At 46.8% G+C, this 72,089-nt stretch overlaps 1 protein-coding gene and 1 pseudogene across 3 annotated transcripts; one reads left to right on the top strand and one right to left on the bottom strand.

The window, feature by feature from the left end:
- Nucleotides 1-4,210: 4,210 nt before the first annotated feature.
- On the top strand, nt 4,211-26,119 carry LOC146035302 (ficolin-1-B-like; annotated as a pseudogene). The gene is made up of 7 exons (XR_014460616.1): nt 4,211-4,234; nt 6,170-6,283; nt 6,400-6,462; nt 20,213-20,340; nt 21,183-21,312; nt 25,178-25,304; nt 25,743-26,119. The product of XR_014460616.1 is annotated as a ficolin-1-B-like (transcript).
- A 2,161-nt stretch (nt 26,120-28,280) lies between these two features.
- On the bottom strand, nt 28,281-65,418 carry LOC146035299 (dual specificity testis-specific protein kinase 1-like). Of its 2 annotated transcripts, none has more exons than XM_083158658.1 (9): nt 65,267-65,418; nt 49,639-49,838; nt 44,150-44,271; nt 34,955-35,003; nt 34,151-34,300; nt 32,371-32,541; nt 31,107-31,190; nt 30,615-30,701; nt 28,281-30,107 (listed from the first exon to the last, which is right to left on the bottom strand). In XM_083158658.1, coding segments are annotated over exons 1-9 (966 nt in total). In that variant the 5' UTR covers nt 65,268-65,418; the 3' UTR covers nt 28,281-30,005. The 2 variants fall into 2 exon arrangements, with proteins under 2 accessions (XP_083014784.1, XP_083014785.1); XM_083158659.1 differs by lacking the exon at nt 65,267-65,418 and adding an exon at nt 50,597-50,615.
- Nucleotides 65,419-72,089: the final 6,671 nt, after the last annotated feature.

Here is a 72,089-nt window from a genome sequence, read left to right as displayed (position 1 = left end):
TTCAGACTTCAGGGGGACTATTAGGGCTCTGTGGCCCATTTAACATTGTTTCCTATGGACAAATCGCGGGCATTGAGGCATTGAACACAAAAATCGCGTCCATTGACACTTTTAACATTGATCCCTATGGGAAATCGCGGGCATCGCGTCGCACCCGTTTTTTTTGTGCATGCGATGGCCGCGATGCCCGCGATTTTTTACCCCCGATGACCGCGATGCCAATCGCGGGCGCTGTGCTAGGTAAAGAGTACCGAATTCTGTGTATATATGGTACTACTGGGGTAATTCTCTGTGTAAATGGCACTACTGGGGGCATTCTGTGGGGTATTATGCATGGAATCAGCACTGCTACTGCAGGCATTATGCGTGGAAGCACGGTGCTGCTACTGGGGGCATTATACCAGGGCCGGCGCTACCCACTCAGCGGCTCCTGCGGTGCAGGGAGGCGCCGGACTGAAGAGGCGCTCAAGCCTCTCCTTGCACTACCACTCTGCTTCTGCCGGGACACGGTGCCTCCTGTACTGCGCCTGTCATACAGACAGCGGTGCCGGAAGCACAGCAACAACGCAGAGCTGACTACCGCATCGGCTATCGCTTAGTTGGGTCTTCCCCACCGCGAGTGTCCCAGTTACCAGTATTTTCAGCAATAGCCTGGACACCACTGGGGCAGCTGCAATGTTGCTGTGCTTTGCGCTGCCTGTGTGACATGTGCGGGACAAACCTGGAGCTGCAGCTACAGCATGGACCAGCCCTGCTTTCTCTTCACTGCCTGGGGTAGGTGTACTGGTTTGGCTGCCACTAACCCCAAAACTGCTGGGAAAGGGGGGAGGGGTAGGTTGTCTGGTAATAAACACTTGTTGAGTGCTTTCAGGTTAGACCACCAGGGAAAGCAGTGTTATAATAGATAAACTGCTTATTTTAAAAGCAATTAAATATGCTTATCTAAAACCACACAAATAAAATGTAAGGCATTACGGTGTGTGGTATAATATGTATCAGCCATTATGGCGTGTGTTATAATATGTAAGAGGCATTACGGTTGTGGCATAATGTGTAATAGGCATTACAGTGGGTTATAACATGTAATAGGAATTATGGTGTGTGACAATGTATTATGGGCACTACGGTGTGTGGCAATCATGTGTAATAGGATTTATGGTGTAAATTTTGCCTATCACTGGTGTGTGTGTGTGTGTGTGTGTGTGTTACCACAATACATTTCTACATATGGTATTGCTGCTACTAAGCCCATTATGTGTTTTTTCATCGTGTGCCTTCAGCAGGCATTGAGGGCGCACATTTTATGTTTGCAGGAGGGCGCCGAACACCCTAGCACCGGCCCTGCATTATACATGTACAGAGCCAGTGGAACCCAGAAGCACGGTGGGGTGTCGCCATCTCAGAAAGGCGGTCTCCTCTGCCGGATATCCCCCGCTGGATCCCTGGCTATCTGGCACCTGCTGTTTAAATTAAATAAACCAGGAGCCAGGATAATCAGGCAAGCAGGAGTAGCACCTCAGGGGCTCAGAGTATCTGTTCACGTACAGACAGAGACCCTGCGCTCCTCCAAATTTTTCTGCTACCATAGAGGAAACAGACACATCCCTACACCAATAGCATCTCTCTGGTCACCCAGCTCTAGCTGGAAGTGCAGATTCCGGAAGTGCTGGCACGATGTGTTTCTGCATCCGAACAACGAGCATGTTATCCCACTTGGGCAACAAGCATGTAATCCCCCAGGCAAGGAGCATGTAATATCTCTGGCAAGGAGCATGTCACCCCCTATGGCAAGGAGCGTGTAAACCCTGGGTAAGTGCACTTATGTGGCATAAAAAGTAATGGGCATTGTGGTGTGTGACATCATGTGTAATGAACATTAAGGTGTGTAGTATAATATGTAATGGGCATTACAGTGTGTGGTATAATGTGTACTAGGCAATCAGTGTGTGGTATAATGTGTAATGGTCATTATGGTGTGGGCTATAATATAAAATGGGCATTACGGGGTGTGGCATAATATTTAAAAGGCATTACAGTGTGTGTCATAATGTGTAATGGGCTTTACATTTGCGGGGGGGGGGGGGGTGTGAACCATATTTTTGCACCTGGGCCCACAACTTGCTTGTTCCGCCTCTGATGTTGAGCGACGTGCTTGAGCAGTACGGATGGTGTAATAGTTAGCATTACTGCCTGAAGTCATGGGTTCGATCCCACCATGGCCCTAACTGCGCGGAGTTTGTATATTCTCCCCGTGCTTGCGTGGGTTTCCTCCGGGTACTCCGGTTTCCTCCCACGATCCAAAAATATACTGGTAGGTTAATTGGCTCCCAAAAATTTAACCCTAGAATGTCTGTGTGCGCGTGTACATGTGGTAGGGAATATAGATTATAAGCTCCACTGGGGGCATGGACTGATGTGAATGGTCAAATATATCTGTAAAGCGCTGCGGAATATGTGTGCGCTATATAAGAAACTGTTAATAAATAATAAATTAAGCACAGCTTAGAAATAGCCCTCAACTTCAAATGGCTATGGCAAGTACTGTAGTTTTTAGTGCTGACAGTGCACCCCAAGGTGATGTCACAACATCATGGGTTTGGAAATGGGGCTCAGCATACGGCAGCATAAATCCATACTACTTTTGAAAACTAGTTTCAGGGAGATTATAGTTGGTAGTAGAATTTTGCAAAGCGCCCCCATTGAGGGGGGTGGCGTGTCTAGTTCCATATATGGAGAGATTGTGAAAACAGATTGTGAACGCGGCACCTAGCAGCGTGGGTGTGTACTGCTACATCTGAGAGGAATCTTTTAAAATGACTTATATCCAAATGTAGATGAGCCCCAAAGCAGTCAGTAAGAGCTACTACACTTGGTAAAGGGCTGGGAAATGGTGCTGATGATTCAATGTAAATGTGTCTATCTCTCATTCCTTTCTTCACCAAAAAAATGTAACAGTGTAATGTGGTCTAGGTGAAATGAGGGAGATTGCTAGACTAATGAGGGAGAGAGGGAGATTGCTGCTATTTCAGGGAGTCTCCTGCAGAATGCAGGAGGGGAGGTAACTATGATGTAACAGTGTAATGTGGGCTAGGTGACTTGAGGGAGATTGCTAGACTAATGAGAGAGAGAGGGAGATTGCTGCTATTTCAGGGAGTCTCCTGCAGAATGCAGGAGGGTAGGCAACTTGCATAAATCCCTGCTTGCTACACAGAGCAGCGCATTGCCCCACATGGGCCCACCGCAGCCGTTAATACTAACCACTGTGCAACCCTATGATCTGAGATGCCTCAGATGGCATGAGAATGTGATGATAGATGCACAACCCTGGCTCTTCCCACATAGATTCACCTCACCCATTATACCGCCCACCTGTATGTTCCCTCCCCTAGGTGACAGCTGGCAAGTCAGAAACTATGGATGGTGATTATATGATGTCCCTTAATAGAAAATAGTGGGAGTGGATAGAGAGAGTTGACAGTGACTTCGTTGAGAGTCAATAGGTCGACTCTAAAATGTCAGCATTAAAAAAACGCTGACATTCAAAAGGTCGATGTTAACAAAAGGTCGACAATGACAAAATGTCAACACAAGGCAATGAGATCGAAATGAAAATAGTCAACACGTAAAATTTTGACATGAGTTTTTACGGGTACACCTATCGAAAAGGACCCCCCAATTAGTGTAGCAGGGGCATGGTGCCTTGCTCCACCAGCGCTGCGCTCGGAACACTTTACCATTGCCAATCGGAATCCACGTGGATAATAAGGTATGGAAAAAGTCCACAAAATAGGAAAAAAGGCTAACAACACATGTCGACCTTTCCAAATGTGTCAACCTTTTTCATGTAGACCACTTGTGTTGACTTTTGCTCGTGTCGACATTTTGCATATCGACCTTTTATGTGTCTATTGACTGCAGTCCTTTCAACCGGATACCAAAATAGGAGGCGGGTTCCTACAAACCCCTCAGCTAATTAAAAAAAAAACAATACTACTGTACTGTATGTTGAAAGACATCTTGCCCAGGTCAGTGCGGTTGGGAAAGAGACGAATGTGATGTCTTCTATGCTGAAATACTGATTGCTACACATCAGGAAGTTCGTTAGGACAGATGTTTCGTGCTGTAAATATAAATCTTTGAATGTGCTGCAGGGTAATAGCAGTCCGCAGGTATCAGCCATGAGGGGAGGTACAAGCAGCTGCATCCATTTGCACGGCGGAGGACACATGCCCAGGTAGGGAAACCATCTTTGATTTATCTTATGACTGGCTTTCTAGGTATAATAACAGATCATACTGTTCTTCCATAAAATTATATTGTATAACATACAATTAGGGATGCCAATCCCGGGGCATTTTTTAAATCCTGGGATCCGGGATTGAAAAATGCTCAATCCCGGGATTCCCGGGATCCCGGGATTGGCATCCTTAGTTTGCTGGCATGTGCCCGATACCCACCCCCACACCGGCCGACCCGCAGATTTACTTACATTGGCAGGCGGGCGGCCGGGAGTGGTGTGGGATTGAGGTGCACGGTGCCGTCGGGCTCGTGCACCTCCTCATATCAGCACTGCAGCCGGGAGGAAGGCGCGGGCGGGCCGGCGTTGGTGAAGGGGCGGGCTGGCCGGCGCAGGAGAAGAGGTGGGGGCGGGCGGCCAGGAGGAGTGACACTGACAGCAGTGTGGGGCTGTGGGCGGTGTGCGTGGCCTGCACAGCGTGACCGTCACGCTGCGCAGGCCGCACACAGGGGTCTGGAACAGTCGGGCAGCGTCTGAGCGAGTGTTCAGATGCTGCCCGGTATTAGACTGTGCATGCGCAGTCTAATACCGAAATCCCGGGATTGGATACTCCAATCCCGGGATTGAAATCCCGGACTTTTTAGGGCCAAATCCCGGGATCCCGCCGATCCCGATCCCGGGATTGGCCACCCTACATACAATGGTGCTGTGAAATAATTGTGGGACAGCTGGTATATTATTCAGCCTGACCCATTGCTTACAGTAGATTTTATGCCAACAGGGCAGCTGTAAATGTGCACAGAAATGTAGTAATGGGCGACGGGTGCGTTCTGCCATCCCCTGCCCTGTGCCACCCTCTGACTTGTTTTCTTCTTTATGTCGTGAAGCAGAGAATAAGGGGCCTAGGTGCTAAGGCTTGGAGAGAGCTAAAGGGTCTGATTCAGTCCTGACTGCTGGGGTGTGACTCTTCAGAGCCCAGCGATCAGGTAAACCCCGCCCGCCAGAGAGTCTCCCCACCCCTGTGCACGGCTGCGAAAGCGTTAGCCATGCACACAAGGAGAAATCCATTCCCAATCACTCACCATTGCATGGTTTCCCCCCTGTTTGCAGCCGTCGAGTAAGTCTACGCTTATTCGGCTTTACAATGACGTCAGCGTCCCTCCCTCCCCGCGGCCGGGTCCATCTACGTTTTCTGGGGCACTCCCCGAAAACGATGGGGTGCTGCCATCTGTCAATCACCTTGCGAATGGCCAGCAATGGCAGGGGGACTCGTCGCTTGTGCACTCCGTACCATGCACGATCATTTGAATTCACAGCCCAGCAATCAAGTCTGAATCAGGCCGAAAGTACCAACCTATCAGCTTCTAACGGCTGTGTTGTTGTGTTTGAAAAATGACAGAAGATGATGATCTCCCTCCACTTTATCCAAGTCTTAGTACAAAAATCCATAATATTAAATAGGAGCAGCTTATATTGGGGTCACATGACTTTCTCTGCAGAGCGAGTAGTCACGCAGCTTGCCCAATCAGAGGAGGGGGCCGTGTATTCCGCCCCAGGTGGATCCGCCTCCTTCCTCTACTAAAGGCTAGAAATTCCTAAGCTGTGTTTCTAGACTTACTTTTAAGTGCAGAATTTAATACTGTAGGTGACTAATTAGTTGACTTCCTGAATTTGTAGTGGGCTGTGACTGATACACCCAGTGAGTGGGGTCATGTGGGGAGGACTGAGGTGGAAATTTACTAAGATGGAAGCTACTTTTTATTTATTTTGCACCTTCTAGACGTTAATAGATCAAATCTGATTGGTTGCCCATAGCAACATACAATCTAAAATAGAACTCCAATCATAGAAAATTTACCCCTGAGAGTGTCTGAAGCTTACGGGTAACAGATTGCAACCTATGATTGTAAACGTCTTCTTTTCTCACCACAGATGTGAAGCTCATTGGGGTCGGAGGATCAGAAAAGATGGCTATATTAAGGGGGTGTCCTGGCACCCCAGGTGCACCAGGATTTCCTGGGATGGCAGGACCCACGGGACCAAAAGGTAATCATTTTACCCGCACAATGCCATGCCAAATAAACTGATCCTGGGCCACAGCAAACACAAAGGAATAGGCCCGCATCCTTCTTAATGCTTATAGTACATCTTCATGTTTCCAGGAGACCGAGGAGATAAGGGCTCACCGGGACCTCCTGGGAAGGCCGGGCCTACAGGAGAGAAAGGTAAGTAGGTTGCAGTAATCACAAAATGTGTAAAATATTGTATTACGTCAGTGGTTCTCAAACTTTTTTGGATCACGTTTCCCTAGAGAATCATAATTATTTTATTGGAAAATATTACATTAAGTAAATTAGGCTTATAAATCATCCTTAGGCTATGTCAGGGGTGGCCAACCGGTCAGAGGTAAAGAGCCGAAAAATATCAGTCGTCAAGCCAAAGAGCCAACATCATGCGCGTGCCGAAGGCGCGCGCGCCGAAAAGGGGCGTGATCGGGGAGTGGTCAGGGGCGTGGTCATATGACACAAGGAGAGTGGCCACATGACAAATCTTTATGCCCCCAGTGCCAGATATGCCCACCACAGTGCCAAACATCACATGCCCCCCACAGTGCCAAACATCACATGCCCCCCACAGTGCCAAACATCACATGCCCCCCACAGTGCCAAACATCATATGCCCCCCACAGTGCCAAACATCACATGCCCCTCAAAGTGCCAATCATCATATGCCCCCCACAGTGCCAAACATCACATGCCCCTCAAAGTGCCAAACATATGCCCCCCACAGTGCCAAACGTCATATGACCCCACAGTTAGGAAGCTGGGCCCTCCAGCACAGGTGTTGCCCACAGTGCAACACCTATGCTGGAGGGCCCAGCTTCATAACTAAAGGGCCAGGAGGGCCCAACAAACAAATGAGCCACAGGCCAAGAGGGCCCGACTAATGCGCACACAGGCCAGAAGGGCCTGAATTTGCCCATGGGCCTAGTGCCCGACACCCGGTGGTCTAGGGTGGATGGAGGGTAGGAGGCCAAAGGCCCCTACCTGGTGTTGGGAGAGGCCGCTGGGGGGAGCTTCGTCAGCTCTTTTGCTTCCCACCCCCGCTGGCCTCTCCGGGAGCCATCTTCTTTTTTCTTGCAGAAGGCGCCGGAGATCTTCTGTCTTGATCCCGGCGTCTTCTGCGGCGCCGGAACTCTTCTCCCCGCCGCCGTCTTCTGCGCCATCCTCCGGCGGCTTCTCGCGTCTTCAGGAGCGCTCCTGCGCTCCGCCGGCGTGTAGAAGACTTTTCGCCCTCCCGCTGGCGTCTGATGGCGGGTTATGTGGTGAGGGGCAGGATTTGGTTTTGGTTGTCCACATACTTTAGGGCAAGCTCTGGTTTTGCCTATTACGTTGACCATAAATAATTTGAGTTGGTCTTGGACCTCCAACCTGAGGGCACTATTATAAAATAAATTAATTCAGAAGTTACCGTAACTAACCATTAGTGCCCTAATGGCAATAGTGGTTCTGGAAAAGCAAATTCTATTTTGTAAGATTTGTCTGCTTATAATGTTGTTGTATGGTATTAGCCGTCTTAATGTGTGCTAATGTGTAAAGACCATTATAGTGCTCTTCCACCAAAAGTAAATCATAAAATACAGCACAAAAAATGTCCACACTCACGTGGGTTATAAGCATTAAGGCCCCCACACACTAGAACGATTTTTTGGCCGATTGTCCGATTTCCGACCGATCGTCCGATATATCGGCTGATTTTTAGCAATAATCGGCAGGTTATTGTCGATTATCGGTAAAAAAAATCGGCCGATATATATCGGACGATCGGTCGGAAATCGGACAATCGCACAATAAATCGTTCTAGTGTATGGGGGCCTTTAGTATCTAGTTTATTCAAGTGAGTGAATTTTAAATGGGGTGCTTATTCATACTGTAGGTGGATGCAGGTCACACAGCATCTGCGTCTTTGGATGTGGATTTTTGTAACATTCCGTTGCGCTTTACAATTGTAAACAGAGATAAAACAAACTGGGTAACAACAGACAGACTTGGAGGTAGGAGGGCCCTGCTGCAAGCTTACAATCTATAAATACTGGACAGAAAACATCGGTACCAACATTTTTAAACAATTCCATTTATTGGACAGGCAATATTATATTAAGATTTTTTTTTTAAATGATTGAACAGACAACATTAGTACAGGTTTATTTTTATATTTTCAATTATCATGCAGGAAACATCGAATCCAGTGTTTTTTTATAATGAAAAATATTGGACAGACAACTCAACGGATTTGTGGGTTACAAAAAAACTGTTACTGTGTATATATATATATATATATATATATATATATATATGTATATATGTATAGTATATAAATCCGTCCAATGGACCGGCACTCCGTAAACAAGTAATGATATGACCTGGTTGCCCTCCTCCAGTTCTGAGTAGAGCTGAAATAACACGGGGATGGTGAGGCGGCACTCCAAGGATTTAAAAAGAGTCTGACACAGCCGTGAAACGTCAACTTAACCATTGTCTGGCTATGAGTTGTTTGTTATTGAACCAGTCCCGAGTGACGCAGTCTTCTCCTATTATCTACATGGGACAGCATTGCCTGTACTTATATATATATATATATCTCTTATATATTTAGCCAGATCTGTCACTCAACCCCTGTGGAGAACGTTCCTGTGTAGAACAGTTTCACTTTCATGTGTCTGACGTTCCACCCCCTTGACATCACCTCCCCCGCCCAGCCAGGGCTACAGTACACGCCCACCATCCACCATTACTCCACAGCCACCATCCACCATTACTCCTGCACATCCCTACCCTCTGCCAGGACCCCCGCGTCCCCCCTCCCGCGATTCGCTGGACCCCCCGCGACCCCCCCTCCCGCAATTTGCGGGACCCCCCCGCGACTCCCCCTCCCGCGATTCGCGGGACCCCCCCTGACCCCCCTCCTGCGAATCGCGGGACCCCCGCGACCCTCCCGCGAATCGCGGGACCCTCCTCCCGCGATTCACGGGACCCCCGCGACCCCCACCTCCCGCGATTTGCGGAACCCCCGTGACCCCCCCTCCCGCCATTCGCAGGACCCCGCACCCCCCCTCCCGCGATTCACGGGACCCCCCGCTTTCCACCCTCCCGCAAGTCGCGGGACCCCCGCGACCCCCCCTCCCGTGATTCGCGGGACCCCCGCGAACCCCCCTCCCGTGATTCTCGGGACCCCCGCGACCCCCCTCCCGCGATTCGCGGGACCCCCGCGACCACCCCGGTATCCGGACTATTGTTAGACAGCACTTACATCGACAGCCATTACATCGACACCATTAGTTCGACACCTCAATAGGTCGACATGGTTTTAGGTCGACATACCATTAGGTCGACATGTCATTATGTCGACAGCTCATTAGGTCGACAGCTCATTAGGTCGACATGTTTTTAGGTCGACACTGCCATTAGGTCGACAGTGTCTATGTCGACAGTCAAAAGGTCGACATGGGGTTTTTCACTGTTTATTGAGCCGACATGTGCCGACAGGCGGTATTTCATGCCCTACTATCCACTAGGGCGTGGTGGGAGAATAAAATAGTGTGCCGAGCGCAGCGAGGCACCGTGCCCGAAGCATAGCGAGCGGGCTGCGGTACACTTCAAACTGTGTCCATGTCGACTGTGTCGACATTTCGGCCAAAAAACAGTGGAAAAACCCATGTTGACCTTTTGACTGTCGACATAGACTCTGTCGACCTAATGGCAGTGTCGACCTAAAAACATGTCGACCTAATGAGCTGTCGACCTAATGAGCTGTCGACCTAATGGTATGTCGACCTATTGAGCTGTCGAACTAATGGTGTCGATGTAATGGCTGTCGATGTAAGTGCTGTCTAATATCCGTCCCAGACCCGACCACCCCCTCCCGCGAATCGCTGGACCTCCGCGACCACCCCCTCCGGCGAAACGCGGGACCCCCGCGACCCCTCCCGCAAATCGCGGGACCCCAGCGACCCCTCCCTCCCGCGAGCCCCCTCCCGCGATTCGCAGGACCCCAGCATCCTCCCCTCCCGCGATTCGCGGGACCCCTGCGACCCCCCCCTCCCGGCATTAAAAGGGCCCCCCGCGACCCCCCCCTCACGCGATTCACGGCACCCCCCCCCTACTGTGATTTGCGACCCCCCTCCCGCAATTCGCGCCGCCCCCTCCCGCGATTCACGGAACCCCCCGTAGCGCCCCCCTCCCGCTATTTGCGGGCCCCCCTCGGCAATTCTCGCGATTTGCGACCGCCCCCTAATTCACACATTCGGGGACCCCACCTCCCGCGATTCATGCCCCCCTCACGCAATTCATGGCACCCCCCACACCCCCCTTCCTGCGATTCGCAACCCCTCACGACCCCCCCTCCCGCGATTCACAAAACCCCCCGTAGCGCCCCCCTCCCGCGATTTGCGGGCCCCCTCGGCACCTCTCGCGATTTGCGACCGCCCCGTAATTCACACATTCGGGGACCCCCCCTCTCGCGATTCATGCCCCCCTCACGCAATTCACGGCACCCCCCATACCCCCCTTCCTGCGATTCGGAACCCCCCACGACCCCCCCTCCCGCGATTCATGCCCCCCTCATGCAATTCACGGCAACCCCCCACACCCCCCCTCCTGCGATTCGCAGCCCCCCCACGACCCCCGCCTCCTGCGATTCATGACCCCTCCCGTGATTCACGGACCCCCGCACCACCCCCCCTTGACTCACGGCACCCCACGCGCCCCTCCCGCAATTCACGGACCTCCGCAACCCCCCCTCCCGCAATTCACTAACCCCGACAACCCCCCTCCCGCAATTTGCGGACCCCCCTTCCCACGATTCAAGCCCCCCCGTGCCCCCGCCCACGATTTGCGGACCCCCGCCCCCTCCCGCTAACCGCGGATCCCCACACACCACCCCCCTCCCGCAATTTGCAGACCCCCCAGACCCCCTTCCGGCAATTCCACCCCCCAGCGGACCACCGCGGCCCCCGCTCCCGCATTTCACGTACCCCCGTGACAATGGGGGATCCTGTACCACCACAAGCAGGTACCGCCCCTAGGTGGGAAATCCGGCCCTGGCTGCCGCACTGCAGGTTTCCCCACTGCCCTCTGCACCAGCGCCACAACTTTTATCAATGTCTTGCCCACATACCACTATTATACAGCCTCCTGCTCTCATGCACGCTCACTCCCTCCCAGTGGGAGGAGACGCTCACCCACTGCCGGGAGCTGCATACTGTCCCCCACCCTCCTCCAGTTCTAGGGATGCCCATCGACCATCAATGATTTTCAAATAATCGATGGTTTATGGCCGATGTTGAATACTTTTGCCATCAATGTGGGAGGACACTGCCCTGCCTCCTGTTCTCCTGCCCCGTAACTTCCGCCAGTGGAGACCCGCTCACCCTGTGTTGCCCACATTCCCCTATCATGCTTTACCGCCCAGCCTCCTGCTCTCATGCACCCTAACTCCCACCCAGTCGGAGGAGACACTGACTCCTGTATTTCTGTGCTGCCACGCTGGACCCTCACCCACTGGCAGAAGCTACACAGTGTCCACCACCCTCTTTAGTCCCCCATATGCATACACACCCCTATCACTACCCAGCTTCCTGCTCTCCTGAACCGTAACTTCCACCACTGGGTAATCGCTGACGCTGTGTTGCCCACATACCCCTATCATGCCTCATATCCCAGCCTCCTGCTCTCATGCACCCTAACTCCCACCCAGTAGGAGGAGACACTGACTCAGGGCCACCGTCCGGTACTCCTGTGCTGCCACGCTGGACCCTCACCCACTGCCAGAAGCTGCAATACAGGGCATCTTTCATACAATTCTAACCATATTTCTCACAATACAAATGTTCACAAATTAAGGGGCGTAGCCCCTTACGCCGGTGTGAAGAGCGCCCGTAGGGGGCGATGAATCACCTAGTCTCTTATATATTTAGCCAGATCTGTCACTCAACCCCTGTGGAGAACGTTCCTGTGTAGAACAGTTTCACTTTCATGTGTCTAACGTTCCACCCCCTTGACATCACCTCCCCCCGCCCAGCCAGGGCTACAGTACACGCCCACCATCCACCATTACTCCACAGCCACCATCCACCATTACTCCTGCACATCCCTGCCCTCTGCCAGGACCCCCGCGACCCCCCTCCCGCGATTTGCGGGACCCCCCCGCGACCCCCCCTCCCGCGAATCACGGGACCCCCGTGCCCCCCCCGCCCCCCCCCCCTCCCGCGAATCGCGTGACCCCCGCGACCCCCCCTCCCGCGATTCGCGGGACCCCCGCGACCCCCCCTCCCGCGATTTGCGGGACCCCCGTGACCCCCCCTCCCGCCATTCGTGGGACCCCGCACCCCCCCTCCCGCGATTCACGGGACCCCCGCGACCCCCCTCCCGCGATTCGCGGGACCCCCGCGACCACCCCGGTATCCGGACTATTGTTAGACAGCACTTACATCGACAGCCATTACATCGACACCATTAGTTCGACAGCTCAATAGGTCAACATGGTTTTAGGTCGACATACCATTAGGTCGACATGTCATTATGTCGACATCTCATTAGGTCGACAGGTCATTAGGTCGACATGTTTTTAGGTCGACACTGCCATTAGGTCGACAGTGTCTATGTCGACAGTCAAAAGGTCGACATGGTTTTTTCACTGTTTATTGAGCCGACATGTGCCGACAGGCGGTATTTCATGCCCTACTATCCACTAGGGCGTGGTGGGAGAATAAAATAGTGTGCCGAGCGCAGCGAGGCACCGTGCCCGAAGCATAGCGAGCGGCTGCGGTACACTTCAAACTGTGTCCATGTCGACTGTGTCGACATTTCGGCCAAAAAACAGTGAAAAAACCCATGTCGACCTTTTGACTGTCGACATAGACTCTGTCGACCTAATGGCAGTGTCGACCTAAAAACATGTCGACCTAATGAGCTGTCGACCTAATGAGCTGTCGACATAATGACATGTCGACCTAATGGTATGTCGACCTAAAACCATGTCGACCTATTGAGCTGTCGAACTAATGGTGTCGATGTAATGGCTGTCGATGTAAGTGCTGTCTAATATCCGTCCCAGACCCGACCACCCCCTCCCGCAAATCGCGGGACCCCAGCGCCCCCTCCCTCCCGCGAGCCCCCTCCCGCGATTCGCAGGACCCCTGCATCCTCCCCTCCCGCGATTCGCCGGACCCCTGCGACCCCCCCTCCCGGCATTAAAAGGGCCCCCCGCGACCCCCCCTCCCGCGATTCACGGCACCCCCCCCCTACTGTGATTTGCGACCCCCCTCCCGCAATTCGCGCCGCCCCCTCCCGCGATTCACGGAACCCCCGTAGCGCCCCCCTCCCGCGATTTGCGGGCCCCCTCGGCACTTCTCGCGATTTGCGACCGCCCCCTAATTCACACATTCGGGGACCCCACCTCCCGCGATTCATGCCCCCCTCACGCAATTCACGGCACCCCCCACACCCCCCTTCCTGCGATTCGCAACCCCCCACGACCCCCCCTCCCGCGATTCACGAAACCCCCCGTAGCGCCCCCCTCCCGCGATTTGCGGGCCCCCTCGGCACCTCTCGCGATTTGCGACCGCCCCGTAATTCACACATTCGGGGACCCCCCCTCCCGCGATTCATGCCCCCCTCACGCAATTCACGGCACACCCCATACCCCCCTTCCTGCGATTCGGAACCCCCCACGACCCCCCCTCCCGCGATTCATGCCCCCTCCCGCGATTCACGGACCCCCGCACCACCCCCCTGCGCCCACCCTCCCTTGATTCACGCCCCAAAGCAGCGGATCTCCGGGGTGGGGATGGGGTGCCGAATAGCAGATGCCAGTACAGAACGGACCACACTCGGCAATACATACTGCAAGGAGGGTAAGCAGCAGCTAGCGCGACGCCGCTCTCTGCTTACCACTAATGATGTTTGGATGTTTTTTGTGGCTTATTCCCTCTTCGGGACTTTCCTTTTTTCCCCCTACATACTCAATTCCATACACCGCCCATCCTAAAAACACCCCGCATGTTGACCTCCAACACCCACAGTATCCTCCAGCACCCGCAGTACACCAACACCCGCCCCCATCCACAACACACTCACACCCGATCCCTCACCCCGCACCTCCAACCCAACTACAGCACCCCCACTTCCCTCACAAGCGTCACGGCACCAAACCAAACAACACGGGCCAACCCTGCAACTCCACCACACACAGTATCCCCACCCACACCACCCAACCCTCACAATAACTGCGTACACAGGTTAAGGGGGCACAGCCCCTTACGACGGTGTGAAGAGCGCCCGTAGGGCGCGATGAATCACCTAGTATATATATATATATATAGAAACAAGAAAAACAATAGGAGTGCACCCAATATAATTTTTCACCACAGAGATTACACACTGTTAAAAATCTGTATTTATTACAGTCATTAATACATAAAATTTCAATTCAATGATAAGACGTTACATAAAAATTTAACAGTAGATCCAACAAGATGATCCAACACCGGAATAAAGTTGTACAGATACGACCCTACGCGTTTCGTCCGTTAGGACTTCCTCAGGGGTGATCTGGATCCAATTAGGTCTATAAATCATAAGCCGAGGTTCTCAGCGCAAAATCACTTGGGAATACCGTTGTAAACGGGCTGATAATATTGAATACTCTGTCTGAATTTATGGTGTGTACCCACGTTAGATGTGCCTTAAGATCCTATCCACGATCTGATCAGATAGGATCGTGGATAGGATCTTAAGGCACATCCGATTTGCATCCTATCTTGACTATATAGTACAGATCTGCACTATATAGACAAGGCAGCCAAGACTTTCTGGCTTCCAATACGTGAATGCGCATCGGGATCGGATCGGCATTGCAAGGATTAAAACCCTCGCGATCTGCATCGGCATCCGATGCCGATCCGATGCCAATCCGATGTTGACTATATCATCAACATCGGAAAGGAAATAGGACCGTGTGTACACATCATTAGGCCGATGTAACAAATAGGCTCCGTAACAACCCGGAATCAAATCAATGTTGGGCGGAGAAGTAGACACTCATTCGGGAATGTTAATTATTCGTACAACCGGTATAAGGTAGACAACTTCCAGACCCACTTTCAATAATATAATTCAGTGAGCCAGGAGCTAAGTGTATCCTCAGTCAGACTACAGCATATATATAGGTTCAGGGTTCTAAAAAATATCAGAAATTGGCTCAAGGTTTTTCATAAAAAAATTCTAGAAATATTGCCCAAAAATCAGAATTGTTTTTTATAGTTATGGGGGGGGGGGGGGGTTTAAATTATCAGGCAGACATAAAAAAAAAAACTAATTTTTCTCTTTGTATTTTTTATGTCATATAGAAAATACTGGATATGTGAGTTTTTAAAAGTTTTTTGTTCCATATGAAAACCTTGGTAATGTGTTTTTGTTTAAATATCACACAGACAGAATCAGATCTGGGTTTTTGTTTAAACATCAATCAATAATGAGTACACCTGTACTCCAAAAAAAAGGGGTACTTGTTTACTAGCACAATCGTATGGCATCTTATGCATTGTATCGCATCGCATGCCATATAGCCACATGCGATGCAATGCGATTTTAAATTGTATAAGCACCCTAATTGGTGTTTTCAATGTTAAATTGCCCCCCTATACGATTTTTAATTGTATAAGCACCCTAATGGGTGCTTGCAATGTTAAATGCACCCCCACGCCACCCCCACTATGAACGCCAACCATGAAGCATGGCGAGCGCAGTGAGCCCGCAAGGGGCGGCGGTACGCGAGGGGTGGCGGTATGCATCCTCCGACCTTTTCATATCCCCAGTATCCACTTCAGTGTGGAGTTTAAGTTATATATTTTGGCAAGCACAGCGAGCCCCGCGAGGGGACGCATATTACTTTACATGTATTCCGCGTCCACTCGCCGCGCTTCAGGCTCGCTGCACTCGCCACACTACTTAAAAACAACTCCACGCCGACGTTGATACTGGGGGTATGAAAATACCATTGTAAGGTTTATGGTATACGATGCGATGGGCGCCGTGCTAGGAAACAAGTGCCAAAGGAGGTATGGAAAACATGCGCTGCTAGTGTGAGCCAAGGAATAGCTATGAGAAGAATAGGCTCAGATGGCCAGGTTAACCCATATGTACAGTACATTGATGTCATCTGCATCTGTAGTAATAAAATACACTTTCTCTGTCTAGGACAGTGGTTCCCAAACTGTGTGCCGTGGCTCCCTGGGTGCCTCGGGACACATGCAGGGGTGCCGCGGCTTGGTGGTCCAGGACCAACTCAAATTATTAATGGTTAATTATTTATGAGCAAAACCAGTGCTGGTGGCTGCCAATCATAGAATGTGTACAAACAGCAGCAAATCCTGCCCTTTACCACATAACTAAACCTAAGAATCGCATATAAACCCAATCGAATAATTATTTTTTGACCTAGGGGTGCCGTGAAAAAAATTCTGATTCTCTAGGGTGCCGTGAATCAAAAAAGATGGGAACCCCTGGTCTAGGAGATAAAGGAGATCCAGGCGTTCACACCCAAGGAAGTAAGTATTAGACAAATGAGGTCAAATGTTATGCAAAATTGATTTTTGTACTGAACATATATTCCAAATACTGATAATTGTTTTTTATTTTTTTGTTCTATAATTGGCATAAATACCAGTTCTATTACTCATGTTGATTTATTAATTATTCAAGTGTGGTATACTGAAATGCAGTGTAATTAAATGGAAACAGGAAATAACAAAGTACGAGGCTGGTCTGAAAAGTAATGCCTCTATGGCTATAAGTTTTTTATTTGTGAGCGCATTTGAACACTTTTTTTGTACATGATAACTCAGTTTATCCTCTATGTAATGCACTATTCACTTTTCAATGTAGTCCCCATAACTGTCCGCGCATGTGCGCCAACTAGGGTTGGCACCTTATTGTTACTTGATTCCTGGAGATTGACCCCTATAACTGTAATGCGTGCGAGCTCCGGAAAAGACGGCATGGCTTATACCAAAAGTGGGCGTGGTCTATTTCCAAAGTGGAATACATACATATGTATACATATACATACATACTGTACATACATACATACATACATATGTATACATATACATACATACATACATATGTATATATATATACATACATATGTATACATATGGGCAGGGGGGGTGTGCTGGCAGGCCGTGGTGGGGGGGTTAGCTGACAGGCTGGGGGTGGGCAGCACTGGGGGGGGCAGCTGGCAGGCCGCGGGGGGGGGGGGGCAGTGCTGACAGGCCGGGGGACAGCGCGGCTCAAGTCCAGTGGTTTCAAGCAGCGCGGTTTCCAGTCCAGGCAGCAGCGGAGAGTGGAGGGCGGAGGCAGGGCATGCTGGGAGGTCCACGTTTCCCGAATCCCGGAGGCTAGCAGCAGCGCAGCACAGATCTATGCAGCGGGAGGCAGGCTACAGGTAATACTCGCGAGATGTGGACATCATCATCTCGTGAGTGCGTCTGTCAGGCTGCGGAGGCAGTCCTGGCAGGCGCTGCGGCGGCCTGGGGCGCTGCGGCAGGCTGGGCACTTAGGACGCGGATAGGCGGCGAATAGGGCAGGGAGGCTTTTTCAGACACCCGAATTCCGGGAGAATCCCGGAATCCGGGAAACTGAAAAAGCCTCTTGGAGGGTTGCCACCTAAATCGAAGTTTCCCGGAAATCCGGGAGAGGTGGCAACCCTAGCGCCAACGCTTGACGAGTCGTCAGAGAAGAAAAGAGAGAAAGCTGATGGTTGTTATCAGTGGCGGCTCCTGCTATAGGGCTGCAGCCCCTCCAGTTAAAATCACAACACCAGAGACACAGACAGTCAGACAGCACCAGAGCTCCGGTGCTTCCAAATCCTCTGCAGTGAGCATGCCCAGACTTCAGTGAGTCACTCAGTGTGATGCAGCTGAAGGAAGGTATGCATTGCACCAGAGAGGTGCATGGAAGTTTATTTTATTTTAATATTTGTGTGTAGATCTTTATTAAGAGTATCATTTTGTGTACTTTAATTAATATTAAAGTTATTAAAAGTGTGTATTTTGCTCTGTACCTGTGTTTGGGTGCATATGCGTACATCATTTATTTACAGTAAATGCATACAAACACTAGTACAGCGCAAATCAAACTAATAACCTGCAAATAATTAATGACTGTTTGCAATGAGCAGTACCCAGGAAATTGCAGCCCTCCTTAAGTCTAAAGGCAGGAGCGGCCACTGGTTGTTATTGTCGACACCAGGACCGAACGGCAGCTTTCACCTCGTCGTCAGAGTTGAAGTGTTGACCCTCATCCTTGGGAACTGGGGAGTTGCAGCACCTGCATTTCAAGGAGGTTCTGCCACACCCGTTGTACAGCCTGACTTTGCACCCTGCGACTTTCACCTCTTCCTAAAGATGAATGAGTAAGGGTGAACAATTCAACTCTGACGCCAAGGTGGAAGCTGCCGTTTAGTCCTGGTGGCGACAACAACCACCAGTTTTCTTCTCCGACAAGTTTGTCCGACTCGTCAAGCGTTGGCGCACATGCGTGGAAAAGGATGGGAACTACGTTGAAAATATAATAGTGCATTACATAGAGGATAAACTGAGTTATCATGTACAAAACAAAGTGTTCAAATGTGCTCACAAATAAAAAACTTATAGCCATGAAGAGATTACTTTTCAATCCAGCCTCGTAATATAATACATGGAAATGATCTTCTTGATAACTTACTCTATTAACTCCTGATCTAAGGTCTGATTAGGAGTTGGGAATAGAGCAGAAAAGAGCAAATAATTCTGCAACTCAACTTGCTGCAATTTAAGTGGTGCGAATACACGCATTTTTTGCATGCAGGGTAAATCCTACTCTCCCGGAAGTTTCACGTGTTGACAGATTTTTCGAGAAGTTTCCTTTACCCCAAGAACAGTAGCCGGATGGATCTCCTTCCTCCAGTGAAGAGGGAAGGAAGAGGGAATTACACCTGAACTGCAGCTCCATACGGAGGGGCGGGGGTTAATGTTGTGAATATGGCATCATTTTAGGGGCCTAGTGATGGGACATTCCAGCTCCACTCCTCATACTGGCCACCAGCATCTCCTCTCCGAGCTTCTCCTAAATCTAACCCTCCCCTCCCCCCCCCTCGCAATACGGTATGGTGTTACCAAGATGCACGGTTAATTGCTCTATTTTGATGTCACTAAATCAATCCCTGGTCCCCTATCCATGAACGCAGTAAGATCATAGTCAACAGAAGACATTTGGGGACATATTTACTAAAAGTCGATTATTTTTATTCATTTTTTCAACATCGGGCATAAATTGTTCAACATCGACCGACGACCACAATTCGACCTTCACTACATACACCCCTTAGAGTCACAGGGGCAGACACAGGATTTCAAGAGGAGGTGCGTGTACCCCCTGCTATGCCACCAGACTGGACCTGACCATTAAGCAAGGGAGCCTGAGACTGCAGGGAAAAGGGACATTAGGTCGACACATGAAAAGGGCCGACATGAGTTTCCTCTTTTTTTGTGTCTATGTCGGCACAGGTCGACATTGAGACCGCATAAGTGTACCGTGTCCCCTCGTATGGCTCGCTGAGCTTCAGGCATATTCCCTCATTGCGCTCTATTACTATCTAACTCTAAAAAAAAAAAAAAATTAAAAATTCATGTCAACCTTTTTTCCATGTCAACCATTGGCCTGTCGACCAATAGCGGTCGACCTTTTGACTGTCACCCTAATGACGCACACTGGGAAAAGTGCACCCTCTAGGGCATAATGAACAGGGGATATAGGACCAAATTGAAAGGTCCAAACCAACATGCTTCATAGCGTGCCAAATAATGTGTTGTGTCCGGTTGGGTGTAGGTGGCAAATGTGCTTTAATGCATGTTCACGTATTCCATTTATTTAGCTGCCCAGAACTGCAAGCAAATACAGGACCAGGGACAGAGTCTTACTGGCTGGTACACAATTTACCCACCAGGTGGCGCTCCTCTCACAGTGATGTGCGACATGGAAACTGACGGAGGAGGGTGGCTGGTAATTATTGCTTGTCTGGGAAGTTAATGTTTATAGGAAGATGTCATTCAAGTTGGGGATTTACAGTAAAAAGCTACAAAATAATCATTTAAAAAAAGACAAAATTATGTTCAGCTCTGCATTACCCCACTAAAACAACCAATTGTAAATGCACATATTTAGATTCTCAAGTTCAATTCCCAACACAGCTCTGTGTGAAGTCTGTATGTACTCTCAGTACTCGCGTAGGTTTCCCCGGTGTCTGTGCATGTACATGTGGTAGGGAAAAGAGGGCCTGATTCTGGTATATTTGGGAAGGGGTATTTCCTAGCGAATTTCTACATTTTACCTGCATGCAAAAAACATTCATACCCCTGGATTGCATATGGTTTGTTCCAGGTGTAAATTGCTTATTGCTTGTGTCTTTTTTAAATTATTTGCTACTTTTTCTGAATCTGGAGGTAATTCCATTGGGCATGAGGTGTAGCCCACATACCTTGCAATATCCAATTTTAAAAAAGGCATGCAGGTTTCCTGCTTAGGGGAATAGGGAAGGGGGGTGCTGCCAGGGTGCCATAGCAAATCCCAATGATCTTTCCTAAGTAAATCAATTTTAGGGGGAAAAATATTAGACTACCTCTGGGGTGCAAGAAAAAAAAGACATGCTGATTCCTGAAATCACTGCGTCTCATTTTCAAGTGGGGTTCTTAAAAAAAAAAAAATTTAATTGAACCCCCCCAAAGTGTTTGCTCGAGTATGAACAATGACATAACACGAAATCTCCCCTGTAAATATTGGCGCCATCTTCAGTTGGCGGCCATATTGTTACAGTATGATGTATGACTTCATTCTCCCTTTTCCAGGTGTTCCAGAGGCGGATGGATGGTTCTGTGGATTTCTTTAGGGACTGGAACAATTACAAGAAGGGATTTGGTCACCAAGGTGGCGAATTCTGGCTGGGGAACGATAACATTCACCGTCTCACGGCTTCAGGTTTGGTTGTACTTCATAAAAAATTGAACAGTGCTGAAAGTAGGATTTACATCACCCGGGCAAGGCAGAAATCAGGCACTGCTCCGTCTCTACCATGTACATACATATGGGTATCACATCCAGCACCCAGGACATGTGACCGCCTGGCCCCCTCTAGTTGCGGCCCTGATTAAGCTTCTACCTTTATCATACTTAATAGGTTCTCAAACAACTTCCACAGGAGCTTGAACAGGTCATGTGTTCCAGATCACCTGGCAGGAGCACTGTGTATCAACAACTGTCATTCACAGGAGACCTAGGAAAGTGTTTGGGGCCCTGAGGACCGAGTTTGAGAACCACTGTAGAAGTATTATTATGTACGCATGTCCTTTTATAATATGTTATGAGCTTTAGAGATGCAAGTAAGTGTTTTATTGTACTGTGTTGTACATTTTTTCCCCCATCAGCCAGGCAAGGTGAATAAGAGACACACGAGGGACATATGTCATACTAGTAAGCTTGCTCAAAGCAAATGCTTCCAAAGCTAGTCAGCTACCTTGTGATTGCCTCTGTGTTTGTGCATGTGTGAGAGAGAAAGAGATGTCGTTTCACTCGCTGCCAATGGCAGTGTTTCGGAGACACACCAACGGACACTTGACATCTATATTGATGATTGAGTTTGCCAGAGGTGCAGGATGCTGGAGAATATTGGGCTTTTTTTTTTTTAAAAAGCACTCATTTACAAGGCAAAACCAACCTGGTGCCGGATTACCAAAAAGTAGGCACCGGCCTAGGGGTCCTGCAATAACAGGTCAAAATAATATTGATTTGATTTTGAAAGTAAATTACAATCAAGCTTTCTGAAATTATTTCCAAAAGATAGAGAAAACGAATCAACTGAAAGACTCTAAATTGTTAATGGGTACATTACATTAATGCAGTATTTTCTCTATAAAGTCCCTAAACCAGGTATGGGGAACCTTTGGCCCTCCAGCTGTTGTTGAACTACACATCCCAGCATGCTTTGCAACAGTTTAAGCATGGCCAAATAGCAAAACTGTAGGAGGGCATGCTGGGATGTGTAGTTCAACAACATCTGGAGGGCCAAAGGTTCCCTATTCCTGAAATAAACCATAGACATCAGATTCACATTACAGTTTGTAGACTGTTGGATGGTAAAATGTAAAAACGCATTAGATCATTTGACAGGTGGTCCCGAGAGGACACATATTAGGAGAGAATTTTTGATGGAGGCACCCGAGATTTCAACTGCCTAGGATGACTAGGTGGTGCTGGTTCACCTCCAGTAATAGCATCTTCAGCTGCCTTGGAGCTCCCATAGGGGTTAATCCGGCACCGGTAGCAAACCTGTGTTTTTCTACCTCAATTAATATTTCTCTATCCTGGAGCTGTAGAGATTGTGGTGAAAGTGTTCTAGAACTGAGGTTGGTAGATCATAGCTCTGGAGATGTGATTGTGGTCCACTGAACATGGATGACAGAGCTTACTGTACCTAGACACTTCCTGGTTTGAAATACGGATTGACATCAAACCATCCATCATTATCAACCATCAATGCAGAGGCAGAACTCTGGGAGGCAATGGAGTCATCTGCCGCCGGGCTCCTGTTCCCAAGGGGGCACCTCTCCTCCCCTTCAAGTTTGAATCAGTCAAATGAAAGCAGTTGATATTTCTAATGTGGCTGACTCCCCCTTCTAACAGCATTTTTGCAAGTGTCACACCCTGTGTTAGATCCCATGACCCTACTGGAGACAGACACCTTACTTGGGGGGGCACCAATACTTATCTTGCCTCCGGGCAACTGGGATGAACTTACGCCACTGCATCAATGGTTTGCTGGCATTGTTAGAGGGCTTTACCAATGTCCATGGTGGCCACAGTCTGCACATGCATAACCATTATCCATCAGGGGCTCAACCTTCAATCGTTTTCCAACTATGGTCAGAAACTGTAGACCATCGATAGCAGAATTGTTGTTGGACTGTATGAAAATGTAGAGGGTGAGGGAAGTGTTATATTGAATAGCCAAACAAGGGCTATTAATACTGAAATTACAGGGGCGGCAGAGAATGATGGGTGTATTTTTGGTGGATGAGACTATACAGGTTATCTTCTCGTTAGTCAGACTTTTGAAGAGTTTAAGAATCCACTTTGCTAGAACAAAAATTTAATGTCAGCAGAAAGTCTGTTTTATATCCAACCTTGCTTTCAAAAAGCATGAACTTAATCAGTTTACTATTTTTTCCGAAACTCCTAAATTACAAATACTATTGGTCTTAGACATGAGCCCAAAATTGTTCTAGATGCTTCAAGCAGTTAGGAAAGATTTATTTTTGTCCCATACCAAGTTCCACTAGTAGTAGGCATATCCCAAATTCATTGCAAGGCGCATCCCGCTCACAAGTGGGTGAAAATCTGGGATTCAATGACCATCTGCAGTATGGTTTAGAACAGAGGTTCCCAAACGCGGTCCTCAAGGCACCCCCAACGGCTGAGTATTAATGCAGCCCACACACGCGCCGATGCCGGCGGTGCGATGCTGTACGATGGGGTGCGCGCTCCCGCGGCACCTCATCATACAGTACAAAAAGTATGTGCAGCACATACTTTTTGTACTAGCTTTTTCTAGCACAGCATCGCATCGCATGCACATCGTATGCACAAGGCATACGATGCGATGCTGTGTGTGCTAGTTAAGCCCACAACGCACGCTGGAATCGGTGCGTGTGTGGGCTGCATAAGTTTATCCATGCTTGGTCACAGGTGACTTAGGGCCTTATTTTGGTTCACTCTTTCTGACAAAATACTTCTTAGATGGACAAAACCATGTGCACTGCAGGGGGGCAGATGTAACATGTGCAGAGAGAATTAGATTTGGGTGAGTAATTTTGTTTCTGTGCAGGGTAAATACTGGCTGCTTTATTTTTACACTTCAATATAGATCTCACTTTGAAATAAAACCCCACCCAAATCTAACTCTCTCTGCACATTTTGCATATGCTCCCCTGCAGTGCACATGGTTTTGTCCATCTAAGAAGGATTTTGTCAGAAAGAGTGAACCAAAATAAGGCCCTTAATGAGTAGCTCAGTCAGTCTGATCTAACCATCTGTGCTGAGCCATGGATAGGCCTAAAACCTGGACCGTTGGGGTGCCTTGAGGACCGCATTTGGGAACCTCTGGTTTAGAATAAAGACAGAGACCGACTCCTCACACACAAACAAAACATTTTCCCATATCTATAAAGTGAACCTTTGATTTCTCATGTGTCGACCTCCTGCATTTCGACCAATAGTGGTTGACCTATTGACTGTCGACCTAGACACAGTCGACCTAATGACCGCATACAGTGCAGGAGGGGTGGGAATAATTAAAGTGCATACTAAAGAGAACAGACCTATGTATTAAAACTTAGAAAAAGAACCATGAAAAGGACATCAGTGTAGTCTATGAAAGCAAAAAAAGCTGGTCTTTAGGATATCTAAGCAGACACAAAAAAATGTAGACAAGGAGGTGTATCTTGTTAGACAGAAGGAGGCTAAGAAGGTAATCAGATTTACCCAGGCTGAGGAATAAAGTCAGTAGGTGAAGGGTGATACATCCAAGGATACTAAAATAGATTAAATGGGTGCAGGTAACCCCATTAATAGAATTATTCAATCAGTCACCAGCTACAAGTTCAATTCCAGAGGACTGAATACAGAGCTAATGTAGTTCCTCTGCACAAAAGTGGAAACAAGAAAGTGGCAAGTAATTACAGACCATCATAGCAGCAAAATTAATTGGGAATACGCTTAAAAGAAAGGGTTGTAGAATATTTCAGATTCAGCAACTTACAGGATACCACCTTCTCTGTTGCCTTTTAAGGAACGTACCAGTTGCGCATCGATCTCACCGATTTTGCAAACAGCCACAGCCACGCTTTGTACAGCAATTTCCACATTGCAGTGGAGGAACACGTTGAGTGACATCAGCTTTGTAGCAGGAAGTGCAGGTATTATTGTGCAAACCTCCCAATAGCCTGAGCTTCTGTACCAGGATTGCAAACTTGAAGAAATGAATGATACATACCTGTAACTAATGTGTTCTGAATGGAAAATGCACTGTGACATCATTGTTTATGCTGCTTCTTCCAGTGCCATCTAGTGGTTTCCTGCATGCAACACATTTGAATTACCCTCATATTGTGAGATGGCGCCATCTAGTGTAGTTTTATAATAAACAGATGCAATATTGCCCATCTGATGAGTCTTGGTGATCTATTTACTAAATTTTGATGATTTGGGCTCAAAGTTGATCTATTTAAATTCAATCTTTAATCCATGTTGGACTTCCTGGGCTAGAACCCACATTTTCTTACACTTAAAAAATGATAATAAAAATTCAACTGATATTTATCTGGAATGTCATTTCCTCTTCCTGTCCGTTCCAGGTGATTCTTTTTCCCAGCACAAAAATTCCCAATTTTCCACCAAAGATCGAGACAATGACCGAGCCGCACATAATTGTGCCCAGGCCTACAAAGGAGGGTGGTGGTACACAGCTTGCCACGGGTCTAACCTGAATGGGCTCTACCTGAGGGGCAACCACAGCAGCTACGCCAATGGAATTAACTGGGTGACCGGAAAAGGGTATAAATACTCATACAAGGTTTCAGAAATGAAGTTTCGGCCACAATCCTGAGAAGTTTTGAAAACTAAATCGTAGACAAAGGGCGACCCTTATCCTGGTACTTAATGTAAGCCTGGTAATGCAAGTTATACAATGTTTATGTTGTTGATGCATATCTGTTGTTGCATTGATGCTATTCTGATGCACACGTTTTATTGTTTTTTTAAAAAAATTTTTTTTAGAAGAATGTATTCGCCATAATTAAAATACACTGATGCTTATTAATTATCGTTAGCTTTTTATGTAAGATTTAACCAGTAAATGTATTAAAATTGGGGCCTACCGGAGGGTTCTCCTCTACCCCTATGGGTAGAGGAGTGCACCACAATGTATTAGTAACAGGTGACATCTTTTTTCTTGATTGGCTCCCTCCTCTAGCAGAGAGGTAATTCTGCTTGAATATAACTTGATGCTGTAAACGCCAGTACTACGAATCCATATTCAGATGAATACAGGACAGCGCTGATGTGCAGTTTGCAGCTGATGAGTTCGCTCTCTGAACAGCCAACAAGAAACTTATGGGAACAACTCTATACCTACATTTTTGTTTAATTGAATAAATATGAAATATTGCACACGTAGGGGTTGATTCATTATCACTCATGGGCCGGTTCACTATTAGGGAGCAGCATTACAGTGCATCCTGCTCATTGGGTTTAGCATAGTACCCCAGTATATTAGTGCATCCTGCTTGCTGGGTCAGTCCGGGACTCCAGCATTACAGTGCATCCTACTCGCTGGGTTTAGTCTAGTACCCCAGTATAACAGTGCATCCTGCTCGCTGGGTTCAGTCCGGGACTACAGCATTACAGTGCATCCTACTCGCTGGGTTTAGTCTAGTACCCCAGTATATTAGTGCATCCTGCTTGCTGGGTCAGTCCGGGACTCCAGCATTACAGTGCATCCTACTCGCTGGGTTTAGTCTAGTACCCCAGTATAACAGTGCATCCTGCTCGCTGGGTTCAGTCCGGGACTACAGCATTACAGTGCATCCTACTCGCTGGGTTTAGTCTAGTACCCCAGTATAACAGTGCCTCCTGCTTGCTGGGTCAGTCCGGGACTACAGCATTACAGTGCATCCTACTCGCTGGGTTTAGTCTAGTACCCCAGTATAACAGTGCATCCTGCTCTCTGGGATCAGTCTGGGACTACAGCATTACAGTGCATCCTACTCGCTGGGTTTAGTCTAGTACCCCAGTATATCAGTGCATCCTGCTCGCTGGGTTCAGTCCGGGACTACAGCATTACAGTGCATCCTACTCGCTGGGTTTTGCCCACTCCATTAGCAATCAGAGTCACCAAGTTCAGAGAGCTAAACGGAGATCCTAGTTCTAGGGCAGTGGTAGCCAACCCTAGGCCTCGAGAGCTACCAACAGTTCACATTTTCCAGACAACCTAGCTGCTGCACAGCTGCACTCATTAATCACTGACACATTTTAAAAGATACACAGATGGAGCTAATTAGCTCACTTGTGATTCTGTGAGGAGACCTGCAAAACATGCACTGTTGGTAGCTCTCGAGGACTAGGGTTGGCTACCCCAGTTCTAGGGTGACATTCACACCTATATCTTCTGATTCAGCCTCCATGGGTGGGGAACCTTTTTTTCTGCCAATGGCCATTTGTAATGTAAAAATATCCTTCGGGGGCCATATAGCACTTACAAATTTCCCTGCTTCACCCATCCCACGCTCCGGCAGCTGCCGCTGAGTAAGACTCCCGGTCTCCCATGCTCCAGCTGCCGCTGAATACGAGGCCTTTTGCGAGAACTCCCAACCTTCGGGCAAGTCAAACTGGCTACGAGGGACGTTTACGGCCCACTGGCCGGAGGTTCCCCACCCCAGGTCTATGCGGAAAACCTATTTATGGACCACCACAGTTTCTGCACTCCAATTCCATTACTTAAGTCATCAGAAGCAACTCTGAGAACATCAGAACCCAGCACCACGATGACAGATATGGGTTCAATACCATGGAGTTTGTATATTCCTATTTCCTTCCACAGACTAAAACCTTAATAGGTTGACCTACTCCTCGTGATATATGTGTGGGTTAGTTGTACAGTGCTGCATAATATGTCTGCACTATATAAAGGTAAATCTTGAACAATACAACATGCCAATTGCTATGTACAATATCAGGGACATTGAACAAAAGTAACAAAAATGCACAGACAGTGCTGCCACCTAGTGTCAGATAATATTCTTACAACTCCTGTAGCCTCCAGTCCAGATTTATTATATTACCAGTTTATTATATTACCAATATCTGGCCATGAAAATGAAACTCACCTTCACAATAAAAAAAAATATTGAATTTATTTTACACAGAGGAACGGACGTACAAATATTCCAGAAATATTCCCAATCTGCATGAAGCAATGAAATAACCACAGCATCACAGTATCCCAGTATTTCCTCCAGTTCCTGTCACTGGGAGAAGGGGCCGAGGGTATAACGCAGCCGCTGGCCCACGCAGTAGTATACGATATATCGGTAGCTGTAAAGGGAAGTTACTTGGCAGTAAGGAGCATTCACAGCTTTGTTCACATGTAAAAGAAAAAATCAGCCCTACTGGGCTACAGGTAATGGTGTAAGAAAGGTGGTGCTTCCCATAGCAACCAGATATCTATTTTAGTTTCTGATCAACTGGTGGCCCACGACAGTCTATGCCCGTGTATCACTGTATGAGATAAAAGTGATAAGGGGGTATTCAATCTGTGCTGTTATTTCCGACAGGAAATATTGTCACTCGCCTATTCAATGCTGCCATTAACGACAGCGTTGAAGGCTGTCAGATCAGACTTTTTTAAAGTTGGATCTGTTTTGTCGGAAACGGCCGCGGATTGTGGAATTCACGGATGTTTTTCGACAATCCGCGGCCGTTTCCACCAATCCACAAATTTTTTGACACTCAAAAAATTGAATTCCGAAGTTTGAATTACTGATGGATCGATCAGATGAAAATGGCCCAGGATACCGACCGCCGGGACGTTCCGGCAGTCAGATCCAGGATTGAATACTCACCCATAGTCTCCACAAACCAGGCATAGGCAAGTTCCTGGCAAGCCTGCCTTACATTTTAAAGTGGCAATCTTTTAATAGGTAAAACCAGGTTTTGCCTTTTAAATGATTGCCCCTTTAAAACATTGGGCAGTATCACCGGGCAATCGCCAATGCTTGCGCAGCGCAGTACATTACATTTACCCAGATGACTTTTCAAAGATACAGGCGCCAAGGTGTTTTCTAGCTGCGGAATAACAGGATTAAGGCACTGATGTAACAGAGGAGAATATTACATGCACAACAGATGGGGGGGGGGGGGGCTAAAGGCCCCATGAAATGAAACATCTTAGAGATTCCAAAATGGGTTCCAGACGATTTACCGACAGTCAAAATACCAACAGTCAAAGTACCCACCAATATTGACCAAGAGTAAAATACCGTCACGGTCAAAATGTTGACATGCATTATACCGATATTGGGAAAATGTTAACACAATCAAAATGTTGACATCGTTGGGCGTAGAGGGAGACTATAACAGTGTGCCAAGTGCAGTGAAGCACTGTGCCCGAAGCATGGCGACCGTAGCCAGTCATGGGAGGAGACGCGGTACACGGATACACTGTTTATGTCTACACTAAAACCATATGTCAACTTTACTCGTCGACATTGAAAATATCAACATTTTGACTGTGTCGGTATTTTGACTGTCGGTAAATCATACCACACCCATCCAAACTGCTCAATGGCAACTGTTGGAGAAAGACAAATAAAGTTGTGTATTTTATCTTAAAACAATGACCAGAGCATTCTGAGGTGCAGGCGGATAACCACTATTTCCATGGGTGTGTTCTGGGGAGGTGTCTTCTGAAAACGTCAAATGTACCAAAACATAAAGCAAACATAAAACAAGCAAGCCGCCCAATAAATACAAATATCCATTATTTATATTTCCCGGATCTCTCCTTGGAATCTGTAGTCCATCTGTACAGTTATTTACAGGTGAATGTACATGTTAGGTCCTCAGCAGGCGTTCTGGGGGTCTGTCGGGGACTCGAACGTCTCTGCTGTGTCCTCCAGCTCATCCAGGACCTCGCTGAATGACGGTCTCTTAAATGCCTCAAGCTGTGGAAGAAGGGGGGAAGGTGTGAGTAAGTGTACCTTTCATAGACCTAGCTATGGAACACCATGGGAGATGCACAGGTAAGCAACCAGAAGTCTTTGTAAGTTATGGCAAAAATATATTATGTTCCGATAATGGTTGGTTGCTATGGGTTACTGCATGTAGTCTCAACAATACAATAAGCACATTTTTATTGGAATAATTTGCACAACTGAGGACAGGATGTTGCTCATGGTATTCTCTTGGTTTAGGGGTAGCTGTAGCCTACAAAAATTTGAAAATACCAGGCCTGGCAAAACTGTGGCTCTCCAGCTGTTGTGAAATTACAAGTCCCAGCATGCATTGCCACAGTTTCTGCCATTATGGAATGCTAGAACTGTGGCAAAGCATGCTGGGATGTGTAGTTTCCCATCTGGAGAGCAACAGGTTGGCAGGGCCTGCACTACACTGAGGCATACGAGCTATGCCCTATGCTAGGATAAGGAATACACTTTGTGAGCGATACTCACCCGACAGCAACTAGCCGCTAACTCCAGGACCCGTTTAGGGCAATCTCTGACCAGCGCTTGAAAAGCGACAGCATCTAGGCCATAGTCCTAAGAAAGGTAAAAGAAAGGTCAGCTCCTCACATTCTCTCCATCATAAAAACATATATATTGGAAATTATATATTGGAAATTAAGGAGAAAAAGACAACTTATTGTTTCATGTTCCACACTGTGATGGCAGCCATGATGTGTGCTGAATCAGGCTGCATTCTCATGACAAGGAGCACAAAATGGCTGCCTCCCGTCCTTAGCCAATGACTCAACTTTAATTTGCAAAGTATGGCACACATGATACAGGAGAGATCAATGGGACCGGGGTAATGTCAAACCCTGAAAATACTGCAGGAGGTAGCCATGCCCCCATCGGGCCCTTCTGTCAGCTCTGGGCCCGGCTTATCGGTACCTCAGCACCTCCTTCCCAGCATCCCTGCACGCATGACTGTAACGATCATACCTGCGTTCTGGGCAGAATCTCGGGATCAGCAGGAATTCGGCCAAGGATTTCACACAGGACGATTCCAAAAGAGAAAACATCAACCTGAAATAAATAGCGGATATATAAGATGTAAACACTTTGTCTGCTGTATATAGAAAAAAACTAGGCATATGCAGGTAAGTTTGGGGCAAAATAATTTCATATGAGAAATACAAACGTTTACATTTTATAAATTAACTTGCACAGGTCAGAACTTGAACAGTTTATGTAAGTGCTGCCACTGGGCAAACAGAATGAGCTACGTATGGTTGTTAGGGCTGGACCACCGATGGGCCTGATTCAATATGGATCACAGTGCAGTTTTCTGATGGTCCGGAAACTGCACACGTGTCCTGAGATCAGATAGCAAAAATGTGATCACCTCGCACAAGCACTTGGAAACTAGGTGTTTCTGGACACGAAGGCCTGCCACTCCCATTTTCTGCGAGTGGCCAGGCCAAGGACAGTACTGCAAGGTGCAGTTTATTTGGCCTCACAAGCTGCCCTGCGACAAGCAGCCTAAGTAAGGTTAGACTTACTCAGACTGCAGTGGCAGAGGTGCATCGCGGCTGGCAGGGGGCGGTATGCAAGCAGGGGGCGATATGCAGGCAGGATGGGTGGTACGCTGGCAGAGGGGGGAACAGTACGCAGGCAGGAGGGGCGGTACGGTATGCAGGCAGGAGGGGGCACGGTACGCAGGCAGGAGGTGCTGTGCAGGAAGGGGGGCGGTACGCAGGTGTGTGGGGGGGGGGCGGCGAGCAGGCGGGGGGTGGTGGTCGGTACGGTACGCAGACAAGAGGTGCTATGCAGGCAGGAGGTGGTACGCACCTCCTCCTGCATTTGCATTGCTAAGGATGGCATATACTAAGCTTCTGCAAACAGCTTACCATATGCTATACTTACTGAATCAGGCCCAATGGCCGGAGCTGCCGTCTATACACTACAGATGTACATTATAGGTAATAAATAAATTGGTCTGAATCTAACCTACATTGTCTATAATACAGAAACCTTTCCACAAGATGATATAAACCACATATTTGTGCTTTGTATAGACAATTGACCGGTCCACCATATAATAATAGTCATCTTCTGCACATACGTAGACGCCTACAGACACTTACAACCTTTGAGGGTTTAGTTCCACTTTTTAGTTTGATAAGTAGCATCCTAATTATGCAGAGCGCATCTCTACAATGTACTAATGAGTAATAGGAAACTTGCGTCACCCGTAATAACAAACCTTGCGGTCGTATGGTTCCCCGCGAAGCATTTCAGGGGCCATCCAGAAGGCAGAGCCAACCAGAGACAGTTTCCTTTCGCCGTTCTTCAGGGGCAGCTCAACCTCACGGGCCAGGCCAAAATCCGTTACCACGGCCTCTCTGCCCCGCGGGGTCACCCGGATTAGGCAGTTCTGTGACAAACATTAAACAGTCAATTAAGTAATGCAGTATATGGGAGGGCAGAGGATAGATGAAAAAGGTCTGGCAGGGTGGAAATTATGAGATATGCCAAAGCCAGAAGGGGTGGAAATGAGATGTGCCACGGCCAGAAGGGGTGGAAATGAGATGTGCCACGGCCAGAAGGGGTGGAAATGAGATGTGCCACGGCCAGAAGGGGTGGAAATGAGATGTGCCACGGCCAGAAGGGGTGGAAATGAGATGTGCCAAGGCCAGAAGGGGTGGAAATGAGATGTGCCACGGCCAGAAGGGGTGGAAATGAGATGTGCCACGGCCAGAAGGGGTGGAAATGAGATGTGCCAAGGCCAGAAGGGGTGGAAATGAGATGTGCCACGGCCAGAAGGGGTGGAAATGAGATGTGCCAAGGCCAGAAGGGGTGGAAATGAGATGTGCCACGGCCAGAAGGGGTGGAAATGAGATGTGCCACGGCCAGAAGGGGTGGAAATGAGATGTGCCAAGGCCAGAAGGGGTGGAAATGAGATGTGCCAAGGCCAGAAGGAATGGAAAGGAGATGTGCAAAGGCCCAGAGGGGTGGAAAGGAGATGTGACAAGTACTGGGAGGGTGGTAATGAGATGTGCCACGGCCAGAAGGGGTGGAAATGAGATGTGCAAAGGCCCAGAGGGGTGGAAAGGAGATGTGACATATACTAGGAGGGTGGTAATGAGATGTGCGAAGGAGGCGCAGACGTTATATTCCAGTCTCTAGCCAGACAGCAAGCTTTTTAAGAAGCCACTGATAGTGACCAACCAGATTAGTCACATTTGTAGTGCAGCAGAGAAATTAAAAGTAATGGATAATTGTCTCCAATGAACACCTCGTTAGCAGGGTTTAAAGTGGTCATACAGAGGTGGGGAACTCATTTCTCTATGCCACCTAATAACCCCCTCACCCCATTAGGCATAGACAGGGCCAGTGGTAGGGTATTTGGCATCCCCCTGCAAACTAGAATGCTTTTCTGTGAGAATTACTGTGCAGGGCCAATGTGGAGGTTAAAATGTTCCACCTCACCATTAAAGGTGGTGGAACTCAGTGCCCCCCCCCCCCCCCCGTTCCCCCTCACTTTAACCCTTGCTCGTTAGTATTAGTAACTGACCTTGGGGTGGTTTTAAAGCAAGTTCTTTCTTTGGAACTAAAATACACTCAAGTGGTACCTGCCTGGCCTGCAAAACTACAACACCTCGATCAAATCTGAAAAATAAATATTTTATCTCCTTAAAAGAAAAAAAAAAGTTCTAAATAATTTATTAGTTACTATGCAAATGTCTTACACTAAAAAAATGCATCAAAGTACATCTATCGTTAATAATGCACAGCGAGCTCCGAGACCCCATACCAGGACAGCGGGGGAGCCAGGACTGATCTATATCCGCTATGGGAAGCGACAGCGGTGTCACGCCAACGAAGGACTAAAAATACAGGCCACATGCGGACTGAGCGCCGCACACAGACCTCTAATGAGAAATCCCAGACGTTCCTAGTTCTCAGCGATGCACAGCCAAGCGGCATATATTATAATATTATAATAATTCATTAGAGTCTGCAGCCCCAGGTGTCAATGTTACCTTAGAGTTCAGGTCACGGTGGTAGATATTTTTGGAGTGCAGGTAGACCATCCCCCTGCTGATGTCACACGACAGATCCACCTTCTCCTTCCAACCCAGGAAAATCTCTTTACAGGCCAACAGTTCCTCCAGGCAGCCTCCGTTCACGTACTGAGAGCAGAGACAGAGAACTGGAAGTTACACCGGTATAGCAGCATAATATAGATGCAGGAGATTTATATAGAGATGTAACAAGTAAAAACCACCTATAATAGGAGAAAATGAATGGTTCCCTATTTCTAGGAAGGACGTGAATGGATTCTAAATAGGGAGGAGCCTAAGATTTTGAAAATCTAACGTGATTGGCTGGTTGCTGGCACTCTTGTAAAACGTTGTAATGTTATAACAGGTAGATGTGTGTGGCGATCAGGTGTTCAATTCCATGGTAGGGGAATTCAATTACGCCAAGTGCCTGGCCATCTATAGTAATGTAGTACTGTGCGTCTATCGGAACTATTCAATTGTTGCTCTGATAAGACGCCCATTATCCGCTGCACACATATTTTATTGCAGCCATGTGCAAAAACAAAGTCTGTATTTCAGCGCCCAAACCCAGACTTTTAGACACCTATATAGCACCATTAGACAGGTTTAGCCATGTTGCATAACTAAATCCGATGCTTTCAGCTGTGTTAAATGCTAATTCAGAGAAACAATTGAATTGCTCAGCTATACGACCATAACTATTGGTGGCCAGAAGGGGGCGCGCGGCACAACCGAATTACACTCCTTTGTGCCAAAGATGGCTGTCCGGAATAATCTTACCTCCAGGATCGGATACAGTTTCTCATCTTTAACACATATCCCAAGATACCTAGAAATAAAGAATAATAGAATGAAAAAAAAAATGTTAAATATTATTTTTGCTTTTAAAAGATAAAGAAATAGAGGGAGATTTTCTCGTTAAAAAAAAAGGAAACCTGTTAAATATTTTGTTCCAAACTTAAGTTAATTTTACCAAGAATGTTTTACAAATCTTGGAGATTTTTCCTTCCATCTCAATGGGGTTATTAACGCACATGAGTGCCCAAACCCCACTTATTATTCAATGTATACATTTTTTTTCTTTTTATTAAAATATTTAAAAAAAAAAAAAAAACATTTTCCAGTAAGAGATTAACCAGGGCTATGCGACGTCTTTTTCAATTACAGCTGCCTGCAATAATGGACTGGGAGGATGGGACTGAGGAGCAGATTTATTAAGCTTGAAGTGATCAAGGGGTTTATTCTAGTTCATTCTTTCTGACAAAATCCTTCTTAGATGGACAAAACCATGTGCACTGCAGGGGGGCAGATGTAACATGTGCAGAGAGAATTAGATTTGGGTGAGTTATTTTGTTTCTGTGCAGGGAAAATACTGACTGCTTGATTTTACACTTCAATATAGATCTCACTTTGAAGAAAAACCAAACCCAAATCTAATTCTCTGCACAAGTTACATCTGCCCCACCCGCAGTGCACATGGTTTTGTCCATCTAAGGATTTTGTCAGAAAGAACGGACTAGAATAACCCCCCAAGTGTGTGTTTTTTATCACCGGCCAATCAGCTCCTACCTGTCATTTTTCAAACCAAGCCTGTAACTTCACAGCTGGGAGCTGATTGGCCGGTGATAAAAACCAGACACTTTATCACTTCACCAAGCTTAATAAATATGCCCCTTAGTGACTATTATACTGAAACCAGTGTGATAGTAGCTGAACGATCCTGAGAAGGAAGACTGCACATCCCTCTGCCTAAACAAACTTGGGCCATCGAGACATACAGAGGGCCTGGGTAACACAGGGGGCGGGATCAAATCCAGGAGATGCGGCCACTCCTGCCTTAAAATGAAAATATAAATATTATGCGCGCCACTGTAAAGTGGGCATTCCTCTTCCACCACAGCTGACCTAGCCAATATTTCCTTTGCCAATGTGTTTATGTAGCCCTTGCCCCACACAATGCCCCTTATGAATTCCTTTTAATGCCCCTTTTAACCCCTTCACGACATTTGACGTATATATACGTCATGGCCGGGAAGTACTTCCCGACCGTTGACGTATATATACGTCATGGCTTAAAACTGTCACTGCGTCTAGAGACGCAGTGACAGAGGGACGATGTCTGCTGTCCCTGACAGCAGACATGTCCGTGCATACCCAGGGGGGGCGGCGATGCCGCCCCCCCCGTCGGCGATCGCTGTGATTGGCTGTTCATTGTGAACAGCCATTCACAGCGTTTTCTGTGTCACCGGCGAATAACGTTCGCCGGTGACACGGGATCGGAGGTGATTGGTGCTGTAAAGTACAGCACCAATCACCGCGGGGTGTAAGGGTGACACTGGTGTCACCCCACCTCACCCCTCCCGCCCCCAAAGGCCGTGATTGGTTCGTCGGACCGACGGACCAATCACAGCCATGGAGGGGGGTTTAAACTAACGGTGACTGCACTGCAGACGCCATTCCGGTCTGGAATAGCGTGCAGTGCGGTCACCGTGCCCAGCTGCCGCCTATACTGACCAGAACCCATCCAAAATACTTACCTGATCATTGATATTGCTTATGCTTGTGACATCTTGTGACATCCTGTGACATCTTGTGCTGCTGCGATTTATTAGATAGAGAGAGAGTTAGAGAGAGAGAGATAGAGAGAGATAGAGAGAGATAGAGAGGCCTAGTGCTATATTTTGTGCTGCTGCAGTGTGATAGAGCTATAGATAGAGAGATAGAGAGAGATAGAGAGAGAGAGATAGAGAGAGAGATAGTGACAGATTGTGCTATATATTTTTTTATATAACTGAAAGAGATAGAGAGAGATAGAGAGAGATAGAGAGGCCTAGTGCTATATTTTGTGCTGCTGCAGTGTGATAGAGCTATAGATAGATAGAGAGAGATAGAGAGAGATAGAGAGAGAGAGATAGAGAGATAGTGACAGATTGTGCTATATATTTTTTTTATAACTGACTGCTGCCCCCCCTTTTGTGCTGATCAGTATAAATTAACTGATCAGCAACTTTTTGGGGGCGCAGGTTTTTTTTTATATATAGATATACCTGTCAGTGCTGCTGCTGCAGTGTCATAGAGTGATAGATAGTGAGAGATAGAGAGATAGAGAGAGATAGTGACAGAGAGTGATAGAGAGTGCTAAATTTTGTGTCTGCTGCCCCGCCTTTTGTGCTGATCACTATATCTGAGGTGATCAGCAACTTTTTAGGGGTGCAGAGGTTTTTTTTTTATATATACCTGTCAGTACCATCAAAGGTTGTGCACCTGCTGCCCCTCACTGGTAATCAGTGTCGCATCACTGATCACCTTTTTTTATTTTTTGTGAGTGCTGTGGGGTCTTTTTTACATTTTTTTTTTTACACACACTGTGATTTTGTGTGTGTCCTGTGGCCACTGTGCGCTGATCAGTGACGTACATCACTGATCAGCTTTTCGGCACAGGGTTGATCTATTTTATTTTTTTTTTGATCAAATTCCTGTTGCCTTTGAGCGCTGTTCAGTGACGGACGTTACTGACCAACATCTGTGCTCAATTTTTGGCGCAGGACCTTTTTTTTTTTTAACCCCTTCCATTTTTTTTTTTTTAACCCCTTCCATTTTTTTTTTAACCCCTTCCATTTTTTTTTTTAACCCCTTCCATTTTTTTTTTTTTTGAACCCTTCAATTTTTTTATTTTTGTATTTTTTTTTTTCTGCACTACATACATACACACTACATACCCCCCGGGTTGAAATAAAGTTTGTACCCCCCCCTACACTATACACGTGTTGAAACATTTCACTACCAGTAACACAAAAATATAAATGGCATCCCAAATGTCATCCCAAATGTCGTCCCAGTCATCCAGGAGAATGTATTCGGTGGAGGAGGCATATGCCATGCTTGCCTCTGACTCTGACACAGCCAGTGAGGCAAGCGGGGAATTTGAAGGATTTGTCTTAAGCTCCTCTTCCTCCTCTGATGATGAGGGACCCCCTCAAAGACGCCCCCGTAGAGCAGCTGAGACCCCCCCCCCAATAATTGATCTCGTATGGACCCCACCACCAGACAATTTTGAGCCCCAGGTTCCTGAGTTTTTGGCCATCCCAGGAATCCAATTTGATTCAACAGGTCTCAGAGAAATTGACATTTTTAAATTATTTTTCTCTGATGATTTTATAAATTTAATGGTGGACCAAACTAATTTATATGCCCAGCAGTTTATTGCTCAAAACCCCACGTCATCATTTGCTAGGTGGACCCCTGTAGATGCAGTAGAGATGATGACGTTTTGGGGTCTGGTGTTACATATGGGCATAGTAAAAAAGCCACAAATTAGGCAATATTGGAGTACAGATGTTCTGTACAGCACCCCATTTCACCGTATGGCCATGCCCCGGGCTCGTTTTGAGGCAATCCATAAATTTATACATTACACCGATAATGCACAGTGCCCACCCAGAGATGATCCCACCTTTGACAGGCTATTCAAAGTCAGGCCGGTCATTGATCATTTCAGTGCCAAATTTGCAGAGCTATACATCCCTGATAAATGTATTAGTATCGACGAGTCCCTTATACATTTTAAAGGAAGGGTTAAATTCCGCCAGTACCTTCCCAGTAAGAGGGCAAGGTATGGGATAAAAATGTATAAGCTGTGTGAAAGCACCACAGGGTACACCCACAAGTTTAGGGTATATGAAGGGAAGGATTCAAGAATTGAACCACCAGAATGCCCCCCCTCCCTCGTAGGTGTTAGTGGAAAAATTGTCTGGGATTTAATGCACCCCTTCCTGGATAAGGGTTATCACCTCTATGTGGATAACTTTTACACCAGCATCCCCCTGTTTAAGGCCCTTGGTTCAAGAGGTACAGCAGCTTGCGGTACTGTGCGCAAGAACCAAAGAGGCCTCCCCAAAACGCACATTGCCCAAGTAATGAGAAGGGGTGAAAGCAGGGGAATATGCACCGAAAATATGTTGTTGGTCAAATATAAGGACAAGAGGGATGTCCTTATACTGACAACAATTCATGGAGACAGTACCACCTCCATCCCTGTACGAGGTACCAGTACCCACACCTCAAAACCAAATTGTATCCTGATTACAATAAGTACATGGGTGGAGTGGATCTTTCAGATCAGGTACTGAAGCCGTACAGTGCCCTGCGGAAAACAAATATCTGGTACAAGAAGCTGGCCGTGTATATCATCCAGATGGCACTGTATAACGCTTACGTGCTATTCCGTTCTACCGGCCAGAGGGGGACATTTATGCACTTTCAAGAGGAAGTCATAAAGAGCCTAACATTTGGGAATCAGCAGGCAGAGGGCCCCAGTACTTCTAGTACTGGCCCCCGTATTGTACCAGGGCAGCATTTTCCCAACGAAATCCCCTCCACTGCAAGAAAGGGCAGGACACAAAAAAGGTGCAAAGTTTGCTATAAAAAGGGAATAAGAAAGGAAACTATTTTCCACTGTGAAACTTGCCCCGACAAACCCGGCCTATGTATAAAGGAGTGTTTCAAAATATACCACACATCTATGGATTATTAGGTTCATCATTTCACCGTGCTTCGGGGGTCTTGCTAATGCCACATAGCACCCACCATTCATTCCACCAGAATCTGAGCTGCAAAAACCAAAAATCACTCCTTCCCTTCTGAGTCCTGCCATGCACCCAACTGGTATTTTTTGGTCACATGTGAGGCATTGCCGTACTCTGGAGAAATGGGGGCACAGATTTTGGGGTGCTTTGTCTCCTTCATTCCTTGTGAAAATGAAAAATTTTGAGCCAGAAGTACATTTTTGTGTAAAAAAATGTATTTTTTTCATTTTCACTGCCCAGTTGTACCAAAATTGATGAAACCCCTGGGGGTTTGAAATGTACACTATACCCCTAGATGAATTCCCTGAGGGGTGTACTTTGCAAAATGGGGTCACTTGTGGGGGGGTTCCACTGTATTGGTAATGCAACATAGCACCCACCATTCATTCCACCAAAATCTGTGCTGCAAAATCCAAAAATCACTCCTTCCCTTCTGAGTCCTGCCATGCACCCAACTGGTATTTTTTGGTCACATGTGAGGCATTGCCGTACTCTGGAGAAATGGGGGCACAGATTTTGGGGTGCTTTGTCTCCTTCATTCCTTGTGAAAATGAAAAATTTTGAGCCAGAAGTACATTTTTGTGTAAAAAAATGTATTTTTTTCATTTTCACTGCCCAGTTGTACCAAAATTGATGAAACCCCTGGGGGTTTGAAATGTACACTATACCCCTAGATGAATTCCCTGAGGGGTGTAGTTTGCAAAATGGGGTCACTTGTGGGGGGGTTCCACTGTATTGGTAATGCAACATAGCACCCACCATTCATTCCACCAAAATCTGTGCTGCAAAATCCAAAAATCACTCCTTCCCTTCTGAGTCCTGCCATGCACCCAACTGGTATTTTTTGGTCACACGTGAGGCATTGCCGTACTCGGGAGAAATTGGGGCACAGATTTTGGGGTGCTTTGTCTCCTTCATTCCTTGTGAAAATGAAAAATTTTGAGCCAGAACTGCATGTTTGTGTAAAAAAATGTAATTTTCCATTTTCACATCCCAGTTGTACCAAAATTGGTGAAACCCCTGGGGGTTTGAAATGTACACTATACCCCTAGATGAATTCCCTGAGGGGTGTACTTTGCAAAATGGGGTGACTTGTGGGGGGGTTCCACTGTATTGGTGCTTTGGGAGTCTTGCTAATGCAACATAGCACCCACCATTCATTCCACCAAAATCTTTGCTGCAAAATCCAAAAATCACTCCTTCCCTTCTGAGTCCTGCCATGCACCCAACTGGTATTTTTTGGTCACATGTGAGGCATTGCCGTACTCGGGAGAAATTGGGGCACAGATTTTGGGGTGCTTTGTCTCCTTCATTCCTTGTGAAAATGAAAAATTTTGAGCCAGAACTGCATGTTTGTGTAAAAAAATGTAATTTTCCATTTTCACATCCCAGTTGTACCAAAATTGGTGAAACCCCTGGGGGTTTGAAATGTACACTATACCCCTAGATGAATTCCCTGAGGGGTGTACTTTGCAAAATGGGGTGACTTGTGGGGGGGTTCCACTGTATTGGTGCTTTGGGAGTCTTGCTAATGCAACATAGCACCCACCATTCATTCCACCAAAATCTTTGCTGCAAAATCCAAAAATCACTCCTTCCCTTCTGAGTCCTGCCATGCACCCAACTGGTATTTTTTGGTCACACGTGAGGCATTGCCGTACTCGGGAGAAATTGGGGCACAGATTTTGGGGTGCTTTGTCTCCTTCATTCCTTGTGAAAATGAAAAATTTTGAGCCAGAACTGCATGTTTGTGTAAAAAAATGTAATTTTCCATTTTCACATCCCAGTTGTACCAAAATTGGTGAAACCCCTGGGGGTTTGAAATGTACACTATACCCCTAGATGAATTCCCTGAGGGGTGTACTTTGCAAAATGGGGTGACTTGTGGGGGGGTTCCACTGTATTGGTGCTTTGGGAGTCTTGCTAATGCAACATAGCACCCACCATTCATTCCACCAAAATCTTTGCTGCAAAATCCAAAAATCACTCCTTCCCTTCTGAGTCCTGCCATGCACCCAACTGGTATTTTTTGGTCACACGTGAGGCATTGCCGTACTCGGGAGAAATTGGGGCACAGATTTTGGGGTGCTTTGTCTCCTTCATTCCTTGTGAAAATGAAAAATTTTGAGCCAGAACTGCATGTTTGTGTAAAAAAATGTAATTTTCCATTTTCACATCCCAGTTGTACCAAAATTGGTGAAACCCCTGGGGGTTTGAAATGTACACTATACCCCTAGATGAATTCCCTGAGGGGTGTACTTTGCAAAATGGGGTGACTTGTGGGGGGGTTCCACTGTATTGGTGCTTTGGGAGTCTTGCTAATGCAACATAGCACCCACCATTCATTCCACCAAAATCTTTGCTGCAAAATCCAAAAATCACTCCTTCCCTTCTAAGTCCTGCCATGCACCCAACTGGTATTTTTTGGTCACACGTGAGGCATTGCCGTACTCGGGAGAAATTGGGGCACAGATTTTGGGGTGCTTTGTCTCCTTCATTCCTTGTGAAAATGAAAAATTTTGAGCCAGAACTGCATGTTTGTGTAAAAAAATGTAATTTTCCATTTTCACATCCCAGTTGTACCAAAATTGGTGAAACCCCTGGGGGTTTGAAATGTACACTATACCCCTAGATGAATTCCCTGAGGGGTGTACTTTGCAAAATGGGGTGACTTGTGGGGGGGTTCCACTGTATTGGTGCTTTGGGAGTCTTGCTAATGCAACATAGCACCCACCATTCATTCCACCAAAATCTTTGCTGCAAAATCCAAAAATCACTCCTTCCCTTCTAAGTCCTGCCATGCACCCAACTGGTATTTTTTGGTCACATGTGAGGCATTGCCGTACTCGGGAGAAATTGGGGCACAGATTTTGGGGTGCTTTGTCTCCTTCATTCCTTGTGAAAATGAAAAATTTTGAGCCAGAACTGCATGTTTGTGTAAAAAAATGTAATTTTCCATTTTCACATCCCAGTTGTACCAAAATTGGTGAAACCCCTGGGGGTTTGAAATGTACACTATACCCCTAGATGAATTCCCTGAGGGGTGTACTTTGCAAAATGGGGTGACTTGTGGGGGGGTTCCACTGTATTGGTGCTTTGGGAGTCTTGCTAATGCAACATAGCACCCACCATTCATTCCACCAAAATCTTTGCTGCAAAATCCAAAAATCACTCCTTCCCTTCTAAGTCCTGCCATGCACCCAACTGGTATTTTTTGGTCACATGTGAGGCATTGCCGTACTCGGGAGAAATTGGGGCACAGATTTTGGGGTGCTTTGTCTCCTTCATTCCTTGTGAAAATGAAAAATTTTGAGCCAGAACTGCATGTTTGTGTAAAGAAATGTAATTTTCCATTTTCACATCCCAGTTGTACCAAAATTGGTGAAACCCCTGGGGGTTTGAAATGTACACTATACCCCTAGATGAATTCCCTGAGGGGTGTAGATTGCAAAATGGGGTGACTTGTGGGGGAGGTTCCTAACTTTTAGCACTTATGGTGCCTAGAAACCTACATGGTGCCTAAAAAAAAATCTCATAAAAAGGAGGCTCCAAAATCAAGTAGGTGCTCCTTCTATTATGAAGCCTGTGGTTTGGTCAACGTGCACACTAGGGCCACATATAGGATATTTTTGAAAACAAAAGAATTGGGGGAATCAATTTTTAGTCACATTTCTCTAGTAAAATCTACTGTATTCGTTAGAAAAATGTATTAAAATTGAAACTCTGCAAAAAAAAAGAAATTTTGAAATTTCACCTACACTTTGTTTTAATTCCTGTGAAACACCTAAAGGGTTAACAAACTTCCAAAATGCTGTTTTGAATACTGTGAGGGGTGCAGTTTTTGAAATGGCATCATTTATGGGGGTGTCTCACATACAAGTCCCTCAAAGTCACATCAGAACTGAACTGGTCCCTAAAAAAATCAGTGTTTGAAATTTTCTTGAAAATTTGAGAATTTGCTATTCATATTTGAAGCCTCCTAGTGTCCCAAAAAATTAAAAGGAAGTTGAAATAATGATGTCAACATAAAGTAGACATATGGTCTATGTTAGTTATTAACTATTTTGAGTGGTATGATTATTTGTCTCACAAGCAGAAAATTTAACATTTTGCAAATTGCTAAATTTTCCATTTTTTCACGATATTTTGGTATTTTTCACAAAAAAACACAGACTGTATCGACGAAAATTTACCACTAACTTGAAGTACAATGTGTCACGAGAAAACAATCTCAAAATCACTGGGATAAGTAAAAGCAAAAAAAAGTTATCCCCACTTAAGTGAGACATGTCAGATTTGAAAAAAAGGGCTCTGTCATGAAGGCACAAACTGGCTCTGTCATGAAGGGGTTAATAAGAAAAAAAAATTACATGAAAAGCAACCTTCTTACCGCACGATGTTGGGATGAGACAGTTTCTGCAGCAGAGATATTTCTCGGACAATTCCCTCTTCATCCACATCTTTTTTATAGATCTTCACCACCATGTTCTTGGAGCCTGTACCGTGAGACACCTGCAACAGCAGGAAGAAAAGGTCAAATGGGCGTACTGCCTCCCGCGCACTATACAGGGACACATTGGGGACACTTTGTAAAGATTACGGTGACCATAGCAACGTTCAACTTTGTGGTCTTCACTGTAATAGAAAAAGTCTGCAAAATAACCGATGTGGTGGCATTATTGGTGTCACAATGGCACTGCAGCCCAAGCTTGGGGGAGCCGGTGATGTGGGGGCTCATATTCCAATGGGTCTGGCCATCCGTATATGGAATCTGCTGAAAATGTCCCTCCAAAAATGGCTTCAGCCTTGGAGGAGACAGATGCTAGAGATCCTAATGGACAGATGGATAGATGCTAGAGGTAGCGTATATCACTACCTGGAACGTACGGATTCTGGGTAGCGATGTACATATATTGCCTCTGGCAATGGGCATGTAGCTCCCCGGCAATGGTAACAAGCGAAAAACCACTAGCACTGAATAAGAAACCCCTGGAAATGAGCATGAAACACCTGGCAATGAGCATTAAATCCCCAGCAATGAGCATGTAACCCCTGGCAACAAGCATGTAACTCCTGTCAATGAGCACGTAACTTCTGGCAAGGAGTATTGGAGGGGCACCAGAAATATTTTTTTTTTATCTAGAAAATTTCTAGTTGCGCCACTGGGTGGCATACATGACTAGCAGCAGTTTCAACCAGACATCTGAAGGAGCAGCGGTGGCATGTGTCTGTCACCCTGTGGGAGATTTAGCAAAGTTTGGATAAAGTGCGTACGAATCAGCTCCTTCCTGTTATATTTCAAACACAGCATGAAAACTGCAGAAGCCTACTGGTTGGTGTGTACATTATCTCTCCCTGCCTTACCTCATTTCAAGCTTTAATTAATCTAGCCCCCAATCCCTGCTCGTAACATCCACGTAATGCATAACGCCTCACCCCTGTAGCCTATCCCTAACATTAACATTCTCAGAATGTCAGGATTTCACCTACGGACAGGTTGCCTGTCCAAAGTCTCCTGGGTAGCCTGTGTGTCATGAGATACATATCCAGGAAGAAACTCTAGATCAGAAAGTGCTTAAAACAACATAACAGAGTGATATTTGCAGAGGACCAGCAGCTGTGCACTATATGGAATAATACATGTACAGAACACACACATTGTGTATTGTACAGTAACACAACAGGGACTTTGTTCTCTGTCAGATAACAATGGTGGCCAGAGATACAGGAACAGGGAACACTGCGCCAAAGTCATATCCAGGCAGCAAAATGACGGTCACACTACAATGCAAGGTGACAGTGCGACCACGCCTATAGATTCTCTGGGGTTGGGATCATGTGGTCTACAGCATTATGGTAGACAGTCATTAGGTCGACATGGGAAAAGGTCGAAAGGTCGTTAGTTCGACAGGTCATTAGTTTGACACTGTCTAGGTCGACATTGGATTTTTTCACCTGAATGTCAACACAGTCGACTTGGACACAGTTTAAAGTCCACCGCATTCCCTCGCTATGCGTTGGGCACGGTGCCCGGTCCCACCACGCCCTAGTGGATGGTAGGGCATGAAATACCGCCTGCTGGCACATGTCGGCTAAAACAAAACTGTGAAAATCCCCATGTCGACCTTTTGACTGTCGACCTAGACACTGTCGAACTAACGACCTGTCGAACTAATGACCTTTCGACCTAGAACCATGTCGACCGAATGACTGTCGACCAACATGCTGTAGACCAAATTACCGCATCCCATTCTCTGATGTTACACAACGCAGAGCGGCTTCCTCTAGGAACCTCACAATGTTGGAGCAGGCTTATTATGGAGATCTGTACACTGACAGCAGGCCGGGCAGTCCCGTGCCATCTCCAATGTACGCTCCAGCAGTCACCGTCCTCACTGCTATTGTTCTCCATGGCCTGTAATTGTGCAATGCTGACCGTGCACAAAGCCGCATTGCTACCATACCGCCACATACTCACATTATGCCATTATGAGTCCCCACAGGCAGCTTTTTAATTTTCACTTGAACCTGCTATATGCAGATTTTTCGACATGCAGTTGTGTCCTCCTACCCTGAGGTTCAAGTTGCGCCAAATTTGACCCCTCACTGCGCCAGAGAGCCTGTGGCTTAGCCGTGTCATGTTTCCATCGCTCAAAATCTGCACCTTATTGACGGCAAAAATGACAGGAAGCGACTACATTGCTGGCGTACCCCGACCAATGGGACGTGCGGTACCTACAAGCGACTAAGATGCAGATCTGTGTAAAAAGGATTTTGATAGGAGCGGCCGCAGATATCCCTACTGCACTGTTACCTTGTGCTTAGTCTGTGACTTTGTACCAATTCCGAGCTGAAACCAATCATTTCTTGCACACCGTGAGTTTTGTCCGTGGCTGCAATGAGACATGGGTCCGATTCAAGAGATGCGGATGTGCTGTGATAATATTAGCCCAAGAATCGCATGCAGAGACAGAGCTTACGAAAAATCTCCATCCCTGTGATGGCTCTCTGCAAACCCGAACACAAACTGCCTATACGCCATCCCCTCCCGTCCCTGCCAACCGCCTCCCCGTCTCGACAATTTAGTAAAAATAATGTTAATAAATGTAAGACACAATGGTTGGGAAGATTTACGTTAAGCTATGACGCGCCGAGCACCACTATTTGTAAAAGGAGATGTCTGTACTAGACACAGACCCGAACAACCGGCAGCTCTCCACATTGTGTGAACTACAACTCTCAGCATACCCTAAAAGAGCTATGTGGCAGAGTATGCTAGGGTACTTGGCTTCACCGCAGGTGTTATAAAGCTACAGAGCTACATGTTGGCCCAGGCCTGTGTTAGAACAAGCTTTAATCAAATGATTTTGCTGTCTGCATGCATATACAGTGTGAGCGATGGGCGGTGCGTGTATCAGCCTGCAAACACGTCTGAGGTAAAATCTGACACAATACTTGTTGGCGATAAAACCGCCGGCAGCCATGGAACATTGTCATTAATTTATCCATAGTACACGCGACTGACAGAACAGACAACAGGTGTGTCAGTCATGCCTAAACCATTACAGTGTTTATTAAGGGGCAACTGAATGCAACTCTATATTTTAGGGTTGTACATAAATAGGCCTGTTTATTTTGGTCATAAAAGTACAAATGTAGGTGTGAAACTACACATCCCAGCATGCCTTGCCCCAGTCTTAGCATTCTGTGATGGAAAAACTGTGGCAGGGCATGTTGGGAGTTGTAGTTTCATTTACAGCTAGAGAGCCACAGGGTAGCCAGGCATGCAGTAAATCCTAACGACTATCAGTGAATCCGCTGTTCTACGGCATATCTGGATCTATATTTCAAAAGCCCTTGAAGTAAAGGTTGTGCGAAAAAAGGACGCTGCAATATATTTTATAGCAAAGAAGCTGTATGAGGTTACAGATATATTGCGATTACAGGGCGGTGCCAACCGAGGGAGTCGTGCCAGCCAAAAGTGTTGACTATTTTTGCCAACTAAAACATTTAAATGTACATACGCCATTGACAAATGTTTTTCAAACCGTTTAATTGCAAAACATGGCAGAATTCATGTCAGATCCTGTCAGAAAGTGTGCGTGTTCTTAACAATACATGAGGGCGGCCATTTTGCAGAAACTGCATCCTATTCAGCGACACCAAGGACTCATGAATACTGACTGAGTCAGTCTTTAACATGGCTGCAAACAAATAATATATATTGTGAGTGCTTATTAGAAATGTAGGAAAAACTAAGAAATGCTTCTTATCTGCCCAAACCATGCCCGTCTGGTCTAATGCCACCAGATTGCCTAAACCGTGGCTCTTTTTAGTATCATACTTGGCACATTTTTTAAATAAAAACATATAAATAAAATAAATCTTGAATTTGCATAATGCAGGCCATCTATGGCCTGATTCCCATTCCGCTAATTCGCCAATAGGTGGCCATCGATACTTGGTGACCCATCTGGGAAGCGCCAAAAAACATCATATTAAAGCCCCAGGCTAAACAATCCAGCTTATAATTGGTCAGAATTGGGCAAAGCAAGGTTTTTCAACATTTTGGATTGCCTCGATCTAGGCAAAGGCAGAACCGGGAATTGCCCCAATCCTGGTCTGATGTAAGGGAACGCTTACTGCACAAACAATGAAACAACACCCCAAAAATGTGAAATGATCCACAGCAGAGTGATCCAGAACTCAAATAGAGGAACAAGAATGGGATGAAAAACAAGAATGTGAACAGTAATCTACCCCTGACTTACACACTACCCCTCCGACGGCTCATTGTTCAACCGTAATGACTACACTCGGCTTACATTACATCCCTGTTGCCGAGCACAAAGCCAATGTATTCCTGGCTGCGTATCACCAAAAAGTCCATCAATAATTAAACAGAGGCAGCGTGTGCTTGTTAACCCTAAGTCTACCAGCACAAACAACAGTTTGCTCTAGGGGGAAAAAAAAGACGGCTGGTTATCTGCAAGCCCCACATCGCCTGCCGAGTAGGTCCTTAGCGTGGCATGCCTTCAGCCACTTCAGTACGGCCAACTAGGCCTGCTGGCATTCAGAAAGAAAACATTAATTAGTAAGTGAAAATCTTGCTAAGGTAAACAAAGGAACGCCCATAATGAAGAACATGTACCGTAAACTTTCCTCAGTCATAGCAGGGCGTTGTTTTAATCACTCATTTAATCACTTTATTCTAGCACCCTGCATCTTTCAAAACCCCTGCAGTTCCTCTTAACTGCCTGGGGTGTCGCTCTCCGCTGTGGTGCATCTAGCACAGAGTGGTCTGCATTTCAGAACTGATAGGCAGACCAGATCTGTGCTAGAAGACGACAATGCTGTATTTATGTTTGGTATAAAAAATCTCATTAGACAAATTAAAGTACCTCAAATAAAGTCCAAACATATTAACTATGTTATCCCTAAGAATCAAGTCACCTCTCTCTATGACGGGACCCTCCTGGAAAAGTGGTTGCCCTCCTCGGAATAGTGGTATAGCTCACAGACAATCTCTAAGTCGACAGTCAATAGGTCAACCTACAAGCAAATGGTCGACACCTGAAATGTTGACGCTTGAAAGGTTGACTTGAGTTTTTCACTTTTTTTGGGGTGAAAATGTCGACACTTAGCACATGGACCCCCAATTGAGGTACTGCTTCACTCGCCACGCTTTGGGCCGACCATTGTGGGCATAATGACAGTCAGCCATCCGGATAACCAGCCCCGGAGCCCAAGATCTCCTATGTACTTTTTACAGCACCATGCCTAAAACTTTACCCAATATAAGAAGTGACCTAACCAGAGATATATACAATATAATGGTACTGGTCCGGCGAGGAAAATATACAGTAATAATTCTCTTACTTTATACACTTTGGAGAAGAAGCCGCTTCCAATCAGCTCGGCGGTGAAAGTCTCCCAGAATTCCAGCTTCCTGACCGCCGTCCGAAGCTTCTGCCAACGGTCTACCTGGTAGTAGGCATCCGAGCACTCACCATAGTAGGGTCCGGGACTTTGTGGCTCGGGTGGGAAAATTCCAGGCTCACACATGGTTGGAACTGCCACTAGAAGAGAAAGAGAAGGACGTGGTCAGTGGGTTGTTTTGCAGAGGTGGGGGAACAAAAGCATTTAAACCTTATTTCTAATGATGGAAGTGTGCTTAGCCCTCACTCGGGCAAGTACCTCAATTTTTTTTCAAACCACCTTTGGTGTAGTTTTGGGAAGTTTCAAAAATGCTTTTGAGACTAGTCAAATTTTCAATTGAGTTTTTCATGATTTTTTGGTGTAATCGGACCTCGACATGGACACCATATATATGTACCGCTTCACTCGCCATACTTCGGGCACGGCACCTCGTTGCGCTCCACAAACTATTATATTCCCACTTGGATAGTAAAGTATGAAAAACCAACTTTTCTCAAAAAATCATGAAAAACTCTTTTGGCAGTGTCCACCTAAGGTATGTCGACCTAGACATTGTCGACATACCATAAAAGCCTATGGGCATCTTCCCACATGCGTAGACTGAAACCTGGGTCATAAACCCGGAGGTCCAGGGACTGGAGGGCGGTGCTTATCGGGAGAGCCATCCTTCTCGGATAGGTTAGTACATACGTTATTGTCGATGCGAAAATACTGGCAACTAAAACATCATAACCGTTCAGATCCAGTGATCCTACGGAATAGCAAGTAACCCTGACAGAGAGACAACACTATCGCCCTGCAGGCCGGAACATGCGTGTAAGTGACGGGTGTATTAGAACCATCACTATTATTTCTCTCTCTCTCTCTTGCAGGCCGACGTTGCTGGATTAAAGCTTACAGGTTTTCAGGAATATACCCAGTCATAACCCCGCAGCGGCATCTGGCAGAAAAGTCCCTAAAAAACAGCTTGTAGTGTAAATGAATTGTCCTAAATAGTGTGCTGGCATTTATCTCCCAAGCGCATTGTCTGGTTGCCAAGGCTGCCGTTTCACAATATCCCCAATGTCATTGTGTCACTTCACAGCCCGTGCACTGCCCCCCCCTCCTCCTCCTCCTCCTCCTCTGCCCGGGCCAAACACTCATTCCCCAGTAAACTTTAGCGACATGTGTACGGCATCATCTGTCCCCCGTACACAATCAGCTGATGCATAACGTCTTTGTGCAGGACCATGTTGGCAACATGTGTTCCCTGGCACGGATAGGTACCAACACTGCTGATGCCAAGAGCCAAACCCACAGCTAAGTAAGAGAAGTAAGGCTTACCATGCCACTTCTAACAAAAGGTGTGTGTGTGTGTGTGTGTGTGTGTATTACAGTATATATATATATATACACACACACATACACATACATACATACATACATACACACACACACACGTAAGCCCGCTCGTAGCAAAAGCTTTGAAAGCTAGTCTGCTACCTTCTGCGTTTGTGCATGTGTGAGAAAGAGATGTAGTTTCACTCTCTGCCAGCAGATGGCAGTGTTTCAGAGACTCACGGACACTAGACATACAGTATATATAGATGATTCCTAGCACATTGGGCAGGCGGAGTGGAATATTGTCTTACTATAATCATCTTCTTATACTTCTTTAGAACATACGACCGATATTCAGACCATAACTTTATACAAATATTGGGGTCGTCAAACAAATTATAATAGAATATATCTCCTTCAAATGAGTTACTCGGTCTGCAGAATGCATTGCGTGATATTTATTAAAAATGTGTTTATACAGCGCCAGCATACGACTCGCACAACTGGGACAAACACCGTAATCAAACCAGGTATCAAAGAAGCTGTGCACACACTGGACGATATAATGTTAATGATTTGCATGATAACGACATCGTTAATGATACATCGTGCATATCGCCTAGTGTGTACACACAATATCGTTAAGGATGCGCTCTCCCGAGGGTCTTTAATGATGTGCTAGTGTTCATGATACTGCATGTTCTGAGTGGGGCCCGGGTGATATCACTGGACGATATTGTTCATGGTGTATGCCCTACATTGTTTTGCTATGATACTACTCCGGGTTTATGACCCATAGTCCTATATGCACATGTATCTAGTGGCACGTGCCATGGGGGTGCTTGCAGGGATCTGATTGGATCCATCTTATAGAAGCCCATGGGTTTCTATAGGACAATGCCATCTGAGGATGACGTTGCCTACCGCATCCCAACCCCAGAATCTATCCCATTCCAGACCTTGGTGTATTACATGGTAAGCTGCAAATCCAAAGACGGTATTTGTGGAGGATTGGGCGCATATTTCAGCTTGCCGCATCCATCCCTAGATCTGGGTTCATTACAATTGTTATCAGATGCACCACACACGCAGCAGAACGTTATACTGTGTTTCTAGGCCTATTCCTATAATACTTAACAGGGCACAAAGGAATTTTCAGTTGAAACCTCACATAGGGCCTTATCCAAAAGCAAAGCGGCACATTGGACTCCTTACTCGTGTGACGTACGGGTCCTGCGCCACTGGATGCAGTACCGTCTGCAGCCACTTGGAGGCGGGGAGGGGGTGATGACAATTGACGTTTCACAAGACAGAGGCATCACCTCCTGTGGGAGCGCCAAGCGCACAATAGGCGACTTGTAAGGAGCTGCAGCAGCCAGTCTGCATGGGTCACTCATCTGGCCGATGGCATTGCAGATGATCCGATGCTCTGCCCGCAGACACAGCAGTGGACCACAGATGTATGCAGGAAGCGGCTACTTACACTAGACATCTCCTGCTGTGTTACTGTATCTGTGCATCGCTGTAGCTTCCACATAAGCAGCAGCGATGCACGACCCATCCACATCTGAGGGGTTTGCAATTTGCAGAAGGTGGGAAAAAATAAGTTCAGAAGTCAAAAGTCCCTCCTGTGTAGGAACAGAGGATTCTGGGAAATGTCATCTGAGCAATCTTTCGTAAAGATCTGTACAATAGGATATTAGCGCCTGATGCCCTAGCTTGGAGACAGAATGTATACCTCCAAAGCAAACTGTATTACCCTTAAGATCTTCAGTGCAAAACTTGGTTTTATGTTCAACAAGTGGAAAAGGTTCAAATCTAAAAGAAAAGTACTTTCATTCAGGGGGAAAGATTGGTCTCCCTGCTATTCGCTGCCGCAACGAATGTCAACGGGGAGATAGCGTCATTAAGCCGCTTGGACCACTCAATTCTCTGAGGAAATGGGCATAGGCCTTTATTCAAATCTGATCGCAGTACAAATTTGTTCTCAAAATGGGCAACACCATGTGCACTGCAGGTGGGGCAGATGTAACATGTGCAGAGAGAGTTAGATTTGTTCAAGTTATTTTGTTTCTGTGCAGGGTAAATACTGGCTGCATTGTTTATACACTGCAATTTAGATTTCAGTTTTAAAACACCCCACCCAAATGTAACTCTCTCTGCATGTGTTACATCTGCCCCACCTGCAGTGCACATAATCCGGGAGACTGGTCTACCAGGTCCTTGGAATTTGGAAGTCTCCAGGATGTACCAAATAAGTAATCAAGTATGAAATGATCTCTGTGGAATAATAAGGTAGCAGCAGCTGCACTACAAAGACCAGAAAGTCTCCAATGTTTTCTGTATAGTATACATGTCCAAACTGTGGTCCTCCAGCTGTTGTGAAAAGTCCCATCATGCCTTGCCAGAGTTTTGCTATTAGGGAATGCTAAAACTATGGCAAGGCATGCTGGGATGTGTAGTTTCACAACAGCTGGAGGGCCACAGTTTGGACATGCCTGCTGCATAGGGTAAAATGTCACCATTGAATATTAGGATGGCACCTGGGCAGACTGAAATCGCCTGTGGGCACTTTACCTGAAATAACCTTTTAATTAAATTAGAGATGTGCAGGCTCTGATTTACTCTGATTTCAAAGCAAAGGCTATCAACTGTCATGTGATTTGGGAAAGCCAATAAGATCCTGCTTTGAAATCAGAGTAAATCAGAGCCTGCACATCTCTAAATTAAATGAAGCGGGAGGAACATGGAAAGCCAGAACAGGTTGCACTTACTGCTGTGAGCCGCTGCTCTGTTGTTCGTGCCTTGTGCGCGCCCTCAGTCTATACAGATTGTTACGTGGGACGATCCATCTTCCTATGTTCCTTTTCTTTAACGTGAGAACAGAGGAAGAGTCACACATAAGAATGGCTGTCTGCACATGGGCTTAGTACAGAGAATTGTCCCTTTGTGCCGCGCAGAATTCCAGACGCTGTGAGGTCATAGAATTCCCCGGAACTTTCTCCTTCCTGAATCCAGAAACATAGGGACCCGTTTCATAAAAAAGTCTCCTTTATAAATGTCTTGTTCCCACGGACAGAGAGGAGAAATATTGGACGGACTGCTGGAAAAACCGTTACGTTCTCCGTTTGCCTGTGACATAAGCACTCGGATATTTTATTCACTTTGCATCAATATAGCGGGGGGACAGTTAACCAATGACGTCACATCAGTGACCCATGTGATAAGAACGGTTAAGCAGAGGCGTATTAATGACCGATGGGAAACAAGCGCAACAGACCACTTCATCTGAGCATCATCCCCCCACCCCGGCACATCTTACCGCAAGCGAGTCCCCCCTCCACTGCGGCGCCATTTTCCCAGTGGAAAATGGAGCATACACTTAAGATTGCTGACACTGTACCAGCGCCTTTGCTTTCACTGCGCAGGGCCATCTTTCCGAAGAGGTCACCGAGAAGGTGACACCATTGTAGAGAGGGAACCTGATTGCCGACACAAGGTAGGTATATTCTGGGTGCAGACCCCCTAGACGCCTATGCTAAAAATGGGGCATTGAGATTTGATACTGTGATGAAGTGTCAAAAGCTGACACAAATATAAAATAAAAGTACAATTGAAATACAATTATCTACAAAACATCAGCCGGCTCGCCCTATAAAAAAATAAATAAAAATAAAAACAAAACAGGAACATGCTCATCCGTCACAGTCTGAATGCAAATGTAATGAGAACGGGTTACAGGGTTCCGACAGTCGGGATCCTGATAGTCATTAGCCCGTCGGGATCCCAACTGGTCGGACTCAGACAATCAGACAACATTGCAAGCGCAACAAAGCAGGCTCGCTGCGGGCACGGTGGCTTGCTACGCTCGCCACCTATTCTATTCCCCCTCATGGAAACCCGTCTGTCGGTGTTTTAACAGTCGGGATCCCGACGTTGGGTAAATGAGAACAGATGGTTTTAACTTCATATACTATAGAAACTGCAGTTTATATACAATAGTGTTCATTCTAGCACCCGCTATCTTTGAAAACCCATGCAGTTCCTGTTCCCTGCCTGGAGTGTCGCTGTCTGCTGTGGTGTTTCTAGCACAGGTCTGGTTTGCATATCAGTGCTAATATACAGGCCACACTGTGCTAGAAGCACTACAGCAGACAGCGACACCCCAGGCAGGGAAGAGGAACTGCATGAACACTATACAATCAGTGGTCCGAAGGCATTCAGCCAATCAGAAGTGTCTGCTGATCCTCACCGCCTCTGGTGCACAATATGCACCAGGCAATAAGCACCTATAGAAAAAAAAAAAACAACTAGGAATGTAAGGAATTGTTAGCACTGTGTTTGCAAATTGTGATCACAATTAATTTCATCTTTAATCAGCCAAATGCCGATTTAATGCAGTTAACTCTGCTGTTCGGGTCTATTCGACCCGAAACTAAATTTATTTCGGTGTCAGTTCGTTATTTATGCAATTTCCAAATTTTTGGGACTTATTTTTGGGGGGCAAATAGTTAAGTCAGAAAATATGGAGAGTATGGGTTATTGGGTCGACCAAATTTTAGTTGACGTGTATTGGGTCAACCACGGAGGGTCGACACCTGAAATAGGTAGACATGGCTAAAATCGACAGGGTTGGAAGGTTGACACAAGCATTAGGTTAACAATGGGTAGGTCGACATGAGTTTTTCAAGGTTTTTTTTTACCTGTATGTCAACACCATCGACACGGACACCTTCAAAGTGTACCGCGTCCCCTCGGTCACACTATTGTATTCTCCCACATACCCTAGTGCAGGGATGGGGAACCTTTGGCACTCCATCTGTTGTTGAACTACACATCCCAGCATTCCCTGCAACAGTTTTAGCAAATTGTAGCAGGGCATGCTGGGATGTGTAGTTCAACAACAGATGGAGGGCCAAAGGTTCCCCATCCCTGCCCTAGTGGACCTTCCCATTGACGACCTAATACTTGTGTCAAAGTTCCAACCCTGTCGACCCAATGCATGTCCACTTAAATGCCGCAACCTAGTGACGGTATTCCAATATGAATATCAGAATTACATCAATAACGAACGGACACCAAAACAAATTTCATTTCGGGTCAAATAGACCCGAACACAACAACAGAGTTAATAGCTTGACATCCACAAAGTCAGCACCACTTGACGGTTATGTTAACGGTTAAAATGTTGATAGGCAGCATGTCAACATTCTCAGAATATCATCACGTTCACAACGTCGACATCGGAAATACCAACAGAATGTCGGTAATAGGGATAGGCTGTGGGAGAGTAACTTTGCCGTTCCAGATTGGAGTCGACGTGGAATGTAAATGTAAAGTATGAAAAAGTTCAACAAAATTTTTTTTTTCAAACGCATGTCGACATTTTAATGTTTTGACCATTTCCATGGCGATCCCGTGTGGGGGTTCGGGTGAGGCCCTAGGGTAATGGTTAGCGGTAGGTGTGAGAATGAGGTGTATCGCCAGGGAACTCAAAGGAATTTTTTTTTTTTTTTTACTTATTAAAATGATTTGTACAAATTACTTTTAATCTCGTCAATTTACTAAACAAGAAGCAGAAAATCCCCGGAACATCTCTGACCTCTCCTGTTGTTGTAACAGATTTAGAAGCTACGGTATTACATCGTTAAGAGGATTAAAGCTCTGGCTTCAATTAGCCTATTGCCTCGCTAAGTAATGAAGATGCATTCATAGTACGCGGAGTATGTAATGTCATCACCGCACGACCGGTTTGCCGACATGCTGCTGTAGTTATGAATGAATCCATACTAATGAGCCCGGCTAATTACACAGGAGACACTCTCGGGCCAGTAATGACTTGAGTGGATTCCGAGATCGGATAAGGGAGCTGGGAGACAGTCCGGGAACAAGGATTTACTACCAAGCTTCCTTCTGTTCAGCCATAAGCACAGTATAGGTCCCGGAAGTCAGGTCAGCTTGGTGTATGGGAAATAAGGTGTTGCTATGGGGATGGCAGATCATTAAAGAGCAGGAAGCATGCAAATGAGTCAACACATAATGAGACCATGGACATGGGTCATTGGGTTGACCCTATTTAGGTCGACATGCATTGGATCAACCATTTAAGGTTGACAGGGCTTAGGTCGACACCTGAAATAGGCATACCCTCCAACATGACCCATTCCATTAGGTACAAAATGCTCTGCTCCTGGACTTCCCTGCCAGTGTCAGTTACAGATGTGAGGCTGCAGCACAGTCCAATATTCAAAAAGGGGAGCCACACCTACTGCCACCTCTGTAACTGCCACTGGGAGGGAAGTCCAGAAACAGAGCATTTTGTACCTAATGGAATGGGTCATGTTGGAGGGTATGGAAATAGGTCGACATGTCTATGGTCGACAATGATGGAATGTTGACACAAGCCTTAGGGTAACAATGGGAAGGTTGATAGTCACAATGTCAACATGAGATTTTTTCCTTTTTTTTTGTCCCGAATGTCGACATGGACACCGTCAAAATGTACCGTGTACCCTCACATGGCTCACTGTGCCCGCCATGCTTCGGGCACAGTGCCTAAGCACAATACTTTATTCTCCCACCAAGCCATAGTGGATGGTAGGGCATGAAATACGCCTGTCAGTTAAACAAAAACACGTGAAAAACTAATGTCAACCTTTTGACTGTTGACCTAATGCTTGTGTCAACCTTCCAACCCTGTTGGCCATTTCAACTTATTTCAGGTGTCGACCTACAGTGGTCCACCTAAATAGGGTCGAACTAGTGACGGTATCCCAGGCAACATACCAGCCTGGGCCTACAATTCTGTAAGCAGATGGTAACACACCGCAGCTGTATCCGATGCACAGACTTATGGCTCCCATACACTTATGGAACATCTCCTAGGGGAGAAGCCGCGTACGTTCCCCCCTTGAGCCCCACGGCAGTTTCCCGGGCGGCGGCATCGCATACGATACCTATTACACGGTCCTTTTGCACACATTATATTGCATGCGATCCCAGGCTGCCGGATCCGATAAATCTATAGCGCAGCCCTTGCAATCTCCAGCTCCGATGTGTATGGAACCGTGCATCGGATCAGAATCAAATCTAAAACACATGCGAATTAACACTTTTTATCTGATTTCTCAGCCCGATGTATCGGAATCGGATGAAACGGGCCCAAATTGCACTTGTGCATGGCCAGCTTAACACGAAACATCGATATACAGTAGGTGACACATACACATCGATTCTACAATAATTTTCGCAGCAGCGTACAGAACAGTATGGATAAGTCGTTTAAATAAAAAAACAGACAATACCCTTAAAGTGCACAGGTCACCAATATTCACTGGAGGCAGCCATATTGGGATTTTAACCATCTGTCTATGGGCCAGATGTATCAAGCTTCAAAAGTGATAAAATGGAGAGTGATAAATAGCCAGCCAATCAGCTCCTACCTGTTATTTTTCAAACACAGCCTTTGACATGGCAGGTCGGAGCTGATTGGCTGGCTGGCTGTTTATCACTCTCCATTTTATCACTTTTGATACATCTGGCCCTATGTCAGAGGATATCCCTGAGGCACACCAAAAAGTCGACATGCACAAAGTCGACACAGGAAAGGCCGATGTGAGTGCGGCGTTACGGACACTTGGTGGTAGCGTATAAATAAAAGGGGACAATGATAAAATTATAAGAAAACATGACAGCAGGGACTGCGTCCCTCGATATTAACCCGATAAGCTGACGTTCTATTTGTTTGGCTTTTAAATCTCATTTCCCAATTATAAAAAACACATGTTTGTACAGCGATGTGATAAAAGTGGAATTTATTAGTGTTCAGTGAGATAAGCGCTGGTGCTCGCTTCCCCGTGAAATGCAGCGCTCAGCGCACGCGTCACTGCTTCTGTGTCAATAGACGCAGCAGAGATAAGTTACTGATACACGAGAACAAGCACGGGGCGGTTGGGTTGTACAATGACTAAGACCGTACCAAGGGCACACAGAAGTATATTATATATTAAGTCATCTGCATTAATACATGTTAGGAGATCTGAATAAAGGGACTGATTCAGGCCTGTTCGCTTTAATTTCTAGAGCTGGTTTCCCGGATGGGGCTTCAGTACACCTCCTCCAACCCCTGCGTGTGCCCATACAGGCAGGTACCTCCGTGGAGAAGCAGCTATTTCATCGTCTCCCTCAACCAGTGATGGGACCCAGTAATTGAGCGTTCCACCCTTAAATGGAGTTACACATATTACTATTATTTATACTTATATAAAATGCACTTTATTAGTACAGTTAGTGTTTAAATGTTTCGCTTTACCATTAATTCTGTCATAAAGGTTTTATGGTTCTCGTATATCAGGTCTATGTGTTTTACTGAGAATTTTACACAACTTACTGACTGGCAGCACTTTTTACTGACGCGCCATTACGGAAAACAAAAGGGTATCCACGTCCTGATGGGAAGGTAAAACAATGAGGGATTTACAGGCCAGCGATGTCTATAAATCACAGACGGAGGCATCTTTATGTGCAGTACCGTAGTTACGGAAGCATTTAGAAAATTACTGACATCTATTATTTCTCAGTGCCGGATGAAAACTTATTTTTAACGATCAGTAGATTTACTGACTGCTGTCAGCCACGGAAATATTCATAGAACAAAAACATGTAAAGACAATACATGTATGATTCATATTGTGTAATATCATAGATGATAAACATTGAGGTCGGGGCAGGACTTTTATATGGTATGTGTGTGGATTAGGCCGACGTTTGTGGGTCAGCAAGAGACCACTTACAGGAGTCACGGCACCAATCTCGTGACGTCCATCCTAATGGTGCACATTCGGATGTATCTGATCACATCATAAGTGCTTTTTTCAGCAACCGGCGTTGCATGTCATTGGATGCTGGGGGTGCCGGACGGGATCCCGACAGTCATTTACCCGACGTTGGGATCCCGACTGTCAAAATGCAGACACCTGGGTGCCCGACGGCCACCCGCTATTTTCCCTCGTGGGGGGTCCACGACCCCCATAGAGGGAGAATAGAATAGGTGGCTCACCGTGCCCGCAAGGGGCTTTTTTGCGCTCGCCCTGTTGTCTGACTCCAGGCAGTCGGGATCCCGACATCGGCATGCGGCAGAATTTGAATAAACATTTCAAAACAATGGGAGCCCTCAGCCAATCAGAGGCCTCACATTCAGGTGGCAGCTGATTGGCCAATCAGTGGGCCATCAAATGTTTTAAAATGTGTTTTCAAATTCTGCCGCCCACTAGCTCTCCTGCCGCCCTCTCCACTACACAAACCCCCACCGGCAGCCCTCCTGCCACCCGCTCCGCTACACAAACACCCACCAGCAGCTTTCCTGCCACCCGCTCCGCTACACAAACACCCACCGGCAGCCCTCCTGCCACCCGCTCCGCTACACAAACAGCAACTGGCAGCTTTCCTGCCACCCGCTCCGCTACACAAACACCAACCCTGCTGCCGCCCACCGATCGCACATGCGGTTAAAAAACCACATGTGATCACACATGCAATTCGTTAAATAGGACATAATGCAGTACATAATATCTAGCGACGTGACATTCGACCAGCGGGCCTGCACATTGGGTCAGGAGACCCATTCGATGTGAATACAATCCTTGGTACTTGTTTCCTATCTGGGCGCCCACGATTTTAATCGCGGGCATCGGGGGTAAAATCGTGGCCATCGCGGCCGATAAAAAATCGGGTGCGATGGGCCAGACGCGATGCCCGCGATTTTCCCATAGAGAACAATGTTAAATGCCTCAATTTACCCGCGATGACCGCGATTTACCATAGGAAACAATGTTAAATGGATCAATTTCCCCAAATTATCATAGGGAACAATGGGAAATGTGGCAAAAACACCCCTGAACATAAAAATGTCCCCCCAAAAGTAGTTGACGCCACCCCGCCATCAACGTGAACCCGAAGCGTGGCGAGCGGCGGCGGTACGCGTCCTCCGACCTTTTCATGCCCTACTATCCACTAGGGCGTGGAGTGAGAATAGAATAGTGTGGCGAGCGCAGCGAGCCACCGAGCCCGAAGCGTGGCGAGCGCAGCGATCCCCGCGAGGGGACGCGGATACCTTCACAGGTAAACGCGTCCCTTCGCGGGCTTGACACCTTTTGCCATTGCTCCCTATGATAATTTGGGGAAATTGATCCATTTAACATTGTTTCCTATGGTAAATCACGGTCATCGCGGGTAAATTGAGGCATTTAACATTGTTCTCTATGGGAAAATCGCGGGCATCGCGTCGGTCGCATCGCATGTCATTATAATGACATGCGATGTACCCGCGATGCCCGCGATGGGCGCCCAGATAGGAAACAAGTACCCAATCTTTAGATTTATCGCACCAATGCGGTCCAAATCGAAGGATTGCATGCAATATCGCCCTAGTGTATGGGCAACATGACAACGCCTGCTTGCTGTTTACTGGCAGGTTACCCTGCGAACACAGCAATCCCCACCAGGGAAAGGGTTAAAAAGAATATCACGAAGACATTTCCCAAGACATAAATGAATCATCCCCAGCAGTGAAATATCAATGCAGCCAAGCCGCCTACCTAAACTGCAATGTGAAATATCAGACACTGTGTACTATAACAAGGCGTAAATGCCACCTTTCGCCTTCTGCATTACCAGGCCCCTCAGCTGTGGGCCAAGCTCTCGGAGGGTTAACCCCACGGAAATCTTTAACAGCGTCGACCAACGGACACTGCTCCTAAAACTCAGATGTTTATCTGCCCCAATTCCAGCGTAAGAAAAACAACAGGGCTGCCAGGACAGTCGCGCAGTGGGCCCCACACATACACAGATGTTGCCGCGCCAATCACCATGTGTGACATCTAAGGCTTGATGAAGCCACCCCTAATGTAAACAATTGAGACAGGTGAACATTAATAGTTGTCCTGGGCCCCACAAACCTTAATCCTCCCCAGTAGGGTCCGCACACCCTGTAGCAGGCCCATGCGCGGCTCTGGCATGCGCTTGTGCACACAAATGCCAGGTTCAAAACGCATCCCCAGCCCGTCACTGATTAGCGCCCATTTGCTAAATTTGGCAACATTTAACACAACTTTTTTCATTAGAAAATCAGCTATTATTGCTACTTGTTGCCCCAATGTGCCAGCTCGCTGCCCGATCCAGTCAGAATATTTACCCAGAAACAGGAGAGAACCTGGAACTAGTGTGACAGTGCTCAGTTTTGCTTTTTGGGGTTAGAACGGTGCTTTCCAATATTAAAACTTCTGGCCTGGCCCTCGTTCCAGGCCCCTGCAACGATCCCCCCCCCCTCCCCACACTGCAACGTGCTCTGCGCTTAAAGATGTATAAATATACAGGGGTGTTACAGAATTCCATGGGCCCCATAGCAACATAATTAAGGGGCCCAATGATTCTTGAGAAACACCTCTCCGCAGCAGTTATTCTTTAATTCCCCATAGTAGTGCCCTTGTTTATTTTATGAACCATCGCAGTTCCCTAGTTTAAACGATTGTAGGACATATTATGCCAGACAGAACCCCCAATTCACATTATGAAAGTGTAACCAGGGATCCGATATGTAATGCCGGCGGTCGGAATCCCGACACTGGAATCCCAACCGCCGAAATCCCGACAATAGCTCGGCACGCTATTTTATTCTCCCTCTATGGATGTCGTGGAGACCCACGGAGGGAGAAAGTTTTGGGATTTCGGCAGTCGGGATTCCAGTGTCGGGATTCCGACCGCCGGCAAATTGACTGCATCCCGTAACCAGTTCATGTTAGGCCACAATACAGTGCTCCCCGTTCATTCTATGCCACATTCGAGTGCCCTCCGGGTCAGCTTATTACAGTACCCCTGTTCATATTATGCCACACTATAGTACCTCCTTACCCTTGTAACACCCACTGCACACATTGTTCACTGCAAATGTAAAGTCATGCAATTCAGGCCAGGCAATGGATCAGACTCAATAGATCAACAGGTAAATCTATATGCAACTGCATAACCTGAGTCCAGACCCCTAAACCTCTGGGCCCCATAGAAATACGGTATATAATTCTGTATAAGTCTACAAACTGTAGACAATTAGTCATAACCTTGGCGGACCTGACCTCAAGCACAACAGAGCTCATCAGTGCAGGCTGCAACTGGTCCAGGAAACCAGCAGCCACCACCACCACATCCGAGAGCATGCTCCCAGCAATGACACGTACTCGTCAGTGTCTAGGCTCCGTGCCATAATATCCTGGATTTTGTTTTATTACAGTTAGTCACCCCGAGCAGCAGAAACAAGGGAGGAGAACACTGAGATAATGTGCAGAAGATAAAGGACTGAAGAGTCCACAGGTCACATCCATCTGCGTCGTAGTCCAGGGACTGGACAGGGAGGTGGCATTTATGAAGTCGCATACAATGGCGGTGGAATCCGGAGCCAAAAACTCCCTTTGTGGTAACATATAGAAAATAAAGGTATTGTCAGCCTGGAGCTTGGAACGCCGTCCGACGGGAACGCTTTCCACAAACAATAAAAACCTGTGATCGAACACCCCCCAGCCCCAGGGCGAGACACACATGTGGGAATATAGAGGGAACACGGTCTCAAAAACATCAGCCAAAAACCAATTACTGAGGTGTGGCGGGGAGATGCCTCTAAATCTAAACGCTTCTTCGCCTCCGCTGACAAAGCCTCTGTCTCAGCGGAGACAGACATTTTGAGAGCCAAATCGATATTTGGCGGGAACCTCGGCGAGGTACGAGGCCCGAGGTGCCTCAGGTCTCAGTCATGTTCTTACGTGAACGCATTTAGAGTGTCACACTGACTTTCACATGTGTCACATCGACTTTTACATGTGTCACAACACTTTGCGGAGTCTTTAAATAACTCTTTGTCTCCTAGCATTCTATTATTCTGATGACAGTTTAGATGCCGGCATCATTTATATACAGACACGGTGCAATTAGAGGATATCTGTGGAGGAATGCGGGCGAGGTGACGGGTAGCAACGCAAGCCTGATGAGGTAAGTAGTTATTAGTCAGGGAAGTACAGCGTGCCTGCAGACCGATGCCCCATGATCAATAAGGCACAAATGCTGAATAAGCCAATGACCCGAGCAGCTTGTTTATCGGGACCGCAATACGGGCGAGAATGTCCCAGAATACTTACAGAAATTAACCCTGACTGTATCTAAGGCACAGATATATATATTTATACTGTATACAAATTTATTTACAGTTTCTTATATAGCGCATACATATTCCGCAGCGCTTTACAGAGAATATTTGAACATTCACATCAGTCTCTGACCCAGTGGAGCTTACAATCTATATTCCCTACCACATGCACGCGCGGACACACACACACAGACAGACATTCTAGGGTTAATTTTGTTGGAAGCCAATGAACCTATCTGTATAGTTTTGGATTGTGGGAGGAAACCGGAGTACCCAGAGGAAACCCATGCAAGCACGGGGATAATATACAAACTCCACACAGTTAGGGCCATGGTGGGGATAGAACCCCATGACCTCAGCGCTGTGAGGCAGTAATGCTAACCCCATTACACTATCCGTGCTATAATATATATATACACATATATACACACACACAGGATCAATGGATGGATCCCAATGTTTAGTACGGCATTGGGGGGTAATGGTTAGGCTGCAAGGGGCTAGGAGGGGGGGGGGAGATAGATAGATAGATAGATAGATAGATAGATAGATAGATAGATAGATAGATAGATAGATAGATAGTGTAAAATCTTATCAGATATGATACAGCCAACACTAGGAATACATATAACCCCTAATAATTTTATGGCACATGGAAGGAAAGTATCTCTGTGCTACCAGTACAGTACTGGGAGCTACAGTGTCCCAGTGCTCCTTCCCAGTCTGCACATCTATTCTGTAATATAAGACATTTAACCCTAGATGTTAACCCTATAAGTGCTGTCAGATAAAAGTTACACAGGCAATTATGCATAACCCCCTCCAAAATCAGCAGTACCTCTAAGACCCTACTCCTAGTACTGCCATCATGCACTCTGATGAGAGTTAGAATGGGGCAGTGCCATCCCAGCTACGGCATTAGCCCTGCTCGGAGTGTGGTTACCCTACTCACAAAGTGCACTCATCCCCACCAGAAGCAGCAGCAGCTCACCCACCCCCCCTTTGGGAAATAAAGACACCCAGAAGTGACTGGCATTGTTGTATCCCTGGCATACTTACTGGAGCCGGGAGCTGGGTATCAGATGGCACCAAGTGCGGGACGTACAGAGCCTCCCATTCCTCTGCCTGATGCTGCTGCCTCCTCCACTATCACTGTGACCGTACTGTGCGTGTGTGCTGTGTTCGCCGTGAGGGAGCCACAGCTCCCCTGCTGGTCGAGCTCCATAGCTGCGCACTCACTGCTCACTGATCTCTGCATTCTGGGAATTGTAGTCCTGGGGTCCCAGGTGCCTTGGCTGTGTATTTTTATTCTATATATATATATATATATATATATATATATATATATATATATATATATATATATATATATATATATATATATATATATATATATATATATATATATATATATACACTAAGGTGAGTTAGTTCATTATGAAGAGTGTTGAGTCCCTGTATTTGTATTTATTAGAGCATGTGGTCACAGGCCGCTTCACCCCAACCTCGGAATGGTGGGTGCTGCTTGCACCCAATTCGCAGGGATGGCGAGTGTTGTGGTGCTCTGTATCAGGGTTGCCGACTTCCATAAAATCCTCTCCGGGAGAAGCCCAAAGAGGAATCTTTCATGACAAGTTTGGGGGGCGGGGCTTAACGGTGACGTCATTAAGCCCCACCCCCATTAAGGCAAATAGCCGAAAAAACTGATCTCCATGGAGGGGTCGGGCCTAAAATGACACGATTGTGCCATTTTAGCTCCGCCCCCTCCTCTGAGACCCGCGGATTAAATGCCGCGATCGGGGGGCTCAGTGGGGGTCCCCCTGATTCCGGGAGGGTTGCCCACCCTTCCGGGGGCCTGGAGGGGAGACCCGATTTTCGGGAGACTCCCGCAAATTCCGGGAGGGTCGGCAACCCTGCTCTGTATCTATATACATATGTGGGTTAATTTCTAATTAACCTTTTTACTGTGATCCTAGCTTTCTCTTACACCCCAGATGAGCTAATTTATCTGTAACCTGTGACAGCTGCCCCTTTAATTCTAAGTCAGGTGTTGTGTTAGGTGACTGCCTCATCTTTAAAAGCCATAGGCCGGTTTCACACACTCCGGCTCCTGCCGGACGGTGAAATACCGCACCGCCAGGGAGCCGTGCCGCACACAGTACTTTATCATGCAGGGGATGGCCACAGCCCGGCAGCCGTCCTTTCCAGTGGCGGGATCCGGCTGCAGCCGTGCGGCCGGGCCGTGGCCGTCCCGTGTGAATGGACACAATAGTGTCCATTCACAACTAATGTGTGCTGCACGGCTCCCTGGCCGTGCGGGATTTCACCGTCCGGCAGGAGCCAGAGTGTGTGAAACCAGCCATAAGGCACTTGGCAGGTGAGCTTTAAACCAGGAAAAAACACATGTCCACTTTAGCTATGATGTGTCAGTAGCTGCCAGGAGTTAGTTCATTATGGAGAGTGTTGAGTCCCTGTATTTATATTTATTAGAGCATGTGGTCACAGGCCACTTCACCCCAACCTGGGAATGGCGAGTGCTGCTTGCACCCCATTCACAAGGATGGCGAGTGTTGTGGTACTCTGTGTATATGTATATATGTATGTGCATCTTTTTTTAAAGAAAAGCACAGGTTTTTTTTAAATAAAGATAACAAAATGAATCCGAAATACATTATGTACATCGTTAATGTGGTAAATTACTATACTAGCTGGGAACGTCTGGTTTCATACCCCGATAACCTCCCAACATGCCCCATTCCAGGTGGGACACAATGCTCTGTTTCTGGACTTCACTCTTAACTTATGATTGACAACACCAGTTTTAAATAGGTTATTTGATAACAAAGGTGGTTCACCCAGTGGCGTAACTATAGCTCCGCAGCCCCCGCGGTGGCGGGGAGGCGCAGAGAAAGTTTGGGCGCCGGGGGTCTGCGGGGCTATAGTTACCCGTCGCTGTCTGCTGGTACCTGCCTGCGTGCCGGCACAGTCCCGTCTCTCCCAACGCTGGCTCCTGCTTCTATAATGAAAACGGACACTTAGAAAATGGCTGCCGCCATACTGCAGACAGTTTTCTGTCTGCAGTATGGGGGCAGGCATTTTCTAAGAGTCCCTTTTCATTATAGCAGCAGGAGCCGACGGGACTGTGACTGGAGATGCGGCTGGGCAGGTATGGGCATGGGGGGGCGCCGAGGGGAGTGGGAGGGGGGGAGCGGTAAAAAAATATGCGGGGGGGGGGGGGGCGCAAAAAAGCTAGTTACGCCACTGGGTTCACCACAGGTGATGGTAATCATAAATGAAGAGGGAAGTCCAGAAACAGAGCATTGTGTCCCTCCTGGTCATTTGGGAGGTATGTGGTTTTTAAAGAAATATCTTCATAGGTGTATAACAGGCCCATTTCCAGCAACCATCACTCATGATCCAATGCTACATTGTGTTTGCTAATTGCATTAGAAGACTAAAAGATGATTAGAAAACCCTTCTGCAATTATGTAAGCACAGCTGAAAATGAGTTTGCTCGTCAGAGAAGCTATAAAACTGTCCTTCCTTTGAGCGAGTTGAGTATCTGGAGCATCACATTTGTGGGTTCAATAATACTCTCAAAATGGACCGAAATAGAGAACTTTCATGTTCTTCGAAATGAAGGCTATTCCATGCAAGAATTTGCCAATAAACTGAACATTTCCTACAACGGTGTGTACTACTCCCTTCGGAGTTTGAGGTGTTTAAATCACAAATAAGAACATTTGGGAGATGCAGAACAAGTGAAAAGATGCTGGAAGAGGACATGACGCCATCGTCAAGCATGGTGGAGGTTATGTGATTGTCTGGGGCTGCTTTGGTGCTGGTAATGTGGGATATTTGTACGGGTTGGGATCATTTGGTCTACAGCAAGTTGGTCGACAAGCATTAGGTCAACACCACTAGGTCGACATGGGGAAAGGTCGACATGGTTCTAGGTCGACATGGCACCAGGTTGATATGGGTCTAGGTCCACATGGGTATGGATTGATAGGTCATGAGGTCGACACAAGCATTAGGTCAACAGTGTCTATGTCGACAGTCAAAAGGTCGACACAGAGTTTCTCACTGTTTTTTTACCTGACAATCGACATGGACACAGTTTAAAGTGCACTGCATCCCCTCGCATCAGGTATGGTGCGAGGGGATGAAATCTTTATGTATAACCTTAGCAATGTCTTGACTATTTGTTTTATTCATTTTGCATCTAATTTGATAAATAAAAATGAGTTCTTATGGAAAACACAAAATTAACTGGGTGACCCCAAACTTTTGAACGGTAGTGTATCTATAATGCACCTACCCAGCATGGGTTGTAGATGGCGTATGGAAGTCTATCGCAGCTGTATACACCTCAGAATCAGTCCCTCTGTGAGCGGTTCCCTTTATGCCTGTGATAATTATGGGCCTGATTCAGAGGTGCACACAAATGCGTCCCAGTGAATGTTGCCACCACATATATAGAGTTGTATAGAGACCCACAATTGCTGTCTCTATCCCACTACTTGTGTACAGTTAGGTACCTACTGGACGCACATAAGGCAAACGTCAACCATCTTAATAATACTATGGCTGCTGGAAGCAAGATGGACGCCGGAGACATTACTACATTGCAAACAGTCTTATAGCTGAGTAAAAGCACATCTCAAAGTAACTCTGAACAGCATACGATATGCCGATATTATATCAATAAATGTAAAAGCAGGATGCATTTTGGGGAGTAGGCCATGAATAATAATATGCATAAATATAACTGTCAGCATCCCTTCCAACTGTCCCACTTTTTGCAGGAACGTCCCAGTTTTTTGGGATATTCTTGCATCCTGCCTGGGGATGGTAGTGTCCCGCAGCCCACTTGGGGGGACAGTTGGGAGTCCTCCCTGCCACCCGTGAATATGTGCACACGTCTATTCTACAGCCTGACGAACTTGGGACATAGCCAGCAGCTCAGAGAGCCACTAGCCATGCCCCCAGAGTGGCGGAAATTGGGGCGTGGCCTCGCAAAAATAGGTCATGCCCCTGTGCCACTAGGGCCTAATTCACTATGCCCCGCAATTCTTGGAAAATCGCAAGCATGGACGGCACCGCAGGCATGCACATGTGAATTATCAAACTGCGGTTGCATCCTAGGAAACTGCAACTGCATTCTAAATGGTTGGGGGGGGGGGGGGGGTGTGGAGACAGGTGTAAACCTAGACCCCCAATTAGTGTAATGCGTACCCAGCCATGACTCACTTTGCCCGCCATGCTTTTTGGAAAAAGTTCAAAGAAATGCATGTTGACATTTTGTCCACGTCGACCATGTGAATGGCGACCAACAATGGTTGTCCTATTTACTGTTGACCAATCACCCGGAACCAGGATGCAATGTGTCACGCATCCCGTCCCATATGCGACACAGCACTTTGTAAACTGTGGGGGGATCATTTGGAATGTAAGCTGTCACGAGCAGGGCCCTCTCTCCTCATGTGCTTTATAGATATAGTGTTCCCGCTAGGCTGTTTTAGCGGGGCGCTGCGCCCTGCCCGTTTTTTAAAGGGCAAAATGCGCCCTGCCCCTCTAGCAGCGCCCCGCTAAAACAGCCTGGTGCCTGCCCGACTCCTTGCACGGGGAAGCCCAGCGCCGCCTTAGACGGCGATGCCCGGTGCTTCCCCGGCATCAAGGCACCTTCCCCCTGTGGTGACAGCATCTTCGGCGCGGCCGGGCCCGCCCACTTTAGTGATGTCGGCGGCCCGGTCCGCCCACTTTAGTGACGTCGGCGGTCCGGGACCGCTCACAAGTGTGCCGGCGGCTGCCCCGGCGCCCTGCCCGGCCCAATTTCTAGAGTGAACACTAAGATATATTTATAATATATCTCTGGCACCCTCAAATAATTCTTCAGTGTCCTGTCCCCTGATGGAACTGTCTTTATTTACCATGTACTTGTCCTAATTTGTCTTGCACAGTAATTCGTTATTTTCTTGTTTTTCGCTCATCTATGTACTGTCAGGCGCTGCGGAACCCTTGTGGCACCATATAAATAAGGTTAATAATAATTTATTGTCAGGTCTTCAAAATATAAGGACAGTTCTGGAAACAACCATTAAATCCTGTGCCAGACGTCACTCATATCCCTATTAGCAAATAGATTAAAGGGTATTTCAGCCTCCAGATAATCCCGGGACTCGTTTCAATGAGGATTAGACTAATATCGTACAGACAGACAGAGTCATGCCAGTCGTCTGATCAGTTCACTAAACCAGTGTGCTATCGGGATGGCCATCGACCATCGATGACTTGAAATCGTTGATAATTTATGGCCGATGTCAAATACTTTTGCCATCGATGGTGGAGAACTGGATGGTTTTCCTCCATCGATGGCACAGCAAAACCAATGTTTTTTTGGGGTTTTTTTCCAAGGTGCCAGTACCAGTGCATAGCTCCACCCCTAACAACCCTGAAGCCACATGTTCTGATTGGCCCACGGGCCAGTCAGTCAAAGAAAATGGATTACCATCGATAGGTAAAACTATTGATGGTCATCCATCGCTTAGTTTGTTACTATCGATGGCTGGTAGCATTATCCCCATCAATGGCAACCATCGCTGGCGACTGTACTGTTGGCCATCCCTAGTGTGCTATGTATCACACATGACTAACAGGGAAATCTAAGGTACTCTTTACCTAGAAGGGCGCCAGCGATTGGAATCGCGGGCGTCGGGGGTAAAAAATCGCGGTCATCGCGGGCATCGCGGGTAAATCGCGGGTACATAAAAATCGGCTGCCCACGATGACCGCGATTTTCCCATAGGGAACAATGTTAAAAAGGATGATTGACCGCGATTTTAATGTAAAATGCCTCAATGCCCGCGATTTTACCATAGGAATCAATGTTAAAGGGGCTACAGAGCCCAAATAGGCACAATTAACCCTTAAATGTCCCCCCAAATTTTTAACGCCACCCCACGATCCACGCCAACCCGAAGCGTGGCGAGCGCAGCGAGCCCGCGAGGGGCGGCGGTACGCGTCCTCCGACCTTTTCATGCCCTACTATCCACGTCGGCGTGGAGTTGAGAATAGAATAGTGTGGCGAGCGCAGCGAGCCACCGAGCCCGAAGCGTGGCGAGCGCACGCGGATACCTTCACAGGTAAACGCGTCCCTTCGCGGACTTCACAGGTGTCCGCGTGGCCACGGACACCTGTGAAGCCCGCGAGGGGACGCGTATAACTGTGAAGGTATCCGCGTCCCCTCGCGGGGCTCGCTGCGCTCGCCACACTATTCTATTCTCAACTCCACGCCGACGTGGATAGTAGGGCATGAAAAGGTCGGAGGACGCGTACCGCCGCCGCTCGCCACGCTTCGGGTTGGCGTGGATCGTGGGGTGGCGTTACAAATTTGGGGGGACATTTAAGGGTTAATTGTGCCTATTTGGGCTCTGTAGCCCATTTAACATTGATTCCTATGGCCAAATCGCGGCCATTGAAGCATTGAATGTAAAATCGCGGTCAGCACAAAATTTAACATTGAACCCTATGGGAAATCGCGGTGATCGCGGGCATCGCGTCGCGGCCGTTAATGTACTGCCCGCGATGCCCGCGATCACCACGATGGGCGCCCTTCTAGGTAAAGAGTACCAAATCTAATAAGATGTGAGTTCTATTTCAGATAAGATGTTGCTATGGGCAACCAATCAGATTCTATCTTTTATCTTCTAGAAGGTGATAATTAAGAATAAAAATCTTACTGGTTGCTATGAGCAACATTCCATCGGAAATAAAACTCCCGTCTTTGTAAATTGTCCCCATAGTGTCCACATGGCAAGTGGAGATGTAACCCATAGCAACCAATCAGTTCCTATCTATCATCTTCTAGAATGTGATAGAT

The sequence above is a fragment of the Crinia signifera genome, chromosome 9, assembly GCF_055691185.1.
Source record: "Crinia signifera chromosome 9, ASM5569118v1, whole genome shotgun sequence".
Lineage (NCBI taxonomy): Eukaryota > Metazoa > Chordata > Amphibia > Anura > Myobatrachidae > Crinia > Crinia signifera.
This window is presented reverse-complemented; position numbering and strand designations above follow the sequence as displayed.

Excerpts from the sequence above, each read along its gene's own strand:
- LOC146035299 (XM_083158658.1), bottom strand. Across the intron at positions 44,272-49,638 it reads TCTTCTCCAAAGTGTATAAA|GTGTCTCACGGTACAGGCTC; the intron begins GTAAGAGAATTA and ends CTGCTGTTGCAG. Across the intron at positions 31,191-32,370 it reads GGGAACCATACGACCGCAAG|GTTGATGTTTTCTCTTTTGG; the intron begins GTTTGTTATTAC and ends TATTTATTTCAG.